Consider the following 72,089-nt stretch of genomic DNA (forward strand, 5'->3'; position numbering starts at 1 on the left):
ACTCAGAGTTCTCTAATGGACTTTGGCTTATCGATAACTCAGAGTTCTCTAATGAATGTATACTTGTCGATATCTCTAAGTTCTCGAATGGGTATCTGACTTGTCGATTTCCTGAGTTCTCGATAGACAATTCCTGAGTTCTCGATAGACAATTCTTGAGTTCTCGATAGACAATTCCTGAGTTCTTGATAGACAATTCCTGAGTTCTCGATAGGTCTTTCTGAGTTCTCGATAGGTCTTTCTGAGTTCTCGAATGACTTCTCTATAACACTAATTCTGTGACTTGTAGAGATCTTGACTTAGAATGTTTTTCACCAAACAGAATTATTCAACTCCAAGCTTCTTCATAATTCTTCTGAGGCATGACCTTCTTGATCTTCTTCCAGATAGAATTCTTAGGCTTGACACTGTTTAGGGAAAAATGCTTCAGTCTGCTCCATTTACATTTTACAGACATTAAGTGTTACAAGTATAAATTACAGATTAAGGTTACAATACAACTAATCTTAGGGTTGTCAAGTTATGATACAGGCATGTCTTGCACAACAATCTCTCCCAATTTGTGAGAAGATTGCTTATCACAAATTCATTCCTGTTAACAAGACTAACCCCAAGTTTAACTGATTACTGAAGATAACTGTTCATTAATCTTCTACTCAGATCATATGTCCATCTGATTTGCTCCATACTATGATCAAAGATGCTAATGACATTCTTAGCTCCAGTAATCTTTGACATCATCTATTACATATTACAGTTATAATCTTAGCAGAGTTAGACTTCATCTCGACAATATCACCCTTGTGATCTCTGTACTTAGGACAGTATGTGTTGTCAGACTTTACAGAATAAAGCTTCTTCTGTCTCTGAATTTGAGTCTTCAAATAATTTGCAGCACTATCTGTTAATCTGTTCTTCACTTGAAGTAGGAATAGAACATGTTCTAGTTTCTCAAAATACTTCAGTGGTATAGCATTCTGCCTAATATGGTATACCCTTCCATCTGTCATAAAATATAACAAGATGTGTTCTTTCAAGAATGTATGGTAAACCATTTATACAGATTCAAGCTGATTCAATCTTTCAGGAGTTGCTCCAACACCTGGTTCACTTAAAGAAGTTGGATCATTTGTTGTGTTCTGTATTCTTCTTTCATCAGCACTACCCAATCTAGATTTATCTCTTGCTTCTTTTCCTGTAACCACTCTTGCTTCAAAACCACTTGTTGCAGTCTTTAAAGGTTGAGTCTGTTTAGCTTTGGTGAATCCTGGTAGGAGTAACTTTGAGGGTTTAACATGAGCAGTGTCAGAGGTTTCATTTAACTTATCTTCTGATATCAAGCCAACTTGAGCTATGTCAGAGGTTGCTTGCTTCAGTGTCATATCAGAAATTACTATATCTTGACTCTGAACAACTTGAGCTATGTCAGAGGTTGTTTGAGAAATCTTCTTTTGTATCAGAGTAAGACTAGCATCTTCATCAGATATTTCTTCATCCATGAATGGCACATAAACCTTTACAGGTTCATCAACTTTTTCTTTTCCCTTGGACCTTGGATCTATCTCCATTTGTGATTTGGCTTTAGTTGCCTCAGGATTTGTCCGTTCTTTTATCACAATGCCTTTAGCCTTAGGAAGTTTTTTTTCAACAACAGAACCTTTAGATTTCGAGTTGACTTTTTCTAACTTAAATCTAGCTTCTTCTTCCTTTAGACTCTCAAAGTCCATTCCTAGATTTTCTTTCAGAAATAACGATCTTGAAATTTCCTCATCAAGTTCCAGATGTTCATCAGAACTTATCCTTTTACCAGTATCAGAACTTATTCTTCTCCCAATATCAGAACTTGTTCTTTGACTTGTAGTTCCAGCTTTGCTTGATGAAAAACCTTTACCTTGACCATGACCTCCACCCATTCCAGAGTTTCCCTGGTCATCTTTTTCATCATCATTTCCCTTCAGTGTCTTAACAATTTTGCATTTGGACTTAATTACTTTCTCCCCCTTTTTGGCATCAGCAGGTAAAAGAAGAGAGAGAAGCAATTTCACTGAGGATTGGATCTCATTGAGTTGATTTTAATGAGAAGATTGATTCTTCAGAATTTATTCAATTTGAGTTTGTTGTTTCTCCTGAGTTTTCTCAATGTAGGCAATTCTGTCAAAGGCTGGCTTGAAAAATCTGTTCTTTTCAAGTTTCAGATTCATATCTTGCTGGATCAAGTTTTCTTGAATTTTATTCACCTTGTCATGAGTTATTGAGTTTTGACCTTGAAGGTGCCTCGTACTCAATGCAGTAACTCTCAGATGTGCCTTGAAATCATAATTAATCAGCATTTCATCAGCTTTTGCAAGATGCTCAGCAAGAATCTTTTTAGAAGGAACAAAACTAACTGAGTTCCATTCTTTAGTCCACTCCTTTCCTCTAGGAGTTTCACTCCAAGGTATTGGTGTTTCCCCTGTAACAAACTTCTTGACTAAGTCAGCTTTATGAACAATTTGTTGAGGTGCATGTCCTGATGGACCAGCTGCATCAGCATCTAGATTGTCAATAGCTTCACCAGTAGTTTCTTTAATAGTAGCATCAGAACTTATAGAATCAGCATCATCAGCATCCTCTGATAAAAGAATAGTATGAGAGGCTATTGAGGCTTCAACATCATCCTCTAAGTGCTGATCTCCAACTAAGTTCTGATCAACAGCCAAACCTTGATGCCCACCTAAATTCTGATTTTCATCATCCATATTCGGAATTGGTGTAGAAGGAATATCTTCATTAAAATCAGCATCTAGAATTGGTGTTGTTGGTGGAGTGATTTGAGTTGGTGGAGCTTCCAAGTACAGAATCTCAGGCACAATCAAGTTATGAATATCAATCTCAGCACTTGTACTTGGGTCATCAGTATGTACTTGTTCAATTATAGGTGACACAGGAGGAGTAGGCACTCTGTCTTGAGCAGTTTCTGGTTGTGCTGAAGGAAGTAATTCAATAACAATTGGTGCTGTTGGGATCAGAGATTCCTGACCCCCTTCCTTAGCTGCTTCTTCCAGAGTTTCTTCAGAGTGTAATGATACACTGACAGCCCTCCTGGCTCTTTGCTTCTTATGTCTCTTTGTAGAACTAGAGACTTTGGGAGCTTCATCATCATAATTTAGCTTTCTAAGCCTTTTTAAGGGCCTAGAACTCCCAATTTCAGTATCCCTCTGAGAAGAGACCTTCTCAGCTTCTATTACTACAGGTTCAGACATGGGAACCTGTTCCTCATTGTCTGACTCATCTCTCAGAACAAGTTTCCTTCTCTTCTGTTGAGTCTGAGGTACTGTCTTAGTCCTCTTGGGTTTGGAAGATGAAGGCTTCACAGGATATGCTGATGGTGAAGGTTGAGATGTCTGTGATGGTTTGAAATATGCCCTGATTGAAGGTTGAGTAGGTTGAGGTTGAGAAGCTTGAGGTGTATTTGTGGTATGTTCTGATGGCTGTTGTGGTGGCTGGGATGTGTTGGTGGGTTGAACATCAGGGTAAACAGATGTGTAGGTTTGTGGATCAGCATTTACCAGGATCTGTTTTACAGACTGAGGCATCTGTAAGGGTCTAACCACTTTTTTCTTAATGTCAGCATTTAACAAATCATTAAAAGCCCTCTTTGCAAGCTTAAAGGGTGGAATTAAATCAGTGGTAGGTTGGGGTTCATCAGCACAAAAAGTATATATAAGCTGACAGAATCTAGTAAAGTATACTACATTCCTATCCTCTGTCATCCTATCCCCTATGAAACCTAGCACAACACTTGCAAAATCAAAGTGAGTTTGATGAATAAGAGCATACCCGATTTGCTGACTCATAATTGAAATGGCATCAAAGTTGGAGCACTTATTGGCGAATGCCTTAGTGATACAATCAAAGAAAAATCTCCATTCCTTCCTGATATTTGCTCTTTTCAGTTGTCCAAGCTTTCCCAAACGTCTCTCATAGCCCAAACTAGCCATAAGCTGCTATAGAATAGGGTCCTCCACTGTTGAGAACGTACTGCCTTCTGGTAAGTGAAGAGCTTTACGAACTGCTGCAGGAGTAACCACATGCTCAACATCATTTACTTCAAATACTATGCTTGGAGTACCAGTAGCACCACCATTATCAAAATGCCCAGTCCGCCAAAATGTCAGTACTTGTTGGCTTGAAATAGCTTGAGGTTGGGTCAAAGCATACCCAATCTCACTGTTTGCTAAGAAATCTTGCACAAAGTTCAAATATGATGGAGCTTCAGCCTTGTTCAAGATTGCAGCATAGTTGTTTGGTACAAACTTGGCTCCATAAACAATTAAATCCTTGGGCGCCATCAGAAATAAGTGAGAAATAAAATTTCCTGTAAGGTGTTTGATAAAATGTCTGTAAAGAAACCGTCAGAAAAAGTGAGAGAGAATAAGAAAAGAGAGAGAGTGAAATAGAATAATAATATGAATAAAAGATTTGAAAATCTTTTATCTCTTTTACTTAGACAACCCACATTACAGCAGTTAATGAGGAGTGGAACAGACCTTTAAACCTGTCAAACATGCAAGAGTTAAGGCAAAAGTTAATGGGCACGATAAATAAGCAATTATTACTTTGCACGTTCAGTTTTTTTTTTTAAAAACTGTTCCCACTAAATAAATGATTATTACTGATTTATCTCTCATAAACCAATATTCTGGAAAATATGACCGTTGAGGTAATGACCAAAAATAAACCAAGTAAATGAATACTGCCACGTCAGCATTAGAACTTGATTATTATCATAATTTAAAAGGTCATCAGAACTTGATTATTATCAGAATTTAAAAGGTCATCAGAATATGAAACGACTCAGAGACAAAATCTTGCAATAAAGTAAAATTTCATTAATATATCAAACGAATACATTTCATGAAACTTAAATTACATGCAGAAAATTACAAGATTGCCCTAGTCTCGAATCCCTAACATCAACAGCCTTAGTCTTAGTCTAAAAGACTGACAAAGCTGATAGTGAAGAGAAACATGATAATAGCAATTAATTCTTCTTCCTATCTTCAATAAAAAGAATAGCAAGACGAATGATTCTCTCCTGCTGACGAAGAGAACGGAGATGAAGATCTCTTTGAACAGTCAACAAATCATTTTTAATGATTTCTGGAAATTGAATCTAGAGATTAAAAGGAATGTTGTTTATAGGATAACGAGTTGGAACTCCATTGTTCCAGATAGTCACCTTGTCTGAGCCATAGCAGTAAAACCAACCAAACTGAGTCATTGTTTGAGAGAAGAAAGAATTGATTTTTACTGAAGGATTATTGGTCAATTATATAGACAAGGGAAGACCAAGAGGTGCAGGGAATGTGAAACGAAAAGAAGTGAAGCCTCGTCTCCCTAGACCGATGAGTAATTATGACAGCCATTGGAAGCTTAAAACAGGAGTTAATGAGCACACGAAACAAGTAAAAATTACTGTGTATATACGAGTACCACTAACCCAAATTATGTTAAATGTTTATATCTCACCCAAATATATTCTGATTTTAAATATGACTGTTTCAGATTTAACCACAAATAAGTCAAGTAAAGAATCAGGATTTAATATCAGAACTTAGACTTATATCAGAACTTAACAGTCATCAGAACATGACTCCTTAACTTGAAAAGTCTATTTCTGTAATTCTTCACACAAATACTGATTTCGTTGCTTCAGAACTTAATCATCAGAATTTCCATCATAACTTGTCCTCAGAATTTATGTAACTGACACTTAAACTGTTCATCTAAAATAACATTTATCACCACAGTAATTTTCATCATTCATATGGGGTGTATGTGTGTGCAGTAAGCTAAATATCAGATAAAGATTAAAGTTTGATTCACTTCAGTACATCTTAGAAATAAGGCATAACTAAGAACTTTGCTCAAAATCTGTCATTATTCTGAAGTCTACTATAGAATGAGTTCATGCATGAGTCCACCTCAACTGTTTTGTGCTCATTGTATGCATCTTTTGAAATTTCATTTTACAGTGGCTTCTCAGTATAAGTGAGTCACGACTGCTTATCAGAATTTATGTTATTATTAGAGTATTTCTCCAGTAATCATAGAGTGTGAAAAGACACCAAGAAAATATTTATTTTGATTTTCTAATGCATATTACTTAATACCAGCAATGCACTTGGGTCTTCCCTTCCACATTTTTACTCTAGATCTCAAAGGAGTACCTGATTTTTATTTCTTTTCTTTTCTTTTTCTTTTGATAAGTGAGGCTTATCAGCACTTAGTACATTCACCAGATTTACTAACATCGGAACTTAACAGATAAGAAGCACTATTCTAGTTTTTGACTTAGTAATAAGATTCACAAAGTAAACTTAACTAAGCTCAATATCAGAATTTGCTTGTGTTAAAAGATTTCCACATAAACAATTACTTCAAACATGGGATCTTTAGTATATAAAAGACTACTAGTTCAGCATCTAGCACAATTATCCTCATTGGATTGAATAGTCACAGAGACATGCATATCACTATCAGAATTTAGAAATTTACATCAGACAACAATCAGCACTTAAGCAAATTTCAATTTAAGCACAGAATACACAAGGATAGTAATATCTGTAAATACTGATCATAAAGTCTGATGTATCAGAACATAAACTAAGCAGATTTAGAGAAAGAACCTGAAACCATTCCAAGTTCATTTACCAATCTTGTAAAAGTAGCTTCACACAGTGGTTTTGTGAAGATATCTGCTAGTTGTTGATCTGTTGGAACAAAATGCAATTCCATTGTACCTTCATCCACATGTTCCCTTATGAAGTGGTACCTAATGCTGATGTGCTTTGTCATTGAGTGTTGAACTGGATTACCTGTCATAGCAATAGCACTTTGATTATCACAGTAAATAGGGATTTTAGAATATGTTAACCCATAATCCAGTAACTGATTCTTCATCCAAAGAATCTCTGCACAACAGCTTCCTGCAGCAATATATTCTGCTTCTGCAGTTGATGTGGAAATTGACTTCTGTTTCTTGCTAAACCAAGAAACTAATCCGCCTCCAAGAAATTGGCAGCTTCCACTTGTGCTTTTCCTGTCAATTTTGCATCCTGCAAAATCTGCATCTGAGTAACCTATTAGCTTAAAGTCTGATTCTCTAGGATACCACAATCCCAGGTCAGTTGTACCCTTAAGGTACTTGAAAATTCTTTTCACAGCTGTTAAGTGAGGTTCTCTTGGATCTGCTTAAAATCTTGCACAAAGACAGGTAGCATACATGATATCAGGTCTACTTGCAGTAAGATAGAGTAGTGAGCCAATCATACCTCTGTAATCAGTAATATCTACTGATGTACCAGTATCCTTATCCAATTTTGTTGCAGTGGCCATAGGAGTGGATGCACTTGAACAATCTTGTATTCCAAATTTCTTCAACAAATTTCTGGTATACTTAGATTGACAAATAAAAGTTCCTTCTTCATTCTTCTTGACTTGAAGGCCCAGAAAGTAGCTAAGTTCTCCCATCATACTCATTTGATATCTTGACTGCATCAGCTTGTCAAACTTTTTACAAAGTCTGTCATTTGTAGAACCAAAAATGATATCATCAACATATATCTGCACCAAAAGTAAGCTTTTTTCATGGTTGAAATAAAATAATGTTTTGTCAATAGTCCCTCTATTAAATCCATTTTCCAGAAGAAACTGAGCTAGTGTCTCATACCATGCTCTTGGAGTTTGCTTAAGGCCATAAAGTGCTTTGTCAAGTCTGTAGACATGATTAGGAAATTTTGAATCTACAAAACTTGGAGGTTGTTCAATATATACTTCCTCTTCCAGTTGTTCATTGAGAAAAGCACTTTTCATTTTCATTTGAAAGACTGTAAACTTTTTGTGAGCAGCATAAGCCAAAAATATCCTTATGGCTTCTAATCTAGAAACTGGTGTAAATGTTTCATCAAAATCAATTCCCTCCTATTGAGAATATCCTTTTGCAACCAGCCTTGCTTTATTCCTTGTAATTATGCCATCACTATCAGTTTTATTTCTGAACACCCACTTTGTACCAACAACAGATCTGTTTTTTGGTCTTGGTACTAAGGTCCAGACTTTATTTCTTTCAAATTCATTTAACTCTTCCTGTATTGCTTGCACCCAATCAGCATCTTGAAAAGCTTCTTCCACTTTCTTTGGTTCAGTCTGAGAGAGAAAAGAGTGATAAAGACATTCATTTGATGTAGTTGTTCTAGTTCTGACACCTGCATCAGGATTTCCAATAATTAAGTCAGGTGTATGTGCTTGAGTCCACTTCCTCGCAGATGGAAGATTTTCTCTAGAACTGGATGCTCCCCCATGATCCATGCTGTCTTCATCAATATTTTATGATGCTCCCCTTGAAATTATGCTCTCTGAGTTGGATCCTTCAGAATTTGAGTTTCCAGAATTATCAGCACTTGGCCCATCAGAACTTGATGAATCAGAACTTGATGAATCAGAACTTGAAGAGCCCACTACAAGGAAAACAGGCTGACACAATGGTTTTTAACCATTGTCTGATACCCCTTAATACCGTTGAGTATTGAGGTGCCGTCTGATATGCATATCAGACAACAGTACCCAATCGTTGTTTGTTTTGGTGTAAGACAATAGCAGAGATACAAGAAAGCATTGTTAGAATGCTGGTATACGCAAGTGTTCTGTTGTAACAGAGTGTCGTAAGACAGGGCCACATACATGTGTTTCTTATATGCACACTACATGCTAGATATGCTTAACACAACGGTTCACCTGAGACAAGCGTTGTTCTTCCTTCATTCAGGCAACAGAATCGTAAACAATACTATTGTATGAAATAAATCCAGACAAAGGTGCACATGTGACAAAGTGTTGTGCTTCCTCCTTATAGTTGACAGGGGCTAAAATACAAAATATTGTGTGAAGTAACTCAACACAAGTGTTTCTATATAACACTACGTTGGCTATACCTAGTTGTGAGTATTACCACAATGGTTTTCCAAAACAAACATTTGTGTGAAAACTATATTACAATGGATTCTTTGGGCAATTCTATTGTCTCTAGCTTATTATTACAATTGTTTTTGGAAACAAAACATTTGTGTGTAATACATTAGACAATGGTTCTCTTGCTAAAAACTGTGGGGTGAAGGACTTGTCCACAACCTTTTTCTCCTTTAAAAATCGTTGTCTGATTCCTATGTTACGATACTTTAGTTGTCAATTAAGCATTGTTTAAACTTCAAACCCACAATGGGTGATTACAAACAATATTAACCAGACTGTTATCTGATACAACTTATAACAAGTATAAAATAATAACAAAGCATAACTAACATTAATATATTAACCAAGCATCCAGAACATAATTCATACAAAAGATTCACCAAACACACAATTCATCCGACAACAATCCCAATTTATCCAAAATATTACCACCCCCTATTTCACAGAATATTCATCATGAATTGGATCCCATAACAGAACAGTTCTACTTCAAAATCTAGTTACTTAAACAACCCCAAAATAGTTCTTACTTAAACAACCCCCAGAATAGTTCTAATTCAAAATCTAAAAACCCATAAAGCCCAAACACCTAAGTGTGATGCTTCAGGAAGAACTTTACCCATGCATCCTTAATGTCATTTATATCATCTTCGGTGAAACTGTTGTTACCCCTCTGAAGCCACTGAAAAAATTTCAATTTCAGTGAAAGTTAGATTTTACTAGAAAATTGAGAACAAAAGAAAATAAGTGCGTCGTAAAGAAAATAAGATCTATTTTACCTTTGAGAAAAAATCAAATTCCTTATCTTTGCATATTTCCCTCATATAGAGCATCACAAACAATCCACAATCCTTGCTTTCATTCTGGACCGGAACTCCCTGAAGAATACAAATTTAGACATTTACATGTAACATGGTACACTGAATTAAAACTATTAACATAGATGCTTTAAAAAAATATATCGCCAAATTCTCCCAAACTATTTTTCTGTTTAACATCTTTCTCACACTATCTTTGTACAGTTTAATGGCACTTAAACAATATATTAAAATATATATATATTAGCAGCCACTCATCCACTTTCATCCATTCTGAACTTGGTAAATAAATAAATTGATTGCTAAATAAGATAAGTATTATGCGTTACTCACTTGTCAACCACCTCCATCCATTCTGAACTTGCAATTCGCCGCTTCAAAGGGTCCAAGTGATAGACTACTTGTGCATCTGGATTGACAACACTCAAAACCCAATGATTCCTAGTAAAATGATGAACAAAACATAAACATATATTACAACAATGCAGACTTGTGAAATTACAAGTTAATAGAACATTTTTTCTTTTAGTTAATTAATAGGCTATCTTTTTAGTACATTGGGCAAAAAGTAAATTAAAAAAAAACTCACGCATGATTATATGGCAAAAGAAAGCACTGCCCTTTCTTAGCAGTTTTGAATCTATAAGCAAGAGCACGCGACCTTTCTGCAGCAGAACCACAAGATTTAGCGCCTATTGTGCCAGGGTCAACAAAAGCTACCATATGTGTCATCTTGTTCCTTTTCAAGTTTTCATGCAATAAACTGCATTAAAAATGTAGCAGTAGTTAACACATACTTTTATCATATTCAATATCATTGATAAGCAATTATAAATTTAAACTTTGACACTTACTGAATGTAGATGCAAATGATAGAGGCTGATACTTCACCTCCAGTGCACAAAGCGTAGACATCTGATAGAAAAAGACAGTACTTTTTGGTTGAACCAAAAGCTTCTTGGCACAATTTAAAAGAGGTTGTTTGACCATTACTTAAGGCTTCATTTGCCCAAATCCACAGACGTTTTAAAGCATGAAGATAATTTGGACCCATTTTAACCACATACTCTTCGACACAATCCTTGACATGTTTCCATTTCTTTACAGCACTTTTCTTCCCTCCCTGAAAAGGAAAAATGAAAACCAAATTAAAGGTGAATGAACATGTACAAAATTAGATAATATTCTCTTATAAATTTAACAGTTAGACAAAGTTTAACCTTTTTAGGTTCTACCATCGGTGCGACAGATGTGTTCGATTCTAGTATAAGGTCTCTTGGCCAAGCTATGTACGTTCCAACCGCTTCATTGACAGTTTTGATTTCATCCCCGACTGGAACGGGAATTGCAGCAGATCCACTGACTACACGAGTGATTGATACTCGTGCATTTTCTTTTGCGAGTGGCAATCCGTGCAGAATTTTCTCCCCACCTAAAACATCATTTCCTATTATTGCATAAGCAACAACATTGTCTGGGGTCCCAACGGCTAACATCCACTTCAAAGAACCGACTTCCGTCTCAACACCCTTTTTGACCATAGTCTCCACTTTAGCTCCAACTTGGTCAGCATCAGCTCCAAATTATTCAACATCAACTCCAATTTCTTCCACATCAGCTCCAGCTTCTTCCACATCTTTCACTTCCTCATTATTTTCTTTTGCATTGTTATCTTCAATAAGTTCCAACTTCTTCTTCACACATTCAATCCCATCTAAGGCCTTCAGAATGCCATCTCCACCCTTAGAACAACTCCCTTGCTGTGAATCAATATTTGGACTGCCCTCAGACCTTACATTCTTTACCATAAAACTTGCTTTCAACTTTTCTATTTCAGATGTCCAAAATGCATCTCTTTGTTTCACAATATTGTTCGTCTCCTCTGCCAAATACTTTTGAACACTCTCTTGTATTCTCTCATCCATGGTCCTTTTCTTCCTTTGTCTTGGAAGATTAAAGTAGGTTGATTGTTTTACATGAACCCCTTGTCCACGTACTCGTCCTTTGTGCTCCGCGCTACCGAGCACGTTTGCCAAAACATCATCAACACCAGAAACTGTCACTTCTCCTTCACGAACTGCCTTTTTCATCTTCGCCTACAAATGATCAAAACATAAAAAAGTTAAATAATATACAACTAGTTAGATATTATCTGGTAGCCTATGTTTCATTCAAAAAGAAAGGAAAGACTTACAATCTCTTCAGCAACTTTTTTAACTTTTTCATTCTGAAAATTTCCTTCTTTATCTTGACGCGCTCGGACCCAAGTGTCTGACCTATCTATCTCTGTGGTGGGATCATATTCAGTCTGCATGTACAAGAATGTTTGAAATCAACAATATTACTAATAATGCCTTGGCAATAACTAGGAAATAAAAGAAGTAGAGGTTTTGTGATCGCTAACCATTTCTTGTTCTAGATTGGCATAACCTTTGCAAGACATACGGTGATTATATTTATTCAACTCCCTTCTTTTTGATTACTTGTCATGAATTTCCTATACAAAAGCCTTCAAGTGTTAGCAAAAAAGATGCTCTAGTCAATAATTGCTAAAAAATCACAAAATTGATAACGTAAATAGTGCAAAAAATATAGTTACCAGAAATTCATCTGTTGTGCGTTGTGCAATGAACATGTCCCAATGAGCATTCTCAATAAAATTGTAATCTTCTGGAGGATACTTCAGCGCCTCAGGTTCATGAATATAATGCAATACATACTTTCTAGTTAGATTGCTTTTGAACTCCCGCCACTTTTGGCATGCAGAATTTAACACCAACTTTTGCGCTGAAGGGGATACTTCGAACGCCATATGCATGAGTAACAATTTATAAAATTTTATGAGTAACAAGCCATATAGTACTGTAGTTGTATATAATTAAGTAGTGAGATGAAATATTGTACCTTCACACAATCCCATATCTTATTTTTTGTTTCTTTTGGAACTAACTTCCACGAGGAATACATAATTGGAGACTTAGTTCTTGCAAGAACCCCAATATAAGATTGCATCTCCGTAACTGCATCACCATACGACTCACCTTTCTCATTGAATAAGACCTCATTTTTATGCCCAAAATCTTTCGTCTGACAATTCTATGCATTGTCACAGGCCCACGTCTCAACAACTGAAGTTTTTCTCTCTTCTTTGATGGTGGCTTCTCTGTCACTCGCTTCCTTTTCTTTGTCAATTGCTTTTGCAAGTTGCTTGAAATAGCTTGCTTTTTAACGGATACAGGGGAAGAATTGCTTGTGCTAGGATGTGTCTCTATGGACTGATTCTTTTTCAGCGCCATGATAAGTAACTTGGCTGCTCGTGCATTAGGAGCAGATTTTGTCCTCTTGATTTTGTTCAAAGGGTCCATAATATGTAGTAACAGAGCATGTATTAAAATTATACAAGAATAGTATTCTCCTGCATACTAGAAAATTATAAATACCCAAATAGTACTAAAAATATTGAGACATATATTCAAAATAAAAATAAATATAGAAATATTAAATTAAAAACATGAAACCCACAAATAGAGCATGCATATAAAACCCACAAATAGATCATGCATATAAAATCCACAAATAGAAAATTGAGGCATACATGCATACTAAAAAGCAGAAAACACAACAGATTCAAAACTCAACGACCCATAAAAAGATTCAAATCCATAAACCCACTAACCAAACCCAATGATAAGTGGACTTTATCCACTTGTAACGCTACATTACAAGCTTAAATTGGTGTTTTGGACTCAAGTTGTTGGTATTTTGATGTGTTTTTGTGTTATTGTATTTCAGGTATCAGTTAAATGAAGAAAGGAGCTTTTAAAGGAAATATGATAAAAAGTGATCATATTTGGAAGCCAAGGCCATTGCCAAGTTGTAGAGAATCTCGTTAGCTTCGCGTGGGCAGTTGAATCGCCTAATTCTGACGAGTAGAACTCAAGTTATGGCCAAAACAAGATTCATCAGAAATTTTCCCAGATAGTAGCTGAGCGCCCGCTCAAGAGAGCTGAGGGCCGCTCAGGGCGCAGCTGGTCGCTAATTTCGCTGAAAAAGCCTTTTTTGAGTGGAATTTGACGATTTTAAGGGTCCAGGTCCACTAGGGGCGTATATATACTTAAAAAAAGGGTTTTCATCATCCGGGAAGATTGAGATACCAAGGAGAAGACCTAGAAGCACATAACAACTCCGAAAAAGAAGATCTTGTTTTCAACTTGTGATTCTTTGAATTAGTTGTAACTTTGGATGCTCATTTTCGTTCTTGTTGAACCTAGATCTCGTTTATTCATACTTTAATTATTATTCAGTTTATTAAGACCTTGTTTTATACCATGCTTTCATTGGAACCCATGGTGACGATGAGTTCGATTATGGGCTAATCGTTGTCATGGGGTTCTAGCGGATTTACTTATGGATTTCAATAATTAATTTGTTTTGATATCTTGGTGTGTGGTGATTGATTGATATCCTAGTATTGGTTATGCTTATTCTTCTTATGTGCGTAGCTAACATATAAGATAGCGTGTTAATCTCTATTGAATCGACAGTAAATATAGAGGTTTAGAACTTGCAATGCGAGCATAGGTTCATGTATTGTATGCATGATTCGTAGGTAACTCTAACCGTTTTACTTGCCCTATGTAATCAAGATGGATAACTTATGCTTAAACCGTTATGTTGTCAAATTCTATAGACATATATGGTCTCAATATAATTGGTGCCTATTCAGCTTCTATCTCTTTTGTGGATGTCTGGTAGAATGGTACTCGTACAACGAAAGTTGGCATTAATCAGTTTCGTGTTATTTGATTAGTGTCATTACCATCACATGCTAAGGTTAAGAACAATACGGCTATTAAATGAAGTATTTAATGAAGTTAGAATCCCATATTTGTCATATATAGTAATTTAACCTCAATTTTCTTAGTTAATGTTATTTAGTATAATCTCTTAGTTTAATAAAAACCCAATTTGTTATTTGTTTTAGCATTGAGCGATAGCCATACATTGTTGCATAGGTGCATAAATTGAACTTAACCTAAACCAGTCTCTGTGGGAACGAATTTGATTTATATCTTATACTACTTGCGAACGCGTATACTTGCGTGAATATTAGCGCGTGTTTTCGCCCTAACACCCATCAAAATAACGAAACCCACAAATAGAGCATGCATATAAACCCACAAATGAAATCCACAAATAGAGCATACACATGAAACCCACAAATAGAGCATGCATATAAAACCCACAAATAGAAAATTGAGGCATACATGCATACTAAAAATCAGAAAACACACAAAAAAATTCAAAACTCAACAACCCATAAAAAGATTTAAATCCACAAACCCACTAACCAAACCCATCAAAATAATGAAACCCATGCATGTTATAAACAGATTCATCAAAAAATTAAAAGAACACAGAACACAAAACGAGACTAAAATGAGAAAGATGAGGGAGAGAGAGAGGTTACCTAATTGGAAACGAGAGAGAATGGGAAACGAGAGAGGGAGAGAGAGAGCGAGAGAGATTAGAAAGGGGGGAGTAATTGGGTAATTGGGGGAGGGTCGACCTAATTGAGGGTTTTGGGGGGAATAACGGGGAGGGAAGTAGAATTGGGGGAAAAAGTTAAATTATTAAACAAAAATGTATTAAATATAAAATATAAGTGAAAAATCTAATATTTTGAAGAAAAAATTAATAGAAATATAATTTATAGTAAATTATATTAAATGGTTGAAACAAGATTAATAAGTTGACCCGGTTAAAATGACAATAGTCGGTAAAATTGGTTTTTAAAAAATTAAATTTAATATTCTTACAAGAAACGTTAAAATTATTAAAGGTGAAAAAATGACATAAATGAGTCTAAATATTATCCTTTTTCGATATTACTAATCGTATTGATTACCAAATATTATTTATCAAATCGAACTGCATATAATTAAGAGAATCGGTTGTTGGTATATATATATAATTGGTACAATGTGCTTTGAACTTATATGGCATTGATTAATAACGTGTTTATGTACTAATGAAGATTTAAATACATCTTGTAAATAGATACACATTTTTTTTCACAATACTTACATTGTGTATTAATATTGCTTATACGGTATGTCACGATTTCATATCACAGTTCGCTAACCATGTCCTATATTCACAATATCATAAAACATGTCTAACTTATTCGCTAAAGCATATAATTAGAGTATAATATATCTACATTATACTTTTTCATTAAATAGGTATCATCCGTAATTTATCTGTTGGAGTAATCAATTGATAGTATAATTGGTATAATGTGCTTTGAACTTATATGACATTGATGAATAACGTGTTCATATACTAATCAAGATTTAAATACATCTCGTAAATAGATACTCAAGTTTTTCACAATACTTACATGGTGTATTAAAATTGCTTATACGTGAGGGTATGTCACGATTTCACATCACAGCTCGCTAACCATGTCCTATATTCACAATATTATAAAACATGTCTAACTTATTCGCTAAAACATATAATTAGAGTAAAATATATCTACATTATACTTTTTCATTAAATAGGTATCATCCGTAATTTATATGTTGGAGTAATCAATTGATAGTATAATTGGTACAATGTGCTTTGAACTTATATGACATTGATGAAAATCTTACGGTGAGGCTAAGAAAATCTTGTCTTACGGTGAGGCTAAGAAAATCTTGTCTTCTTTAGGAATGGAGTATGAAAAAATACATGTTTGTCCGAATGACTGTCTTTTATACCGTGGTGAGATAAATGAAGACGAGACTAGCTGCCACATTTGTCAAGCCTCTAGATGGAAGAAGAACAAAAATGGAGATGAAATTGAAGGCATTCCAGCCAAGGTTCTTTGATATTTTCCTCTATTACCGCGATTGAGAAATTTGTTCAATTCACCTAAAACGGCAAAGGACCTGACTTGGCACCAGATAGAGAGAGTCAAGGATAATAAATTTCGTCATCCGGCAGATTCAAAAATATGGAAGGAAGTTGATGAGAAGTGGCCTGAATTTGCTTCTGATTCTAGAAACCTGCGGATGGCTTTATCATCTGATGGGTTTAATCCTTTCCATGGAAAAGGAACCGATCACTCCTCTTGGCCTGTTTTGCTATCAATTTACAATCTTCCACCATGGCTATGTATGAAAAGGAAGTATATAATGTTATGTTTATTGATATCCGGACCGACACAACCCGTAAATGATATTGATGTGTTTCTTCAACCATTGATAGAAGATCTGCAGAAATTATGGCATGGAAAGCAAGTGTATGATGCATATAAGCGTGAGTCCTTTGTATTGAGAGGAATATTATTGTGGACAATCAGCGACTATCCTGCCTTAGGTAGCTTGTCGGGAAATATTGTGAAAGGCTATAACGGTTGTGTAGTATGTGTTGATCAAACAAAAGCTACTAGGCTACCTAATTACCGAAAGACAGTAGTTATGAGGCATCGAAGGTGGTTGACACGTGACCACCCATATCGAAAACAGAAAGCGGCTTTTGATAACACTATTGAGAAGGGTTCTGCACCTATACCTTTAACAGGGGAGGAAGTGTTTCAACAAGTACAATATCTACAAGGCTATGTATATGGTAAGACACAACGAAAACCTGGACGGTAAAAGGAGATCCTCGACAAGTTTGGAAGAAACTTTCAATATTTTTTCAACTTGAGTACTGGAAGTTCTTGCCGGTGAGGCATATCCTTGATGTCATGTATATTGAGAAAAACATATGTGAAGCTTTGTTAGGTACCTTGCTAAATATACCAAAAAAGACAAAAGACAAGGAATCTGTTCGTCTTGACATGGCTGCAATGGGAATAAGATTGAATCTGAGGCCCGAAACGGCAGGGAAGAAGGAGAAATTACCGCTGGCATCTTGGAATTTGACATATTCTGAAAAAAACTATTTGCTCATCATTTTTGGGAATGAAGTTTCCTGATGGATTTTGTTCTAATATTAGGAGCTTGGTATCGATGGAAACTCTCCGACTTACCAGAATAAAATCCCATGACTGCCATATGATTTTGCATCATCTACTCCCAATTGCAATTCGATCGTCACTGCATAAAAAGGTCAGGGACACCGTTATTAGATTTTGTCTGTTCTTTAAGGCTATTTGTAGCAAAGTTATTGAAGCTGATAAATTGGAAAAAATGTAGTCTCAACTAATTATAACAATATGCCAACTTGAAAAATATTTCCCCCTTCCTTGTTTGACATAATGATTCACCTTTCGATTCATCTTGTGCGAGAGGTTGAGCTATGTGGGCCAATTTTCCTTAGGTGGATATATTCGTTTGAAAGGTACATGAAAATATTTAAAGGATACATAAGGAACAGGGCTCGCGCGGAGGGTTATATTGCTGAGGCATATATTGCTGAGGAGGCAGTTGAGTGTTTGATTAACTTTGAGGAATCGACTGTCAGAGTTCCAGAAAATGGCAGATGTACAAAGGATGCAATATGCAGACCACTATCTGGTGCAACAATGATCACCCCGAGCACCAAAGATTTGCACCTTGCACATTTGTGTGTCCTACAAAATAGTACGGATGTTGTGCCATATTTTGAGTAAGTATTTTTATTATCCTTCGTGCGCAGTTTAGTTATAACCATACCTATATCATAATTCTTTACATCTGCCATTTTAATTGTAGTGAACACTTGTCATTTTTGATGGACCAATTTCCGGAACGTGGAAATGATGAAATCTGGCTAAAGAAAAAGCAAAATGAAACTTTCCCAAAATGGTTTAAAGAAAAGGTTTTACGTTTTCTTAATTGTTAATATTCAGTCATTTACCTCCATTATTATTATTGGAAACCTTGTAAATTATGTGTAATTTAATTTTTCACAGATTGCATCAAATTTACTAGATGGAGAGGAGGTACCGCAACATATAAGGTGGGTCGCAGACGGGCCTAATAACGATGTGCCTACATTCAGTGGCTATAAGGTGCATGGGGTTACATTTAGCACCAAGTCTCGTGATGATGCGCGTCAAGTTCAGTGTAGTGGAGTGTGTGTAGATGTTGATACAATGGTTGTGCAGGGTACGGACAAAAATATTCAGCATACATCACATACATACTACGGTGTTTTAAATTTTATATGGGAGTTGGACTATAACAGCTTTAGGATCCCTTTTTTTCTCTGTAATTGGGTGGATATGAACAGAGGAATCAAGGTCGATGAATTAGGATATACATTAGTTAATTTGAATAGGCCTGGTTTTTTTAATGATCCATTTGTGTTGGCAACACATGTTAAGCAGGTCTGTTATATCGACGATCCTCTTGAAAAATTATGGTCCGTGGTGTTGAAATTTCCCGAAAGAAAACACTATGATGATAGCGAAGATGAAAATGAGGGATCCGTGGAAGTAGAGCTTGAGTCTGAGTTTTTTATGCCCAACTTACCAGATGATGATTTTGACGATGATGCTAGTTACATCAGGGATGTAGATGAACAAATTCAACTAGATTGAATTTTTTTTTATATTTCATTATTGCTATGTATAACTTTAAAATTTTGGTTTGGTGATATTTGTTGTTCATGGTGGTTGTTATGTTTGCTCCAAATGGATAATATGTTTGTTTTCCTATCCATTAGTTGTTTGGCAATGAAAGGGATGCACTCTTTCTGTCAATTTTTTTTAAAAAAATACAGTGGTATAGACAAGCGTTTTATATACAAAATCTTGTCTGAATATTTCATAGACAACAAGGCAGAAACGGTTGTATGATTAAAGACAACACTTCCAGGACTATTGTGTGATATGTTAAACACGCAATGCAAACACAACCAATTGTGTGAAACGGAATACAACAACGGAAATATAAAACCATTGTCTCATATTTTACAATGGTTTTATATTTCCATTGTATGAACCATATTAAAATAATAGGTTTTACAAACTGTTGTGCAGTGTTAACAACAGTTTTCTGAACTATTGTGTGAAATGTCTACCAACAACAATTTTCTAAAACCATTGTCTCATGTTTTACAACGGTTACTTTCTCGGTTGTATGAAACATATGAAGACAATAGTTCTTAAAAACTGTTGTGCAAACTACTTTTTTGGTAATTTTTTTCACAACGGTTCATAAAACCGTTGTATGAATCTGGTTTACACAATAGTTATTGGAGGGTAAAATAAAACTATTGTCTGTTATTTCGGGACAACGGTTTTTTTTCATCTGTTGTCGGACAAGTGTTGTCTGATACTGTTTTTCTTGTAGTGGCCTATTGTAGGTTCCGATGCTTCTTGAATTGTGGTTGTATCTTCAGTATACTCCCCCTGCACAAGTGCATCTTCCTTTGGCTTAGTCACCATAGTTTCAATAACATCAGAGTTTAATCCATCAGAGTTTGCAGTATCAGGATTTAGACTGTCAGGATTTACAGTATCAGAATTTAAAACTTCATTCTCAAATCTCAGCTGATCATGATCATTGAAATCTTCAAGTCCTGCAATCTTCTTATCATCAAAAGATACATTGATAGATTCCATGACAACCCTTGTTCTTAAATTGTAGACTCTGAAGGCTTTTTTGGAAAGTGGATATCCAACAAAAATTCCTTCAACAGCTTTTAGATCAAATTTGGATAGCTGTTCAGGATGAGTCTTAAGAACAAAACACTTGCATCCAAATACATGAAAATACTTCAGATTTGACTTCTTTTTCTTCACCATCTCATATGGTGTTTTCCATGATTGTTAATGAGTGTAGCATTCTGAGTAAAATAAGCAGTCTGCACAGCTTCAGCCCAAAAGTAGGTTGGAAACTTTGCTTCATCAAGCATAGTTCGTGCAGCTTCAATAAGAGTTCTATTCTTTCTTTCAACAACTCCATTTTGTTGTGGAGTTCCAGGAGCAGAAAATTCTTGCTTTATTCCATGGTCTTTGCAGAACTCTTCCATGATCAAATTCTTGAACTCAGTGCCATTATCACTTCTTATGATCTTCACAGAATCTTTGACCAATTTATCCAGTTGCTTGACATGATCAATCAAAATAGATGCAGTTTCACTTTTTGTGTGCAAGAAATACACTCATGTGTATCTGGTGAACTCATCCACTATGACCATAACATATTTTTTCTTTGCAATAGACATGACATTAACTGGACCAAATAGATCAACATGTAGTAGGTGGTAAGGCTCAAAAATTGATGATTCAATTTTGCTCTTGAATGAAGATTTTCTTTATTTTGCCTTCTGACATGAATCACAAAGGCCATCAGGAGCAAATACTGATTTTGGCCGTCCTCTCACAAGATCTTTCTTGATTAGTTCATTTATATTGTTGAAATTTAAATGAGAGAGTTTCTTGTGCCAATTCCAGCTTTCTTCAATTGATGCTCTACTTAACAAACAGATTGCAGAACCATCAGTACTTGTTGAAAGCTTGACTTCATAAATGTTACCATGCCTGTATCCTTTCAGAACAACTTTGCCTGTAGATTTGCTTACAACTTCATAGTGTTCTTCAAAGAAATCCACATGATAACCTCTGCCACAGATTTGACTCACACTTAGAAGATTGTGTTTAAGTCCTGAGACCAGAGCTACTTTTTCAATGATGACATTCCCCAGATTGATATTGCCATATCCCAAAGTTTTTCCCATATTGCCATCTCCATAAGAAACACTTGGGCCAGCTTTCTCCACAAAGTCTGATAGCAGGGCTTTATTTCCAGTCATATGTCCTGAACATCCACTGTCCAGAATTAGGATGTTTTTCCTGTTGCCCTGCAATCACAAAGACCACTAATGATTAGTTTTAAGGACCCAGACTTGCTTGGATCCTTTGACCTTATTAAGTTTGTTAACATTTGCAGTGGATTTAGCATCAGAATTTATGTTAACAGTTTTCTTATCAGCATTTACAGTATCAGACTTTGCATCAGAACTTACACTAGAAGGAACAATGCTAACTTTCTTTACAGAAGGTTTTATTTGATAATAATCATAGTACACACTATGATATTCCTTACAAGTATAAATGGAATGCCATAAACTACCACAATGAAAACAAGGATTTTGTGGCCTATATCTAACAAACTGACTCTTAACTCCTGACTTTGAAGGTAAGGAGTTTATGTTCTTATTTTTCCTGCAAAAAGAAGCCAGATGGTTAGAATTTCCACAGTTGTAACATTTCTTTCTAGGAGCATTAGGAACAGGCTTATAATCATTACTTTTATTCACACTTTCCTTTCCATTCCTATTTTTCCTAGGTGGCTTTACCTTGTTTACATTCTTAACATCTTTCAGTTTATGCTTAAGCTGCTTCTTTGTCATTAAGCCTATGTTTACTTCAGTTGGCTTACCCTGTTTTGGTTTGTCAGAAGTTAATTTCTCTTTAACTTCTGATTTATCAATATCAGACTTTACAGCTACAAACTTTACAGGATTTACCTTTGACTTTTGTTTAACAACTATAGGCTCAATCTTTATAATTCCCTTATCATTCTTATCATTTCCATAACCTAAGCCCTCTTTCCAGTTTCCACTACTAAGAATATTCTGTAATAACCCCAATTTTTGGGAATTTTTGAAACCCTTATGAATAGTGTTTTTGCTGAATGAGAAAACTTTTCATGCCACGCTATGTAGGGGTTCTGTTATTGATCTTATGGGATATTATTAGTACTCTATGTGGTATATAAGTGTATGTAAAGATCGTCAGAATCCAATTCCGAACACTTTGGTTTTTCCCGGAAATCCATAAGATACGGAGAGAATTGAGTATAAGGTAACAGAATAAAAAGGATTTAAATTAAAGGATTATAATAGAGGATCATAAAAAGGAATATAATGTATTGAGAAAGGTTAAGGGAACCTAAGTAATAAGATCCCGGGTATGATCCTTCAAACGATAGACGAGAACGAAAGTTAAGCGAACCGTACAACAGATCAGCGGTCATTAGGCAAACGATTAGGAAGTTAATCAAAGGGATTAATGGGAGTGATGTCATCCAACCAATAGAAAGGAGACAAGGAAGGGAGGATGACATCATAAGGGTGACATAAGCATGACATGGAAGGAAGGAGGTGTGGTTGATTTAGGACCACACAAATTCAAGGGCAAGGTGGTAATTTGCTAAATCAAAAACAAAACCAAGCCAACCAACTAGCAAATCATTTCATCAAAAATCAAAAAAAAAATCAGCCAAGGCATTGTTCTTCATATTAGCTCTCGGCTTTTTGCCTTTTTCAAAGAAAAAAATTTCCAAAATCAAGATCCAAGCATCCTTAATTGGTAAGAAAATTCCCTAACCATCTTTATGCTTAGTTATGGCTATATCATGAGTTTAAGCCATTAATTCTTTCTCTAGCTTCTTCATTTAATCAATGAAGAAGACAATGAATAGTGTTTTCAAGTTTTTAACTTGAACTTTTCTTGTTTTTCTTGAAGATCCAAGCTTCCCTAAGGCTTCTCCAAGCTTATTAAGGCTTCCTAGCTCAACCCACCACTCCAAGGAAGGTATACCATTTTCAAACCCTAGGTTCATATATATTATAAGTGATTTTGATGAGTAGGATGTTATGGTATCTTATTGTTATGATTAGAGTTTGAGGTTTGGTATGGTAGTGAAATGAGATGGTAATTTTGTGGTTTTGATTTAAAGAAACTTAAGTATGATTAAAGTTAGGTTTAAGCATAGGTATGAATGATTAAAATTGAATTGGTTGGGATTGTTATGATGTGATAAGGATGGGTGTTTGTTGTGTGTTGGATTTGAGGATGGTTTGTGTTGATTGTGGATAGTTTAAAAAATGGGAAATCGCGTAAACATAGCCGTCGTAACGTCCGATTTTCTTTGGACTGTTTTTGTGCATAGCATTAGGACCCGAGAACCCCCTGCTAAATTGTGACCACTGCCATGTTTAGATAGCTCATGTTACGAGCTTCGTTTTGATATGTAGTTCGTTCGATTCCGATTTACGGTTTAGGAGAAACGACCGTTTCAAGTAACGGCGTTTCACGAACGAAACTTTTTCCCTCGCCTTACTTTGAAATGTAGGTTAAAGACCAAAAAGGGTTAATTAATGCATGAAACATTTATGGTAAGTGTTTTAGGCAGTTGGTAAGTCACTCGCGAAGGAATCGCTTTAAAACTCGTAAAGGTTAAATTATTAAAAATGGTGGAGCCGAGGGTACCCGAGTGACTTAAGCGAATCAGTGAGCGCAAAACAAGCGTTAGAGTCTAAGTTAGTTAAAGTATAGAATTACAAGTGATTTTGGTTTAATTCCAACTTACTTGTTGTTTATAGGTTACCAGACTCGTTCCGAGCCATTCGTAACCCCCAGTCGCTCAGGCAAGTTTTCTACCCGTTATACTGTTGTTGTGATGTATATATGTATATGCATTATCTTGCGATAGATGCATGATGTTTATATTAGCAAATGTTGCAATATATTGAAGCATGCTGCTATGGTATATATATGCATGCCTGTTTCATATTCTTTCAATATATATCTGTTGGTTCAATTGATAATACCTATGCTAGAGGATAGCGGTAACTTGCATATACCCTTAGTATAGGGACCCAAAGGTGAAAATATTTTCAAAAACCGGGAGTCGAGGATCCCGAGTAGATTTTATATATATGGATATGGATATATATATATATATATATATATATATATTTATATATTTATATATATATGGTTATAGTTTTCCAAACTATTAATCGAATAAGGTTTATTCGATAACTTTAAATTTTATTATTTATTGAATATTATTTGAATATTCATTCGAGGGCTTATGACTCTTTTATATTATTTATTGAATATTATTTGAATATTCATTTGAGGATGTATGACTCCTTTATTTTATTTAATGAATATTATTTATAATATTCATTCGAGGTATTATGACTCAACTTATTTTATTTTATTTATTGAATATTATTTGAATATTCATTTGAGGATCTATGACTCCGATTATTTGCTGAGATATATTCTTTATTTTATTAAAGAATAAGGTGTAAATAATCAAACTTATTTTCGATTATTCAAATAAAGATAATACTTTCATATAAGTATATCTTTGGTTATTTAATACTCGTTTCAAGTATAAATTTTAATACTTCTACTTCAATTATTTTTATAAAGATTATTCTTTATGGGAATATTATTTAAATAATAATATTCAGTCATTTTCTAAATATTCTGGGGACTGATTTACTTCATTAAATCAGCCTTACTCCAAACACTCTTTAAAGTGTTTTCGAGTCTTCAAAATGATTTTTAAAAGTCAGAGCGGATCCCAAAAAACTCATTTTTATATTTAAGATCTTCCTTTTAAGGGGATTTAAATACTCGCTCAAAACCTGGGGAATCCGGCTCTGTGGTGTATTTTATATTCGCAACAAGGTTGCAGATTTGGTAAATGAATTGATTACTTGCCCAACGTTCGGGAAGTAAGCCCCTCTCATTGAGTCGGCATAAGCGACAGGCCGGGGTACGGTCTATTATTGTGTAAGTGGCTCAGTGGGAGTCCATCAAATGCATAAGTGGCTGAGTGGCAGTCCAGCATAGGTCTTAATTATGACCAGGGTGATGACCAGTGGGGAATTCGTCCATCTACTAGTAGAAAAGGTTACTTATTGGTATCTTTGCCTGATCAGCAAGATATCGGGTTTATGCCAAAATTCTTTTCCTTTCCAAAATTCATTGGATGTTTCGAACTCTGTTCATACTTCACATAACAGAGGTTCCAGGAAATGTTTTCGGGATATATATGTATGTGGATATATATATATATCGGGACTAAATAAAGTATCTCATAACTTTTTCATTCAATAATATTTCAAAGATTGAATCTATTCAAGTCTTATCTTGTGGTCTCATCAGTGGGATGAACTTTTGAAATTGATTATAACTTGAACGGTGGTAGTTCAAGTAGTATTGGGAAAGATATAAGTATATTGGGGTATTTGGTAACCTCATCTTTTAAACTTATATCTAATTAATAATTGTCTTATGAATGACAAAGATTTTCAGAAAAACGTTGAGACAAGGTTAGATATATGAGATCACCTTGCAACGATATTTTTTTATACAGTTATACACTGGGACTTTGTGTATATTATGCATGGAAGAGGACTTCCAATATTTTGAAAAGTATATATGTATATATACTGAATATTTTGCGACTTCATCGCACTAAGATATCAAACTTGGTTCATTTCTTTTGACCAAGACTTTCATGAGTATTATGAGTAGGCTCATATACTATTAATCATTATACATATTATTTTGGTGGGCTTGCTGCTCACCCTTGCTTTCTTCTTTCATCACACAACAACAGATAGAAAAGATGAACAGAACCAAGCTCCCGATTCGCAAGCGATTAGGAGACGTTCCGCAGTTTTCTAGAAGCATTGATGCCGCCGTAGCTGAGGTAGGAACTACCAATAGGCTAGGCTTTCAACTTTTGATGGACCAGATTTATTTATATTTATGAATTGTAATAATGGCAAAGAAATGTAAATTTATTCAGAAAACCTTTTAAGGTGTATTGGCAGATAATTGTGGAATAAAATGACTTGTGGTTATTTTTGGATGTTCATCTCTGAGACTATAACGTGTGGTGTGTGTTTATTGTGGGGTCACAGTACAGAGTAGTTGAGTAATTATTAAGATTGGGTGTTATTAAGGGAAATGGAACTCGTGACGACCCGGATCCCCGACCCCGGATCTGGGGGTGTTACATATTCTGAGTTGCTTTACCAGAGTTAGTCCAAGTCCTGATAATCTCTCTTTCCTTTTCTAACTCAGTTTTTAGAGATTCATTCATTTTAAGTATTTCATCCCTAACATAGAAAGCTTTATCTCTATCTTTCTAAGTTTGATAGAACATGACTAACTCTTTTTCTAAATAATCATTCCTCTTTTTATAAGCAAGATTTTCAGAAGTTAATCTTTCACATGTTAAAGTTTGATATCTATAACTAATGAACATGGTTTTAAGATATCTTCTCAACTCATTAATATCATCAGTATGAAAGGCATAAGTAGTTTGAGGTACCTTTAACTCAGCAGCATCAGAACTGCTATCAGCATTTGCCATCAAGGCATAGTTCACCTCACTTTCAGAATCTGAAGTGTCTTTCCATCTTTTCTTCTTTGTGACAAGAGCCTTGCCTTTGTCACTCCTCACTTTCTTGCAATCAGGAGATATGTGGCCTTTCTCACCACAGTTGTAGCATTTGACATATGTGTAATCTCCTCTGTCAGACTTTCCTCCTTTGCCTTTAAATTTTTTGAAACTCTTCTTATCAGAACTTACACCTTTCCTGGAAGACCTCTTTCCCTTTCTGAATTTCCTGTATGCAATCCTTGTGATTCCTTTCACCATAAGAGCACACAGCTTCATCATCTCTTCATCAGGATCCATCTCAGGTAAGCTTTCAGTTTCTGAGTCATCATCAGTATCAGAACTTGATGATTCAGTATCAGACTTTGTGATGAGAGCTTTTCCCCTACCTTTCCTTGAGGCAACTACTTTGGGGGATTCCTCCTCAGCCTTAAGAGCAACTGTCCTTGACTTTCTTACATTCCTCTTGCTTCTTTGTTCCATCTCAAGTTCATGAGTCTTGAGCATCCCATAAATTTCATCAAGAGTTGTTTATTCAAGAGCATAGTTGTCTCTTATAGTGGTGGCCTTCAAATCCCAACATTCAGGAAGAGCTAACAGGAATTTAAATTTGAATCTTCAAGATCATATTCCTTATCAACTAGTGACAAATCATTCAAGAGTTTGACAAATCTGTCATATAAACCAGTTAATGACAAATCAGGCTTTGAGTCAAAGTGTTCATACTCTTGAGTGAGTATAGTCTTCCTGTTCTTCTTAATTGAATTAGTTCCCTGGAATCTTATCTCCAAGGCATTCCATATCTCCTTTGCAGTCTTGTAGTTGATTACCCTGTTTGACATTACATTATCAATGGCACTATGCAGCAAGTGTCGTACCTTAGCATCCTTAGCAATTGATGAGATATCTTCAGCAGTGTAATCACTCTTCTCCTTTGGTACAGACTTTACTGGTCCACCTGCAACTACAACAGATAGTTTGGTTGGCTTGTGTGGTCCTTCATTGATTCTCTCCAGGTATTCTGGATCAGTAGCTTCCAGAAACATAGACATCCTCACCTTCCATATGGGATATTCGGATGGTTTCAGTATGGGAACTCTAATAGTCTCATATCGACTCTAGATTTGATTCTTTGGAGGTTCTTCAGTTTTGGTGGGCTTGGTTGGAGTTTGTTCTTCTTCAGACGTGATTGTTTTTGTGTAATAACCCCAATTTTTGAAATTTTTGAAACCCTTATGAATCGTGTTTTGCTGATTATGCTGATTAAGAAAACTTTTCATGCCACACTATGAAGGGTTTATTTTGTTGATCTTCTGGGATATTATTAGTACTCTATGTGGTATATAAGTGTATGTAAAGATCGTCAGAATCCAAATCCGAACACTTTGATTTTTTTCCCAAAAATCCACCAGATGTCGAAAGAATTGAGTATAAGGTAACATGATAAAAAGGATTTAAATTCAAGGATTATAAAAGAGGATCATAAAAGGAATATAATGTATTGAGAAAGGTTAAGGAAACCTAAGTAATAAGATCCCGGGTATGATCCCTCAAATGATAAACGAAAACGAAAGTTAAGCGAACCGTATAACAGATCAGCGGTCATTAGGCAAACAATTAGGAAGTTAATCAAGGAGGTTAGGGATGATGGGGTCATCCAACCAATAAGGAGAGGGCAAGTAAGAGATGATGACACAATAAGGTGATGTAAGCATGACATAGGGAGGGAGGAGGTGTGGTTGGTTTATAACCACACAAAGACAAGGTTAATAAGGTAATTAACCAAAAGTCCAAACAAAACTACATCCACCAAGCCAAAACAAATCATTTCATCAAAACAAAAATTTTATTTCTCTTCACCAAGAACCTTGCTCTCGGCCTTTTCTCCATTTCAAGAAGAAGATTTTCAAAGTTCAAGTTCCAAGCTTCCTTAATTGGTAAGTTAATTATCTAGTACTCCTTATGCATAGATATAGCTATCCCATGAGTTTAAGCTTCAAATTCCTTCACAATCTCTTCCAATAATTCAAGGAAGAAGATGGTGAATAGTAACTTTCAAAAAAATAACTTTAGTTTTCTTGAATTTTATGAAAGTTTAAGGTTATACAAGCAAGGATCAAGGTTCTTTAGGCATTCAAAGCTCTTGTGTTCTGTTAAGAAGCTTCAAGAAGGTATAAACTCCAAACCCTAGCTTTAAGTTTTGAGTATTTAGGAATGGTTATGATTTATATAGTATATGTGAAGCATGAAGCTTGTTTGTTTAGATTTTGGGTTGGAGTGGTAGTGAAATGAATGTTGAATCTTGTTGATTTGTTAAAGGAATTAAGTATAGTTTAAATTCATGATGAGAATAACATAAATTGGAAGAACTTGAGGTGTTGGGACTGTTGTAGTGTGTTTTGGATGGATGTTGGTTGTATGAATGAATTGGGATTGATTGGTGGTTGAATTGGAATGATATAAAATTGGGAAATTGCGTAAACATAGTCGCCGTAATGTCCGATTTACTTTAGACTGCTTTTGTTCATAACATTAGGACCCGAGAACTCCCTGCTAGGTTTTGACCATTGCCATTTTTAGATAGTTCATGTTACGAGCTTCGTTTTGATATGTGGTTCATTTGATTCCGATGTACGGTTTAGGAGAAACGACCGTTTTAAGTAACAGCGTTTCGTGACCGAACCATTACCTCTCGCCTTACTTTGAAACATAGGTTAAAGACCTTAAAGGACTAATTGGAGTATGAAACATTTATGTAAAGTGTAATAGGAAGTTGGTAAGACACTCGCGAAAGAATCACCTTAAAACTCGTAATGGTTAATTTATTAAAAGTGGTGGAGCCGAGGGTACTCGAGCGACTTAAGAGAATCAGTAAGCGCGAAGCGAGCGTTAGAGTCTAATTTGGTTAAAGTATAGATTTACAAGTGACTTTGGTTTAATTCCAACTTATATGTTGTTTATAGGTTACCAGACTTGTCCCGAGCCATTTGTAACCCCCAGTAGCTCAGACAAGTTTTCTACCCGTATAACTGTTGTTGTGATGTATATGTGTATATGCATGATCTTGTGATAAATGCATATTTGTTATTAGCAAATTCTTGCGATATATTGTAGCATGTGATATGGTATATATGCATGCCTGTTTCGTATTCTTGACTTATATATCTGTTGGTTCAAATGCTTATGAGTTGCATAATACCTATGCTAGAGATAAGTAGTAGTTGCGTATACCCTGAGTGTAGGGGACCCAAAGGTGAACCCTTTTCTAAAACCGGGAGTAGATGTTCCCGAGTATATTATATATATATATATATATATATATATTTATATATATATATATTGATGTAGTTTTCAAAACTATTAATCGAATAAGGTTTATTCGATAACTTTATATTATTTAATGAATATTATTTCGAATATTCATTCGAGGACTTATGACTCACTTTATATTATTTAATGAATATTACTTGAATATTCATTCGAGGACTTATGACTCACTTTATATTATATTACTTGAATATTCATTCGAGGAATTATGACTCCGATTATTTTCTGAAATGTATTCTTTATTTTACTAAAGAATAAGGTGTCGATAATCAAACTTATTTTTTTGATTATTCAAATAAAGATAGTACTTTCGTATAAGTATATCTTTGGTTATTTAATACTCATTTCAAATATAAGTTTTACAACTTCTACCTCAATTATTTGTATAAAGATTATTCTTTATGGGAATATTATTTAAATAATAATATTCAGATATTTTCTAATATATTGGGACTGATTTACTTTATTAAATCAGCATTACTCCAAACACTCTTTAAAGTGTTTTCGAGTCTTTAAAATGATTTTTAAAAGTTAGAGCGGATCCCAAAACTCATTTTTATATATTTAAGATCTTCCTTTTTAAAGGGGATTTAAATACTCGCTCAAAACCTGGGGGATCCGGCTCTGTGGTGTATTTTATATTCGCAACAAGGTTGCTGTTTTGATAAATGAATTGATTACTTACCCAACGTTCGGGAAGTAAGTCCATCTATCGAGTCGGCATAAGCAACATGGGCTCAGTGGGCGTCCATGAAAGTGTAAGTGGCTCAGTGGGAGTCCATCAAATGCGTAAGTGGCTGAGTGGCAGTCCAGCATAAGGTCCTATTGCGACCAGGGTGATGACCAGTGGGGAATTCGTCCATCTACTAGTAGAAAAGGTTACTTATTGGTATCTTTGCCTGATCAGCAAGATATCGGGTTTATGCCACAATTCTTTTCCTTTCCAAAAATTCATTGGATGTTACAAACTCTATTCATACTTTACATGATAGAGGTTTTCAGGAAATGTATAAAGAGATATATATGCGGATATATATATCAGGACTTAATGAAGTATCTCATAACTTCATTTCATTCAATAATACTTCAAAGATTTAATCTATTCAAATCTTGTCTTGTAGTTCATCTGGGTGATGAACTTTTGAAACTGATTATAACTTGAACGGTGGTAGTTCAAGTAGTATTCGATATAAGTATATTGGAGTATCTTGTAACTTCATCTTTTAAACTTATATCTAGTAAATGATTATCTTATGCATATCAAAGATTTTCAGAAAAATGTTGAGACAAGGTTAGATATATGAGATCACCTTGCAACGATATTTTTATACAGTTATAAACTGGAACTCTGTATATATTATACATGTCAGAGGATTTCAAAGATTGTGAAAAGTATATATATATGTATATATATATTGAATATTTTGCGACTTGGTCGCGTTAAGATATCAAACTTGGTTCATTTCTTCTTGACCAAGACTTTCATGAGTACTATGAGAATGCTCATATACTGTAAATCATTATACATATTATTTTGGTGGGCTTGTTGCTCACCCTTGCTTTCTTCTTTCATCACACAACATCAGCTAGACAAGATGAACATGACCAAGCTTCCAATTCGCAAGCGGTTAGAAAATGTTCCGCAGTTTCCAGGAAGCGTTGATGCCGCCGTAGCTGAGGTAGGAGCTACCAATAGGCTAGGTTTTCAACTATTGATGAACCAGATTTATGTATATTTATGAATTGTAATAATGGCAAAGAAATGTAAATTTATTTAGAAACCCTTTTAAGGTGTATTGGCATATAACTGTGGAATAAAACGACTTGTGATTATTTTTGGATATTCATCTCTGAGACTATAACTTGTGGTGTGTGTGCTTATGGTGGGGTCAAAGTACAGAATAGTTGATTATTTATTAAGATTGGGTGTTATTAAGGGAAATGGAACTCGTGACAACCCGGATCCCCGACCCCGGATTTGGGGGTGTTACAGAAATGGTATCAGAGCGAAGCGTTATAAACCTCAGAGATGATATGACGTTAAGATAATAAGTTCACTAAGATAATAAGAACTCTTTCCAAGTTCATAGTCGGGCTACCTAACGTAGTACTGACAGTTAAAAACCCTTACGGGAACCCTTATAAATATTATAATAGTAACATGGTTCGTTCTCGTATAGGGCAGCGGGGCACCGAACCCTGAGGTTCAGGAGCATCAACATGAGGATGTTTTACTACATGTTGGAGATCAAATTGTGAATCCGATAGAGTACCCTAACGAGGGACCGGATGAGATTCATATTGAGAATGTTGCGGTTGAGGATGTTATCCCAGAAGGGATTATCGCTGAGGAGGATCTCGTGGAGGATCCTGACGAGAATGAAGAGAGGACCGCTGAGGAATTGATGACCGTAGTCAGGGCGACTACCAGAGCAAGAATGGCCGCGAGGGTGGCACTAGAGGATGAAGAGTTACCAAGGGCTCAAAGGTTAATTAGGGCAGAAGGAGTGGGGCCTTACACAACACCAATTATACCAGTATCAGACCCTCTTCCCGAGGCTCCTGAAGACATCCATGAGGTTCCACCAATTCCTGTTCCCTCCCCTGTACAGAGCCCAGCACCTACTGAGGAAATGCCACCTTTATCTCCTGCACCATTGTCACCTGATACCGTGCTAGGTTATCCATTTGGATCTCCTGGGTCTGCACCACCTGCACCCCATGGACTACTAGATGCTACTACTCAGGCTTCTCTTATCGCCGATTATTATATGACTTTGGGTGGTCTGTCTGAGGCCCGTAATGTTAGGAGTGATCTGTTGGATCGACTTACTGCACCAAGAATTGAGGGCGGGGTACTTCCGGCAGGATTAGCTCATAGCATGGAAAGGATTGAGGCTACCACCCGTGTTACAGCTAGAGGCCATCTTGAGGGTTAGATTGATCCAGCTCTACTTGCCACTATCTTAGACCTCATCACCTCTGTGATGGAGCAGGTTAGGGATGTCGTGCGTGCCCGCATTTCTTGATCCATGGTAGTGTGCAGAGCCAGAGCGATCAGACAAGGGTTTCATGTAGCGCCGCTTTTGAAGGATTAGCCTAAGTTATGAATGATTAGTTTTAATGGCGAGATGATTATCTATGGTAGTACTTTTGGGATATAAGCGATCAGATCAAATGATGTAATTCTCTTTAATGTGTTCAGTAGTTGTACCCTCGAACAAATGGTTATGTATATATTCGTTAATTTCAGTTCAGATTAGTTATTTGTGATAAGTTCATATTGTTAATTGCACTATTAACACTTAAGAGAGTGTCATGAAGTTTATAGAACTTGAGAATTCATAATTTGCAATCATGCAAGGACAGAACGAGGGAAAGACTTAAGCAAAGTAAGTAAAATAAATATCCAGAGATTCTTAAAATTTTTCCAAGCATTATGCCCCAATGAGGAATAAGATTAGGGGCAAACCTTGAATGTGATAATTAGGGAGGTCGTAATTAAGATATAAGGAACCCAGAATATAATGAAGTGGAAAATGAAGATTTTAAATTAAAAGATGACCCCAATTATGGGGAGTAGGAAGAAATATTTAGATTGAGAAAACAGAATTCGAGCAAGATAGGAAGAACCAGGATGGTACTCCTATTGGGCAATCCATGGACCTGCCTAAAACAAAATTTATACTTTTACCCTAACCATCACCTTGAGGAAACAATGTGGGGTGAAATTCTTTCAGGACCTTTAAGTCGCTAAGCTCTCAGAGTTCCAAGGGAATAGCTGACCCAGCCGAGGCAAGAGCCTGGCTAAAGGAAATACAGGAATCATTTGAGATTCTAAATGATTGACGAATCAGAAAATAGTGTTTTTGTCACTTACCCTCCTAAGAGAGAGAGCACCCACTGGTGAAAGACCAAGAAAGGCACGGAGCAAGAGGTTATGATAAACTGATTACAGTTCAGTCAATTGTTTTCAGGAAAGTACTTCCCAAGGTTATGGAGATAGTGTAAAAGCTTTAGAGCCAGAACAAGGCGGACGAGTATGATGAATTATGAATCTAAGTTGTAAAAGTTGTCAAGATTCGTTCTGAGGACACGAATCCAGAGTGACGGGATGTTTGAAATCAATGCTTATGTTGTGTTAGTTCAGGAAATAATGATAAGAGAAAGGAAAATAAAAAGAAACTAAAGTGGAAAGGAATATAAAGGCAATAGAGTTTGAGGAATAATAAGGAATTTGGGTATGAGGAAACCCTAAAGACTCGTAGCAATAGAAATAGAAAAGTAAGTAATCGTCAGGATGAGGGTGATTCACCATGAGTTAAATTGATGGTTGAAGGCATAAGAGATACATATATGTTGTACCCCCTTCAAGTTGGAAGGATTCGGGAAATCTTGAGATAGTTCGAAGGATAAATAATGAGACGCGGATAGACCGAGGAGACAAGAAAGTAAGAAATTAGGAAAATTGGATGAAGGAAGTGACCTTCAAGAAGGTGGAGTGTGAGACCAGTGGCTTGATACCCAGGAAGGAAGACGCCAGGAGTGAGAGATATCCCAACATTGAGATGACTGTGGAAATAAACAACAAAAGTAAATACGGAATTATTAAGAAGAAGTTCACGTTGAACACGACCAATATCTTCCAGAACATCCTTGTTATCATTACCGAATCAGGCAAGAAAAGTGGATAACCGTTATTGTCTTTTGGAGGCCATATTGATTGACCTCATTTTTGATAAGGATGTTATTATGAAATTAGGCATACTATCGAGGTGGGAATGATTGAATAAAGACACCCTCATCAGGGATATATGACTTGAATTATCCATGGAAGGATGCATGTACCTTTTTAAAGGTGGAATTAAGGATAGAACATCGGTAACTTAAAACGAATCCTAGGGGAATGCATAAAGGTTGGCATTTCACCCTTAATAGGGACAGCATAAGTTTTGACAAGTATGAATTGGAAAGGATCAAGGTAACAACAACCTTTAAAGATCAGTAAAGAAATTTTTCAGAAGTACATAGAAAATGGTTCTAGTATTAGTAAATGGTATTTTGATATGCCCTGTATCTAGGGAATACAGGAGGAACGATTTAAGGATAACCTTAGAGGTTTTACAAGGAGAAAGGTAATATTCAAAATTCTCAAGAATAGAAATATTGATAAAGGAAATATGACGTAATTATAATGATGCCAAGTGGGGCACGTGTTAAACCACGAGAAAGTATGGATCGAACCAGTAAAGGTCGAAATTGTTCAGGGAAATTAGGACCTAAGATAAAAGATGTTCTAATTATGATTGAGAGTCAGTCGTGACAGTGATTAACCTCTAAAGACCGAGTCAATAACTTATGGAAAAAATGGTGATATTTTTTTTTACTCATCAGATTTTAAGGAAAACATCTTCACATAGGCAGTGATTGAAATGAGGTAGAAAATTTATTTGGAGGTGGTTAAAATGACATTGACTGTAAGGAAATTTTACTATCAGGAAAGGCCAAAGAGGTGGCCGACACTTTAAAGGTAAGAGGATAATTATAGGTGCTTGTGCCAAAAGAATACAGTGATGATGGTTGAAGTTGTGAAGGTTGTATTATGGTTTGGAAGATTGACATTCCTTCTGATGACTGTGCAATACCCAACCGTAATAGTAGTTGGTAAAGGTTTAATTCATGTAATCGCCATGAGCGGGCTATCTATCTCAGAAGGTACTATCTTGAGATAAGCCAGGACCATGTTTCAAAAAGGACTAGACGAACCTTTGAGTTAAGTCTTCTATTGAAGGCATATGATTAAGAATGGTATTAACCTTCTATCGTTGCTTTGATTGAAACTCTTCTGCGATTTTATCTGCTTCATGTCATGAAAGTATGTTAGGATCTGGAGTGTTCTTCATGAATTATAAATGGTAATTATGTTAACTCCTTAGAAGAATTTGATACGACAGGTATGGACTTCGTATGGTTAGCTATAAGATTACAAGGAAAATGAATGACGACAGTAGGTCAGTGGTGGACCATAGTAATGCAGCAACGATTCTTTGAATAATGAGCCGATTACAACCGTGAGAGTTATAGTGTAATGGATGTTGAGATTGGGTACCCCTAATCGGGTTGTGGTGATGTATAAGTTATCGTTGAATAGACTGGTTAAGTAGATTATCTACCTATTGAATGTTTATTCCTTCTTATCAATAGAGAGTCGTATTACTATACGAGGAAGGTTGCGATGCAAGCATAGAATTCTAGTAACGATGGTGTCTAGAATGAGATCCTAAATTCGATTTTCGATGTCGAGGGAGTTTCAAAGGTGATTATGTATAAGCTCGAGGAAGAGCTTGGGTCCATAGAATGATGGACGGAATAGCAAAAATATTTAGGCATGTGAAATACGATGCTATAATACTTGATGTTGATATAAATACATATATGTTTTGTTCTCCTATGACAAACCTCTATAGTTCAGAGGTAGATTCCAAGCCAGATATTTTATGGCAATATTTTTTTATATATATGCAATTCTCTTCAATTCATTATTCTCTCTCCTTTTTATTTTGTATAAGCTGAGAAGAACAACCCTTCCAGAAGGGGAGGTATTTCCGAATGACTATCTATGTATGTGATAGAAGCCTAGTAGGATACCACATGTTGTTTAATTGCTTGTCAAGTACTAAAGGTTGGCCACCTTCTGTACTAACTATGCGATATAACAAGTGTTCATGATCATAGTGATCTCTCAATTAATTCTTTTGCTTCTACGGTGGTATTCCGATTCTAACGCGTTCGTGATACTAAGGTTGACGCGATTATTAAAAGGTTATAAAACTCTAACGAGTAAAGGTATATCTAGAATAGTATCCTGTACGGAAGGTAGTAGCGATTACGAACTGGAAAAGAATGGGTATTGAGAAGCAAAAGCTCTAATGCTAAAATATATAATGAGAGTCTGTGCAATAGACTTGAGAGAGTTTGGAATGATCACTTAACGCGGATTGAGTTTTCTCACGATAATAGATCTTATGTCAGGCATCGAGATGTCGCCTTATGAGATCCTTGAGGGAAGACAATGTCGATCTCCCTTATGTTAGGATGAAGTTGTAGAGCGCAAGATACTCGGACCAGTAGTGGTCCAAAGGACCAAGGATATGATAGATCTAATCAGAGGACGGCTGGTAGTAGCCCAAGATGGACATGAGAAATATGTTAATTTGACACGAAAGGACAAAGAATAGGAAATAGGGGACCTAGTAATGTTAAAGGTATCCCTTGGAAAGGATTGATGAGGTTCAAAAAGAAAGGAAAGCTAAGCCTACGAATGGTTGGACCCTTTGAGGTATTAAGACGTATTGGGAAGTTAGCATATGAGCTAGCCCTACCCCCGATCATGTAGCCAGTTCATAACGTGTTCCACGTATCAATGTTAAGGAAGTGTAATTCGGATGCCAGACAAATAGGGGCATATGAGCGCATAGACATACAACCAGACGTAACCTACATGGAGCAACCAGGAAGGGTTATAGATCAACAATGGACAAATGCTTAGGAGAAGAGTTATCAAACTAGTCAGAGTTTGATGGTAGAACCACAATGTGGGAAAATTATGTAAGAGTTAGAAAGTGCAATTCTAAGAAAGTATCCCTACTCATTTTCTATCTGATTCCGGGACGGAATCCTTTTAAGGAGGGGAGACTGTAATAACCCCAATTTTTGGAATTTTTGAAACCCTTATGAATAGTGTTTTGCTGATTATGCTGATTAAGAAAACTTTTCATGCCACACTATGAAGAGGTTCTTTTGTTGATCTTCTGGGATATTATTAGTACTCTATGTGGTATATAAGTGTATGTAAAGATCGTCAGAATCCAAATCCGAACACTTTGATTTTTTTTCCCAAAAATCCACCAGATGTCGAAAGAATTGAGTATAAGGTAAAAGGATAAAAAGGATTTAAATTCAAGGATTATAAGAGAGGATCATAAAAGGAATATAATGTATTGAGAAAGGTTAAGGAAACCTAAGTAATAAGATCCCGGGTATGATCCCTCAAACGATAAACGAAAACGAAAGTTAAGCGAACCGTATAACAGATCAGCGGTCATTAGGCAAACAATTAGGAAGTTAATCAAGGAGGTTAGGGATGATGGGGTCATCCAACCAATAAGGAGAGGGCAAGTAAGAGATGATGACACAATAAGGTGATGTAAGCATGACATAGGGAGGGAGGAGGTGTGGTTGGTTTATAACCACAGAAAGACAAGGATAATAAGGTAATTAACCAAAAATCCAAACAAAATTACATCCACCAAGCCAAAAAAAATCATTTCATCAAAACAAAAATTTTATTTCTCTTCACCAAGAACCTTGCTCTCGGCCTTTTCTCCATTTCAAGAAGAAGATTTTCAAAGTTCAAGTTCCAAGCTTCCTTAATTGGTAAGTTAATTATCTAGTACTCCTTATGCATAGATATAGCTATCCCATGAGTTTAAGCTTCAAATTCCTACACAATCTCTTCCAATAATTCAAGGAAAAAGATGGTGAATAGTAACTTTCAAAAAAATAACTTTAGTTTTCTTGAATTTTATGAAAGTTTAAGGTTATACTAGCAAGGATCAAGGTTCTTTAGGCATTCAAAGCTCTTGTGTTGTGTTAAGAAGCTTCAAGAAGGTATAAACTCCAAACCCTAGCTTTAAGTTTTGAGTATTTAGGAATAGTTATGATTGATATAGTATATGTGAAGCATGAAGCTTGTTTGTTTAGAGTTTGGGTTGGAGTGGTAGTGAAATGAATGTTGAATCTTGTTGATTTGTTAAAGGAATTAAGTATAGTTTAAATTCATGATGAGAATAACATAAATTGGAAGAACTTGAGGTGTTGGGACTGTTGTAGTGTGTTTTGGATGGATGTTGGTTGTATGAATGAATTGGGATTGATTGGTGGTTGAATTGGAATGATATAAAATTGGGAAATCGCGTAAACATAGCCGTCGTAATGTCCGATTTACTTTAGACTGCTTTTGTTCATAACATTAGGACCCGAGAACTCCCTGCTAGGTTTTGACCATTGCCATTTTTAGATAGTTCGTGTTACGAGCTTCGTTTTGATATGTGGTTCATTTGATTCCGATGTACGGTTTAGAAAAAACGACCGTTTTAAGTAACGGCGTTTCGCGACCGAACCATTACCTCTCGCCTTACTTTGAAATATAGGTTAAAGACCTTAAAGGACTAATTGGAGTATGAAACATTTATGTAAAGTGTAATAGGAAGTTGGTAAGACACTCGCGAAAGAATCGCCTTAAAACTCGTAATGGTTAATTTATTAAAAGTGGTGGAGCCGAGGGTACTTGAGCGACTTAAGAGAATCAGTAAGCGCGAAGCGAGCGTTAGAGTCTAATTTGGTTAAAGTATAGATTTACAAGTGACTTTGGTTTAATTCCAACTTATATGTTGTTTATAGGTTACCAGACTCGTCCCGAGCCATTTGTAACCCCCAGTCGCTCAGGCAAGTTTTCTACCCGTATAACTGTTGTTGTGATGTATATGTGTATATGCATGATCTTGTGATAATTGTATATTTGTTATTAGCAAATTCTTGCGATATATTGTAGCATGTGATATGGTATATATGCATGCATGTTTCGTATTCTTGACTTATATATCTGTTGGTTCAAATGCTTATGAGTTGCATAATACCTATGCTAGAGATAAGTAGTAGTTGCGTATACCCTGAGTGTAGGGGACCCAAAGGTGAACCCTTTTCTAAAACCGGGAGTAGATGTTCCCGAGTATATTATATATATATATATATATTTATATATATATATATTGATGTAGTTTTCAAAACTATTAATCGAATAAGGTTTATTCGATAACTTTATATTATTTAATGAATATTATTTCGAATATTCATTCGAGGACTTATGACTCACTTTATATTATTTAATGAATATTACTTGAATATTCATTCGAGGACTTATGACTCACTTTATATTATATTACTTGAATATTCATTCGAGGAATTATGACTCTGATTATTTTCTGAAATGTATTCTTTATTTTACTAAAGAATAAGGTGTCGATAATCAAACTTATTTTTTTGATTATTCAAATAAAGATAGTACTTTCGTATAAGTATATCTTTGGTTATTTAATACTCATTTCAAGTATAAGTTTTACAACTTCTACCTCAATTATTTGTATAAAGATTATTCTTTATGGGAATATTATTTAAATAATAATATTCAGATATTTTCTAATATATTGGGACTGATTTACTTTATTAAATCAGCATTACTCCAAACACTCTTTAAAGTGTTTTCGAGTCTTTAAAATGATTTTTAAAAGTTAGAGCGGATCCCAAAACTCATTTTTATATATTTAAGATCTTCCTTTTTAAAGGGGATTTAAATACTCGCTCAAAACCTGGGGGATCCGGTCTGTGGTGTATTTTATATTCGCAACAAGGTTGCTGTTTTGATAAATGAATTGATTACTTACCCAACATTCGGGAAGTAAGTCCATTTATCGAGTCGGCATAAGCAACATGGGCTCAGTGGGCGTCCATGAAAGTGTAAGTGGCTCAGTGGGAGTCCATCAAATGCGTAAGTGGCTGAGTGGCAGTCCAACATAAGGTCCTATTGCGACCAAGGTGATGACCAGTGGGGAATTCGTCCATCTACTAGTAGAAAAGGTTACTTATTGGTATCTTTGCCTGATCAGCAAGATATCGGGTTTATGCCACAATTCTTTTCCTTTCCAAAAATTCATTGGATGTTATAAACTCTATTCATACTTTACATGATAGAGGTTTTCAGGAAATGTATAAAGAGATATATATGCGGATATATATATCAGGACTTAATGAAGTATCTCATAACTTCATTTCATTCAATAATACTTCAAAGATTTAATCTATTCAAATCTTGTCTTGTAGTTCATCTGGGTGATGAACTTTTGAAACTGATTATAACTTGAACGGTGGTAGTTCAAGTAGTATTCGATATAAGTATATTGGAGTATCTTGTAACTTCATCTTTTAAACTTATATCTAGTAAATGATTATCTTATGCATATCAAAGATTTTCAGAAAAATGTTGAGACAAGGTAAGATATATGAGATCACCTTGCAACGATATTTTTATACAGTTATAAACTGGAACTCTGTGTATATTATACATGTCAGAGGATTTCAAAGATTGTGAAAATTATATATATATACTGAATATTTTACGACTTGGTCGCGTTAAGATATCAAACTTGGTTCATTTCTTCTTGACCAAGACTTTCATGAGTACTATGAGAATGCTCATATATTGTAAATCATTATACATATTATTTTGGTGGGCTTGTTGCTCACCCTTGCTTTCTTCTTTCATCACACAACATCAGCTAGACAAGATGAACATGATCAAGCTTCCAATTCGCAAGCGGTTAGAAAATGTTCCGCAGTTTGCTGGAAGCGTTGATGCCGCCGTAGCTGAGGTAGGAGCTACCAATAGGCTAGGTTTTCAACTATTGATGAACCAGATTTATGTATATTTATGAATTGTAATAATGGCAAAGAAATGTAAATTTATTCAGAAACCCTTTTAAGGTGTATTGGCATATAACTGTGGAATAAAATGACTTGTGATTATTTTTGGATATTCATCTCTGAGACTATAACTTGTGGTGTGTGTGCTTATGGTGGGGTCAAAGTACAGAATAGTTGATTATTTATTAAGATTGGGTGTTATTAAGGGAAATGAAACTCGTGACAACCCGGATCCCCGACCCCGGATTTGGGGGTGTTACATTTTGGATCTTAAACTGTTTGTGTATTAACAGATTTGCTCTGATACCACTTGTTAGGTCACACACACTGTAGAAGGGGGTTCAATACAGTGTTTATCACAATCAAATCGAATATAAGAACACAAGTAACATAAAATAGATTTTATTCAACACAATAAACTTTGTTACAATATGGAACTGTCCTCTCTCAGTGATGAACAAATTATCACGAGAGCTGCTAGGGTTACAATAAATAATAACTTCGATTATGATAACACATATAGTGTAAACCCTATGTCTGTGTTTATATACTACACAATTACAAGATAATCTCTAATTGATATGGAATATAATTCTTCTTCCTAAAATATATCAACTAGTTATCTTTTCTTCCAAGTATTCTATTCTTCATAGAATTCCTTCTTCATGCATATCTCTTCTTGCGTTTGTCTTGATCTTCTTTCCTTTCAATCAGCCGCCTTCCTTATCTGAAAGTCTCCTTAAGTCTTGATATTATCTCCTGATAAATATCTCCTGATAACTTAAGTTATGACAACTTAAATACTGGCTTCAGTATAAATGCTGATTTCCAGTTAAGTACTGATTTGTCCTGTTAAGTAAGATCTGAAAATTAAACACAAATCATATTAGTTATGACATTATCAAATATATCTAACAGGATTCTTATCGATATATAAAATGATTTGCGTATTGAAAATTTCACACCGGGACTCGTACAGGTCAAACCGTACCCCCGATCGAAAAAGTCAAAACACGAAAAGTGTTCAGAATTATCAAATTAGGTTAGGAAGGAGTTTTCGGAAGAGTTTCGGGTTGTAAAAATGTAAAAATGGTTGAAGTGGGATGATTTTTTATTCTAAAAAGTAATTTTATAATTATGTAATAATAATCATCATTAATTCTAAAAATCCTTATAAAATCATATGATAATCCAAAAATTACCAGAAAAATACCAAAATTATCTAAATTTAATTCTGGATAATTGGAAATTAAAATATCTAAATTTTATCAGAAATAAACATCCAAATATTATTATCCATCATCAATTAGTTCACCAAAAATTCATATAAAAATCACATAGTAATTATTTATTGATAAAAATAATTACATAATATTTCCCAGACGTTACATCCTTCCCCCTTAAAAGGATTCTGTCATCAGAATCATGTTAAGGAACAAACACTAATACATTTCGAGTATCTTATTTAAAATTTATCAAAACTCCTCATTTTCATCACTACTCAACAGTCTTTTTCCAATATCAACATCTATCAGTTGCTCATGCAACCTAATTCAAATTTCCATTTCACACATATGGAGTAAAATTACCCTTCTTGGTCATACACTTATGAACGTCTTATGAACTCATCCTACCTGACAACAAGACCAACCATTCACAATTGTTCTATCTATCTCATTGTCTCAAAGGACTAACTTAATTCACACTAATCTTCTTTTCTATTTAATCCCAATAATTCACGTTCATGAACTTTCTATTTTCACTGACTGTTCTACTCTACTTTTCATGTCTCCTTCTGTTCAGTTAGCCTGACCTATGACCATTTCTAATCACATTTAAAAATCTCTAATCGGTCTCTTACACTTTCTATCTATCTGCGCCCGATATGCTGAGCTCATGGCGTCTTATATTTAGAAATGCTCTAAATCTATTTCAAAAACTAAAAAGTAAAGGAAAATTTTGACAATTGCATTTAACTCACCACTTTGTGGTATATTTAAATTTCTTTTCAATCACTATCAAGTATATTCATTGAGTGAGAATCTGTTACTATCTGAAAGGAAATATTAATTTGGAACGGAATGAATTATAATTTTATTCGAAACCCGGTCTCTTGGTACTAATACTCATTTTGTTGTCATATCAAATTAGATATCAATACGAACTTTGATGCTCACAATGTCCCATACTGAAGTCAACATCAATCATCTGCATTAATACCACCTTTAATACCCAATAACAAAGTAAGTATCAGCATAACCCAGACGACGGATCAAAATCTATTTCTTCAATTTCCAACTTTTTTAATTCTTTTAACCATTTCCCAATAATTTTAATGGTATTCACTCTTTTCTTGATATTTAAAACATTCATTCCTAAATGGACCTTTCCTGGTTAGTAGTTAACCAAGCAATCGTAGCTCATAATCCATTATGACCAGAGTTCATACCTTCAAAGCTTAGAACACAGTTGCTACTGTTCAACCTTCCGCATGCACATCCTCCAACATTTAACTTGATCTTCCATAGTCCTTGAATGGGCGAAGATGTTATCAATAAATACAACTACACTATCCAAATACTCTTGGTACATCATGTTCATTTAACCCTCGGAAATGACGGGTACATCATATCATTGGAACTTATGCTACCCATACCTTACTCTAAACACATCCTTTAGGGTGACCTCAAGTTTACAATTTCTGATGGTCGATGCATAATTTCATACCTCCATTCTTCTATTTCTCATGATCCCTTTTTGTGCACAGCACAAAACACTCTTCATTTCATTATTCTTTCATTCCACAATTTGAAGTTTTCCTTCACTCGTTATTTCATCCCTATTGAGTTATACGATACAGGGCATTTGACACCAGCTTGACTCCGTGCAGAATCCGACGAGAAATTCTTACCTCATTCCCTGAGGTAATCTTGGTAAAGCATTCATTCGAACCTCCGGGCCTTCACTTTAGTTCTAAAGAATCCCATCTTGAGATTCATTGCAACGCGCTTCTCCAATTGTTCGCCATTAATACCTTTGTGTAAGCTTTCCTGTTGACATGCATTTTTGGAACAAATTCCTATCTCCAACTATCGGCGTTTCACCTCATTCTTCTAACAGTTTTGGCACAACCAACGTTCGCAACTTGCATATATCCTGGATTATTTTATAATTTTTTTTTATCATCCTTTTGATTCCACTTCTTTTCTTTATTATTTCTCCATTCTCATTAATCATTATCTCTTTTAAACATAACGAATTTCTTTTTCTTAGTAATATTAATCTGTTTATTATTGGATAGGTTATTTATGGAATTCATACTAGAATGAAGGCTATTATTTGTAATATTTAAATTCTTACTAACAGAATTATCGAATTTCATCGGTAGCTATTTTCTTAGCCTTGCTTAACGTATCACAGATCGCGTGTTTGACTTCTCTTCATTGACCAACATCTCTTTTCCCTGAGTTCACATGTGGACTTCATCAGTCTCCGTCTTTCATTGGATGCTTGAATTTACGAGCTTTCCTGTTGGGTCCCAATGTGTTTGTAGAAGGGGGGGTTGAATACAAACAGTACCGAATAATCGAATTAAATGCGGAATAAAAAATGTGAAACAAAATTCAAGTTAAATAAAAATATTATTAAACTTGAAATGTATCGATTACAAGGTATTAATCTCAAATCAATTATCACAAATCTAGAATAAATTCGACATGAACTTTTTCTATTTTTGCAATAATTAGAATCAAATGCTAAACGCGATTTGAGATTAAGTTCTAGGGATTTTAATCCGCTAGATTGATATACAAGAACAAGATAAAGATTTCTAGTGGATTAGATTTAACATTACAATCTAGAAATTATGATCTTGAATAAAGCAGATGAAGGATGTTATATTTTTCAGAGGCGGCTGCTCTTTGTTCTTGTCTTCTCTTTGAATGATAGATTGATATGCTGCTTCTCTGCTTCTATTTAAATCAACAAAACCAATAGAATTGACTTGGCATGACAATCCTATAGCTGGCAAGACTTTCGGTAGGACAATTGAATGAACTAGCAAGACAATCTGAATGAACTAGCATGACAATCAGAATGAACTAGCATGACAATCAGAATGAACTAGCAAGACAATCATCCTCCTAGAGTAACTTTCGGTATGACAATTGAAAATGGCCTAGCATGACAATCGGTATGACAATCCTGATTGTCATGCTAGTTCATTTTCAATTGTCTTGCTGATTTAATGCTTGAATTTAATCCAATTAAGCTTCTGAAAATTCCTAAAATTCCTAGAATTAATTCAGAATTAATTAATCAATTAATTCAATTAATAAATAAATTATTCTTCGCAGATATAATTTATTTTCTTAATTAAATTAGATGACTTAATTAATTAATAGAGAATTAATTCTAGTCTTGAGCAGCAACCATTCTTCTGCAAATCTTCTGAAAATCACTGAAAATTATGAATCAATTCCGCCACTTCAACGTTGACACTCGATGTACTGTCTGGTTCATGAGTGACTAACTTCCGTGACGTTTCTTCATGTCTTGACTCTGACACTTTGATTTTCTTCAGATTAAATCCTTGTAATTAATTGATACCCTGACGAGATCTCTGTCACTTGATTAAATCCACGATCTTGACTTATATCACTGAGGCATGATCAATTTCTTGAACTTCTTCCAGTGAATTAATTCCTCAAGTCTGTAGATGAACCTTGTCTCTGAATCCTTTGACAGATATTACTTTGCGAGATCTCTCTGACGGTCGATCCACTATTTACTTATTACATTCTTATTTGAGTTGAGTTGAATCCTCGAATATACAAATAGGCTATGACATATGACTTACAATCTCCCCCTATTTGTTTGTTAGACAATAACACACAAATACCTAGAGGATAACTCAACTAACAAATAAGAAAAAGATATAAACATACATGCAAAGTAAATAGTAGAAAAGTTCTGGATGAGATTTAACATTTTCCAGATTCCAAGTAGATGTTCCTCTAGACTGAACATATCTTCAAGTAGTTTCATCTTCATTTGTACAACCACATTTCCTGTTGAGAAGCCCATATCTCTTGCTTCTCCCCCTATGAGAATCAACTGATTAAAGAAGATCACCTTCGTTTTACCACCTCTCCCGTACAATAGGATCCGCAGATAAAAACAACAATGGTGTGGTGTAGTGTACATGTAGGATCTTTTTCTTCCTCCCTGCTATTTCTCCCCCTTAGTTGAGGAATCCTCCAAACTATTACTTAAGCTTTTATCTCCCCCTTAAAGAAGGAATGTATGCCGTCGTCTGAAGGAGTTCTCATATTTCACTTGGATGGAAAAGAAATAACAAGTAGTTTCTCTTTCTTCCTCACTGTGAGTGTGTGATTGTGTTTTAGTGTACCTCACATGTGTTTCACTCTTCTCTCCACTCGTGTTTACACTCATTCTCACAAGTGTATCACTCTTCTCTCATAGCTCCATAATCCAGCTGTACCTGCAAGGAAAATCACCTTAGCCATCCTTAAAGGAGGTCACAGGTGGTGCAATGGGAGTTCACAAATCCCCATCCTTGTTAAACTCGTCAGATAAATCTGAGTCATAATCTACAAGTTGCTAGTTTCCCTTTTAGGGTTCCAGATTTGAATTCTGGGAAGGTAAACAATGATCCAATGATTTTAGCATAAAGATCAAAGTTCCCTTCTAATGTCTGTGAAGACACTTCCTTGTGACTCATCAGGTAATATCTGAATCATTGTCAACAAGTTGCCGATCTGCGCCTATGTCAGATCCACTATCCGCAGATGCATCCAGGGGATTTAAGCCTGGGGAGGTAGACACTGACCACTGACATATGGCTTTTGGATCAGTATCCTCTCCTAACACCTGTAAAGGCAATTGGTCCACTAACGAACCTTGAACAATCGAATCTGACCTTAAAATGGTCGAAACTCTTGTTTCCGTCAACTCATCCTTTGTGTGTGTAACCTCTCCTTGTGCATCAAGAATTGATTATGTTTGAAGTGGTGACACTACATCGGATACCTTGGCCGATAGGCAAAATTCAATAGACTCACCCTGTTGAGAGAATGAATCTAGTAACTGTTTTTATGCCTTTTCAGCCATTACATCTTTTTGAGAAGATGTATGGGGGCTAGCAGTTGTCTCGGTTTAAATACTACTCATCTATGTAGGAGACAGAGCTACTGGGTTGACTACAGAACCTTCCTTATGTGGTGCACTAGGCACTATCTCCCTCACGCTCATTCATACTACTTTTAGTGGTAAAAGAGTGTTGGTTGGTTCTGTTTTTGTGTTTGTCTTTACAGTCTGGGATAGACGTTGTGGGTTTTCAACCTCATGACTGTCAATGAAAGAAAGTCAATGGAGACTGAACCTGTATCATAGAACATATGGTAATAGAGAGAAAATGATTTACAATAGTGATTTCAAAAGATTTTACATGAAATAAGAAATCACTAATGTAGAAAGAAGTTTAATTTTGTTTTTCAATATGAATGAGTTTTTGATAAAACATTGATCACTTAGGGTAAAGTCTAAGTAATTCTCATTCATATCAAAAGCTTACAAATATCTGCAACATAATGTTAACAACATATCATTGACCGATACTTGTCAAGTACTTTAGATACTAATTGTTATGTTGCATAATCAATATACCACTGCACATATAAAACAATATGATTGTGCTTAGTGATAAGAGAGTTATAAATATGACGACTCTACTTATTCATATAAAATTGTAACTGCAGTTAGAGTGCCATACCATGTCCTTGACGATTGCTTGAGCAGTATACTAGTTCATACCAACCTGAAGTGAGATTGTGAAGAAGAGATTGCATAGTCCAATAGATCTGCAGCTGCAAAGTCCATGAACTGTGGTGCACTGACTTCCTCTTTTAACTCACCAACCAGGAGTACACTTGTACACATCTTACTAGAGTACAATTCCAAGTGTAATGTGCAGCAAGTGCCTGATATGTCGTAATATTCTCAAGTCTCGTCACTGGTGCTATTTGTTAGATACTGCTTCCTGATAATAACCTAGCACAATATACAAAATTACAATGATAACATTCCCAGCTTGCAAACAGCCATATCCCTCGGATAAACCTTTGCTGTTATCTCCAAAGGTAACCATGGGGCCAGCTTTCTCAACCACATTTGATAGCAGGGCTCTATCTCCGGTCATATGTCTTGATGATCCACTGTCAAGAATCCACACTACCGGTTACACCTGTATACTGCCCTGCACTTCAAATGGATTAGACCTTCTTCGGAACCCAAACTTGGTTGGGCCCGGCATACTTGTAGAACTGACCTTTGTCAGACAAAACAACATTTTTAATTTTAATGGTCTCAACATTCTCAATGACTGAACATTTGACCTTGAAAACAGCCTTAACAAATTTCTGTTTAAGCTTAGGCACAAATGTCTCCTTTCTAGCCTTAGAAGGACTAGCAGTCTTAGACCTATCATGTTTCTTGTTATTCACATGCTGACGAGGAGTAGTCTTATCATTAGACACATGCTTATCATTAACATAAGCATACATCATATTAAAAGCACAAGACATACAATTAGCAACACCACATGCTTTATGAGAGTGATTAACACCAGGCAATTTATGCATGGTAGACATGGCATTATTGTTATCCAACTCATGTGTGTCTGAGTTAGTCTCAGTTGCTTTCACAACTTTGACTGGAACTTTCGACTCACTTGACTTGGAAACAATCTTCTCATAAGCATGATCCTCAGCACGTATTTCTTCTTGAATAACAGAAGAGGTCGCATCAAATGGTTCAGCAATTGATGCTTTATAGAGGGGTTCATGAACACCCTTAAGCACATGTGGTACTTCCCTCCCTTTAGCACATACATGAGGAGGGGAGTTTATGCCTAATTCTCCAATAGCAGCATTGTAATCATAACCTATTCCAGATGTTTGATTAACAGCTTGCTTACTGTAGAACTCTTTAGCCTTCGAACAAGAATTGAAGTAGGCTCTAACCTTAGTCTCAAGACCGGTGATCTTGTCTTTGAGAATAGTTTCGAGTTTTCTATAACAGTCAACTCTATTCTCTAGAAAAGATACCTGTTCTTTTAATTTGTCTTGATTAATGTGCACAAGTCTTAATTCATTGACCTCTTTCTCAAGGTCTGTGATCTTTAAACTTAACAGTTCATTATCACGACGTGCACAATCTAAGTTACCTCTTAGATGATAAACCATTTCAGCATCAGAAAGTTTTACCTCTATCCTTGACGATGAAGCTTTTCCATCAATAGCCATAAGAGCAAGATTTCCTTCATCTTCATCTTCACTGTCAGTATCATCCCAGCTTCTTCCCTTTGCCAGATAAGCCCTTTCAGAGTTCTTTCTTACTTGCTTTGGCTTCCTACATTCTGTGGCAAAGTGTCCCAACTTATTGCAGTTATAGCATCTAATGGTGCTTCGATCAACCATCCCTGTTTTGTACCCACCACTGCTGGTGTTAGAGGATGAAGATCCACCTTTCTGGAATTTGTTGTAGTTGGACTTGTACTTAAGCTTGGGATTCCTCCTGAATCTGACATGGGAGAATCTCTTGACAATTTGGGCCATTGATTCATCTTCCAATTGCTCCAGCTCTTCCAAGGAATAAAAATCATCACTTGATTGATTTGTAGTAGGAGGATCATATTCTGCTACTAACTCATTTTCCTCACCCTTGGAAAACTGTACCATTCTTTCTAACTGTTGAGATTGCTGTTGTTGTTGACCTTCAGCTACAAGTGCAGTAGATGTGCTGACCATTCTATCCTTCCCGTAGACTTCCTTCTGTTGAATCTGCTCCAACTCATAGGTTTTTAACACTCCATAGAGCCTGTCCAAAGAAATCTCACTCAGATCTCTAGCTTCTCTAATGGCAGTGATTCTATGTTCAAGATGAGCTGGCAGTGTTAACAGGAACTTTTTGTTGACCTCCCTGATTGAATAATACTTTCCATTGATGTTCAGGTTGTTGATCAACGCATTGTACCTCTCAAACACTTCAGTAATTCCTTCTCCTGGATTTGATTTGAAATGTTCATATTCAGAGGTTAGGATTTCCAACTTGTTCTCCCTAACTTCCTCTGTGCCTTCATTAATCACCTCAATAGTTTCCCACATGTGTTTGGAATTTTTACAGTTCATCACATGTCTGTTCATCAAGGGATCAAGGGAATCAATTAATATTAATTGAAGGCTGGCATCCAAGGAGGTTTCTTCCTTCTCAGCAGGAGTAAAATCTTCAGGCTCTTTTGGATAGGTTCTAGCTTCAGTAGTCACCACACCATCTATTATTACCTCCGGTTCAATAACCATCGGAGTTTTTATACCCTTCTTTAACAAGTTTGAATATTTGGGATTTGCAACTTGTAAAAATAATAGCATCTTCTTCTTCCACATGATATAATTCTCTTTATCAAATTGTGGAATTTTAACGGTTCCAACTTTATGTGAAGTCATTATGAATTTTTGAATAAATAAAAATTCAAGGAGTTGAAAAATCACAAAAGTCTAGGATCTTGATTTGTTCGTTAATCAGAAGGCTCTGATACCAATTGTTGGGTCCCAATGTGTTTGTAGAAGGGGGGGTTGAATACAAACAGTACCGAATAATCGAATTAAATGCGGAATAAAAAATGTGAAACAAAATTCAAGTTAAATAAAAATATTATTAAACTTGAAATGTGTTACAACAACTGTATCGATTACAAGGTATTAATCTCAAATCAATTATCACAAATCTAGAATAAATTCGACATGAACTTTTTCTATTTTTGCAATAATTAGAATCAAATGCTAAACGCGATTTGAGATTAAGTTCTAGGGATTTTAATCCGCTAGATTGATATACAAGAACAAGATAAAGATTTCTAGTGGATTAGATTTAACATTACAATCTAGAAATTATGATCTTGAATAAAGCAGATGAAGGATGTTATATTTTTCAGAGGCGGCTGCTCTTTGTTCTTGTCTTCTCTTTGAATGATAGATTGATATGCTGCTTCTCTGCTTCTATTTAAATCAACAAAACCAATAGAATTGACTTGGCATGACAATCCTATAGCTGGCAAGACTTTCGGTAGGACAATTGAATGAACTAGCAAGACAATCTGAATGAACTAGCATGACAATCAGAATGAACTAGCATGACAATCAGAATGAACTAGCAAGACAATCATCCTCCTAGAGTAACTTTCGGTATGACAATTGAAAATGGCCTAGCATGACAATCGGTATGACAATCCTGATTGTCATGCTAGTTCATTTTCAATTGTCTTGCTGATTTAATGCTTGAATTTAATCCAATTAAGCTTCTGAAAATTCCTAAAATTCCTAGAATTAATTCAGAATTAATTAATCAATTAATTCAATTAATAAATAAATTATTCTTCGCAGATATAATTTATTTTCTTAATTAAATTAGATGACTTAATTAATTAATAGAGAATTAATTCTAGTCTTGAGCAGCAACCATTCTTCTGCAAATCTTCTGAAAATCACTGAAAATTATGAATCAATTCCGCCACTTCAACGTTGACACTCGATGTACTGTCTGGTTCATGAGTGACTAACTTCCGTGACGTTTCTTCATGTCTTGACTCTGACACTTTGATTTTCTTCAGATTAAATCCTTGTAATTAATTGATACCCTGACGAGATCTCTGTCACTTGATTAAATCCACGATCTTGACTTATATCACTGAGGCATGATCAATTTCTTGAACTTCTTCCAGTGAATTAATTCCTCAAGTCTGTAGATGAACCTTGTCTCTGAATCCTTTGACAGATATTACTTTGCGAGATCTCTCTGACGGTCGATCCACTATTTACTTATTACATTCTTATTTGAGTTGAGTTGAATCCTCGAATATACAAATAGGCTATGACATATGACTTACATTTCCGTTATTTTACAGCAACTTCCATTCAATCGTTGTTCAAAAGAAGTGTACATTCAAATCTTCCATTAATTCGTCATTCGATATGGGTATACATCCAAGTCCTTCCTGGAACGCTATTGCAGATGATATAATCCCTTTGCTTTATCTTGAACTTTCAGTTCTTAAAAATATTCTTCTTACTAGCATGTACCAGTAACTTCCCGTTCCTCTTATTTATCGAAAAGAGCGTATTCTTCTGGATCAAACCTTGCACCTGTTTGTAGTAACGTCACGCTAATTGTACTAAGCTTTTAATTTACATTAACGCCATTACTTTTTTCAAATTTCTTATCGCTTTGATTTCGGATCTGGAAATCATGTTAGAGCTTGACTCAGTCTAATTGGAATCGATCTCCATTTAACTAACCATTAGTTGGCAAAGTTGATCAATTAACTCCTTTAAATGATCACTTAAACCAAGTGCTGACTAGCTAACTGAAATCAAAGACCAATTACATAAAGTCGATTTGATCATAACATTCTTTCTCAAGAACCGAGATCGCAATCGTTTGGAGTACTAATGAAAATGACAATATACTTCTTTATTCGTGAACATAGAGTAATTTCTGAAAATTTGGGCAGCACTTCCCCTATGTTATTGACTACCAGTCAGACTCAAGCCGACACCATCAATCAACCAAAGCATCCACAATCATATCCGTCCACTTCCCTCAATCAAATTCATCAATTCCCACAATTCACCTTTGATCAGCATCTGACTGGCATAACATATATCCTTTTAATTGGGATTGGGTCTGAAACCCACAATGATTAATATAACCATACATTCTCAATTCCTTTAGAATATTACGAATTATCATTAATGAATCTATCTCATTGTTTTTCAAGGATTTTATTTCGCGATTCTTTTAACTTATTTCTTGTCATTACCAATTGTGTACAATTACTTTTAAGAATTATGCCGCATCCTTCCACCAATCACCATAATCATCTATTTTGGATGATACACATTCAATTTCATTAACTAATCTATTTATTTTTTTAATAACCATGCACGGTTTTCATTACTATCGTCGCAATCTGGTGGAAACTTAATCGTTATATCATTATTTCTTAAAAGATTCCATAGTCGAATCACCATTCCTTCATCTCCACTTATGTTCCCGTATCAAACTTTCGTCACTGACCGGGGTATGAGCATTAAATTCACCATCACTTATTTAAGCAAGTTAGAGAACTTCACAACTTCTTGAAGAACACGTTCGAAGTTCGATTAAATTTAAGATTTCTTCCATCTTGAATTTTCATGACAAATATCTTCCCACGATGACGGGATGTTTCACGTAGTAATTGCATGTCTGAATCATTGTTCAGAATTTCCTTGATCTTTGATTGTCGTCCCGATACTCATTTGCTACGTATGACGCACACAACTTTACTTCCTTATTTTATAATTAATGTACGATTCGCTAACCATTCATTTCGCGTCGAAATCCTCTGATTTGAAGTACATCACGTTAACGCAATCTACCATACTGATGAGATCCTCATAACATGAACAACTGTCTGATTTGATATCCTTTCCATGACCACGTTGTCGGTGTATCCATTCTTCCTTGCTCGCAAATTCCATCATTTATCGACTTGCAATCATATTCTCCTTTGACACGTAATTCTACCTGTCGCACGGAACTATTCTATTTCTTTTGTAATCATCAAAGAACAGACTCTACGCAAGAGGAGAGTTTGTGAATAGGGCTTTGAATGAAAAGAAGGATAAGGAATAACAATGCAACAAACAGTTGGAAGAATCTGTAAGTCAATAAATTGAAGGAAGAAGAATGAGTAAAGATTTAGATGTGAATGAGATAACTATATTCGTACTCAAGATGGCCAGTCTTTCATACTCTATGGATACAACACATGATTAGGTGGCGTCCCACCCGACTCTTTGTCATTTTGACAAAGCGTCATATCACAACACTGTTGTCTCAATCAGGAATCCAGGATTTGAGAAGAGAAACAATTCAGAAGGAATACAAGAAATTTTCTTTCGTTTTCATCTCCTATGATTTATCAACAGAAGAGCTCATATGTATTCACAGATCAAGATAAACATATGTTGTCGTATTAGAGGAAAGAATGTTAGTGCTAATCACCTTCCACGCTTCACTTACGTATGCCTTCCGGAACCATTCAGATGAGAGATTCACCGTTTAGGTCACATTATAACTTCGGAATGTCGTCTGGAAATGCCTCCATATTCAAAGCTTTAACTATTCGATCATATCGCGTCTTTACAAAATTTATAATCACTGCTTCAGATCTCATCTATGTCGCGTAGAATAACCGTTGATCACGCAACGCCTCAATTTTGTCGATAAAAATACGATTCTTTTCCAACCATCTAGGAGATTCTTCTATTTCCTTCAATCATCCTCCGTCCATTCGAATCACAAATCTCGTTAAATTTTAATAATTTTATAAATTGGGTAAATAATATTTTAATATGTTGATACAATTATTGATTTTATTAAACAATGTTTACTTTCATTTTTCACAACAAACTTTAAACCTTCTCCCTGCTGGTGGGTCTACTTGGCTCTTCGAATTAACAACACTGGGTCCATATCCATTCTTCTTTTTAGGTCATTTTCCGTTTATGATAACAAGAACTTATGTAGTAATTCAACAACCAATTAGTAAAACTCATTTCATGCCAAAAATCTTCTGAAAGTTGAATAAGAAAATCTTTTCCGAAATCTCATTTTAAAGTTTTGAAAATCAAATATTTGGTCGTCATTACTATATAAGTTACTTGCTATTTTTATGATTTACCAATGAAATGTTTAATTAAAGAATGCTCATATAAGGGTCTCTCCACTTTGGTACCCCTTCCACCTTTCCTTAGATTCTGCTCGCACTTATTAGTCGACAAAACTTCATTTACCGTCGTATATCATTTTATTCGTAATTCTACCATAATGCTGATATTTAGTACTGTCTTTGACATTCTTGTCGTCGTCCTTGACGTTATGCTTGCAACCACGCATATGATTCGACGTTCGATCTATAGTTAGAGTTGCACCTTCTTGCTAGTCTTACCTATACCTGGTAGGTAGAATCATTTCTCACGCAGCGCCCGATAAGTGATAAGAATCTTCTCATAATAATGGTGCCTTCGAAACGTGCAACGTTGGTTCTTCATCAGCTTCCATCAACTGGTTGCCTCCGGCGTGGAACTCGTCCTAATACCCAAGTTAAATCATACTAATACTCCCTAGCTTCCCTTACACAAGTCCTTACCAGAATCAATCGCATTTTCTTCAAAACCACATGAAAATTAGGGTAACATACCCAGTCTCTGTCGATCCATCGATTCCTCATTATTGTAGGATCTGAGAACTCACTATACGTATAGTGTTTAGATATTCGCCTAACACTTCCCTTAACAATCATGGCCTACCAACTCCGTATCGGGTCTGCTAACCCTAATTCGCACTCAACTCTACTTAACATGAGTATGTTTAGGGTCTTTCCTATCTTGTACGACCTATCATTCATATCTTACTCTCACCTATTCTTATTACAGTGACCAATAACCTGCAGCTCTGATACCAAATTGTAACAACCCAAATCCGGGGTCAAGATTTGGTGTCACGAAATAATCTTTACAAAAAATAAAAGAATATTCAATTAAGCCCTTGAATCCGGATCGTTTACAGTTTATGGTATGAAACAAGAATCTAATCTTCTATAACTTACAACAACTAAAATACAAATGAGAATACCTTTGTCCTAACGCTCTTGTCATATTCCTCTAACTTCTTCAACTTCTCGCAACGGAGATTTCTCTAACTTCTGCTGTCTATCAAAGCAATTCACTTTTATCCTTATCTGTTTCTGGCAGAAATAAGAATTTACAAAGCAAGAGTGAGCCAAAAATGCCCAGCAAGTATATAATTTGAGTTTCAAGTATTAATATCAAAAGAAAAACTTCCGTACCAAAATCTTAAATCGATTTTAAACAATTCTATTTATTTAAGTGAGTTGAGCGAATAAATGTTGGCTGTCACTAGCCCTTAACTAAAATCCAAAAATGACAAGCGATTCTCCGATTCATCTCCTGAATCAGGGCTTTGTCCGGTTTTGGAATCATAAAATCATTCGAGAGAGAAAATGCCGTTAATGGCGATCAACAACAAATTAGACTGGACACTAGAACCAACATATGCACTATAACCTGCTGATCAGTCAGGATACAGTGCGGATCTATACCCAAGTGCATAGACCCAACCAACATATGGGGCACCCAGACAACTATGGCCTAAAGGGTCCAGTTCATTCCTGACCCATAGTTTACAGCTTATCACTGGTCCTAATAGTAACCGTCCAACCCATAGAGTATTTTGATATCAAATCATTTTAATTTCAAAATATCCCAAATTAGGGTTCGCAAATAACCCGTAAGAATGGGTATTAGCTCAAGAGAGCAATTGAATTATAGGAACAAGAATAAAGGGAACATGCATAATCAGAGTAATTACAGCGAAATATAAAACAGTTAACTATTCTGAACTTAGAATAGGAACGAATAAATATTTTTAGTATTTTAAAAGGAAAATCAGGAATACTTGCAGTATTTAAAAGAAAGTTCGGGAATACTTGCCTCGATAAGCTTTAACCCCTATTATTGGTCGACTTTTGGATTGCCTTGAGCCTTTGGATTTATCGTCCAACCACTATTCTATTCTGGATATAATCCTATCCTTCATGTCCATCGATTGGAACTTCATTGATCTCAACGTCTAATCACTAGATCATTCCAAGTCCAACGTCAAATCTCGGGTCTGCCGATTAGGACCTACAGGGTTAAAATATCCTAATTCAGATAATCGTTTCGCTTAACATAACACCACTATCCTATTCTACCCATACGATTTCATAACCCAACTCATATTTATATGTATTATTGAAATACACATAGCAATTATGGTTCACATCTTCGAAACTCGGTTCGGTATTTATTTTCAGAAAATACGTATACTCGTCGTTTTGAAAAACAGGGTAATCGATTATTTATAAATTATCTTGTCTCAATCGCAATTAAGTTCATATAATATAATTAAAAATGGTTGTTCGACGTCTCCGATAATTGCTGATTACACTCCCGTATTTTCGGAATCAGTTTCCCGACGTCTCTGATAATTGCGGGTTACACTCCCGTATTTTCAGAATCAGTTTCCCAAAAATCGGGCAGTGTCTCCTTTGTTTATCGGCCTACCCGTCGAAATCAAATCAACGTCAATCACAATTAACCACAATCACCATCACAACAACCAACCACAAATTTGTAATCCCAATCACCGATACAACTTCAATCATTAATTATTGTTATTCGTCTTTTATTCTTTATTTCTTTTTGAAACTAATTTCATAAACTAATTTTTATTTATTTATAATTTATTCGTAGGACTCAGATAAAAATAATCACCGCTCACCGTCGGCGACCGTCGGCTCGCCAAGACTCATCGCCGACGGCGGTAAAATTCGCGGGTATCCAAATAAACTCTGGCGTCCGACAAGAATTTTACCGATATATAGTAATAATTCCCACACAATATATATATTATTTTTACAAATCGATTCAATTTAATTTCTGCAGGAATAATAAAATAAAATAAAAACAATTATCATCTGAATCGAATTAAGACAACAGGCAACATGAAATACACCTGCACAACACAAGCAGCACGCACCCACGCGCTACCAAACCCGCCAAAAAATGGTGAGGGCAGCGGCAGGCATAGCGCTATAACGCCGACTGAAATATATGCACATACACGTATGTATATATTTATACCAGTCACGGAAAAGAAGTAATACCACCAAGAACAAGCCGGCCGGAAACAACAGAACGGCGGTGGCGGTATGAAGAACCGGAGAGAACAACAGGGATGAGGGGGGAAAGAAAAGAAGAAGAGAGAAGAAGGAAAGGGAGGGGGGAGAGAATGTGAAATCGAGAGAGACAAGAGAAACTCAGAGAGATTGATCGAGACGAAGAGAGAATGAAGAGAGAGAGGGCGTGTATGAACAGGGGGAATTGGGGGTTTTGTTATATGTTATATGTTATATGTTTTATTTTTTTTTCTTTTACCTGCAACCCCGATTTCGCCTCAAGATTTGTAATAAAATGAAAATATGCGCTGATAAATAAAGCCATAAAATTGTCAAACTAATTTTTAGAATTCTCGGAATAATTAAAAATTAACAAATTAAAATTTTCATAATTTTAATACAAAATATTTTTTTTCTTGCAATTTTATACCCACATTTAACCAATTAACGAATAAATGTGCGGTTAAACAAAAGCCAGAAAGTTTCTGAAATAATTTTAAAATTCTCGAAATATTCGAAACTTACTAAAATATGAGTTTCGTAATTTTTAAAATATTCTAGAACTTAATATTGAATTTACACTTAAATATATTCAGAAAATCATTTTGGGTTAAATAATTGATGAAATATTGATTTCTAAATTTTATGAATTCCCAAAAATAATTATTGAAATTATAAAATCATAAAAATAATTTTAGAAATAATTTCAATATATATGAGAATAACTATTCAATAAAATGATTTTAAAAGCAAAACAAACTCATACAGCTCAATAATTAATTATACAAATAATCTTCGAACCTAACAATTTACACAAAATTAATAATAAGGTAACACACAACTGACAGAACCATCACATATTTTATTTATTTAATAATTCAGTAATTACATTTATATATCGAATCCGAAAATGGATTACTTAGCCGCTAAGTAACTAAAAAGACGATATTATTTTAATACCAAATTTGGATAATTATCAAAACAAAGTCTCTTATAAAACACTTTATACAAAAATAAGGTAATAATGTCTCGCCTTTTGAGGATATGGATTCTTATCGATATATAAAACGATTTGCGTATCGAAAATTTCACACCGGGACTCGTATAGGTCAAACCGTACCCCGGATCGAAAAAGTCAAAATACGAAAAGTGTTCAGAATTATCAGATTAGGTTAAAAAGGAGTTTTCGGAAGAGTTTCGGGTTGTAAAAACGTAAAAACGGTTGAAGTGGGATGATTTTTGTTTCTAAAAAGTAATTGTATGATTATGTAAGAACAATCATCATTAATTCTATAAATCCTTATAAAATCATATGATAATCCAAAAATTACCAGAAAAATACCAAAATTATCTAAATTTAATTCTAGATAATTGGAAATTAAAATATCTAAATTTTATCAGAAATAAACATCCAAATATTATTATCCATAATCAATTAGTTCACCAAAAATTCATATAAAAATCACATAGTAATTATTTATTGATAAAAATAATTACATAATATTTCCCAGACGTTACATTTATGACCATAATATTATGGTTTTGGCACCAAAACTCAGCAATTTCACTGCAGGCGGTATTTTTCCGATCATATTTAGAGATTCAAAGTTGGACGTTGTAAACATAAACATACAGCGTGGTTATAATAATGGGAGATACTTCAACCTGTGGGAGAAGGAGAAATTTCAAAGATACTGTCAACAGTTGATGCTTATGCTACCAGAACTTGGAAGTGCCAAGATACTTAATCTTGATCTGCAGGCCATACAGGTAATTCAAATCTAATTTTCTTGTGATGATTTCAGTATTAGGCTTTACTTTGCTTCTGTAACAGTTCTTTTAATTGATATTTAATACACAAGTTTTACCATTGGTAAATTTAATTTATTAGCATGCTTCTATGTCAAAGTTAGTTATTCATCCCACCTATCTTTACCTTTTTAATATCATGGCCAGTTTGATCGATATTAGGATATTCATCCATCACATAAGGAAGGGATGATTAAATTTGATTTTTTTCTTTTGACGATGCTTGTTTATCTTTGTACATATATTAATGAAATCTGATAATTATAACTTTATATTTTATAATGAGGATTTAAAAGAAATAATTTACTGAAGGTATCCAGCAAACTATCTCCAGCGGCTTCACAATATTGAGCTTTGAAATTATCTCCATTAAAAACTAAAACTTGCCTGCAGAAACAAGTGTAATTATCATCCCTTCCAAATTTACTTGGTCAAGCGTACCCTTTAAGTAATTATTCTTTCTGTGAGTGATCATGTCACTTCTCCTAGATTCTTGAATGATATTGCTCTATGCAAAGTCAGATAATTCAGAGAAAGACAACATATGAGCAAGTGACCAGGTACCTTTTTGTACTAGAAAATTTTGAAATGCAGTTCTGATTAACTATTTATTGACTTGATGTTTTATATATTACCCAATGCATTTTAAATATTTCATAGGCACTTCCTTTGACTTTAGACTTGGTGATAAATTTTCCATCTCTATTCTATAACTTGAAATATGTAAAGATGACCTGTTACTTCCTTATTTGGTGAATTTTTTAAATGAATTTATAATTAATAATTTCTGGGCTTCATATTTATATATGTTACTCGATCTTTATTTTTTGTTTTTATTTTGTATAGGCACTTTCTTTGATCTCCGACTTTGTTGTAAATTTTCCATCCCCGTTCTATAACTTGAAATATGTAAAGCTACTAAAGAAATGTCAAATAGAACTTGAAATATGTAAAGCTACTAAAGGAATGTCAAGACCCAAGTATACCTAGTTCTGTAAAAAACTACTTACACGATGGCTCTCCACCGGGCACCATTGTCACAACGTTTTCCCAGGTATACGAAAACTGATTATCCTTTTATTATATCTTGTTGGAAGAAACAGTGAATGTATATTTAGTCAGGCTAGAGATATCTCCTTCAAATTATTTTCGGATCAATGTGTGCATAAAATGGAGGATATATGATATAATATATTGTTGGAGCATTTAATAACCTATTGATAAAATATCTATTCAAGGATTAACAATTTTGCAAATTTCATATTTTTCTTTTTACATATTTTTCCTTGAAGTTGTATCTGAAATTGTCAACAAGTAGGCTTAATAGCTTAGGCAGTCATACTCGAGAGTATTCAAGTGAAGAATTTATACGACGAAAGATGATAACGGAAGTACGTTCAAATATAATTCATGTAAAGGAAAGCTAACGACATTTTTTCTTTCTAATTTATGTCCATATATATCTGGAAGAAGCATGTATTTTGACACTAGCTCAATCCACAACTTATAATAGATAGTTAAGGTCAAAATTTGTTGACATTTTTTTGCGCTAAAAAATGATGACCTTAATTTTAAATTTATAATAGATAAAATCTTGAACTTGGATTAAAAGAATTATCTATAAAATTATATTTTAGATCTTGAACTTTGATTAGTTGGTTCTTAACTTTAACTAACAATAACTAATGGTTTGTTTTGTATTGAGTATTTAGCATGTTTTAGGGAATAATTGTTCAACTAATTCAAGTTTGGGGTTTAAAAGTAATTATTTACATTACATAGTTCCAAGGGTTCCTCATATAAACATTTTTGTCTAAGTTGTAACTTGGCCTATACAGATATGAAGAATCACATTTAGCATAAATCAAAATAAAATGAAGAATCGCTCTAAAATGCATATCAAATCCAATTTTTTGCTATACATATTTGCCTCATTTACTAAAGAAACTTTATAAGCATATCTGACATTATTCATCATTTTAATTCCGAGGTCTATTTATCTCATGATCAAAAAATGAGGCACCGACTGTTAAAGCCATGCCGACTTGCTAGGTGTTTGTTGTAGAACTTTAGAAAATGCAATGCTACCTCAGGCACAATGGTAGTAGTGTTTACCGATCAAATACTTAGCTCATTTTTAATTACCAAATGCTTTATATACAATGTGAAGATATGTTATTTTTTAATTTACAAGAATATTTCACCCAAGTTTCTGGTCTTTTTCCCTGAACAACGCGGTTGGTTTTTTGTGGCAGCGCAAACTGTGGCGGACCCTTGCCAGATCCAAGTAACGTGTTGGTTGATTCTGAAATTATAACTTTGTGCGTGGACACTAACGATAGGTGGGTGCAAGAAGTGGGCATGGTGCTAAATTCTGTAAGAAACATGGAAAGTGTTAAAAAAGCTGGTGGTCCAGTCGAAAGGACATGTAACAACGACTTGTGAGCTCTTCTTGAATTTCTCATTAATCTCCTTTCGATTAAGTACCCAAGACCTCTGGTACTGTTGAGAACTTTCCACGGGATTGGCTGGTTCCCAATTATCATTGGACTGGTTTTATGTTTAAAAGTTGTTTAGATGCCGAAGTAGCGTATCTATTGTTTACTTTTTGAGTGTCTAGTAAATTGAGGTATGACTTTGTGTTGAAGTGCTTGAAGTTTTTTCCGTATTTGGTTTTGTTTTGAATTGTCAATGGATTGTTGGAACACTTGTCTAGTTTTTGTATCTTTGTTTCACTTCTTATATAATCTTTTAGAATGTTTTCTGATGATGTGTGCTACATTGTGCAATTTCCAACTTATAATTTGTGGCTTCCTTTCTATTGCTTGCAGTGTTGTGAAGTCACCACAGGGATATAAAGAATCAATCACATTCTCCTTCAATTTTGTTTTTAATGTCTCTTCTGTGATTGTGAAGTATTTACATCAATTAGTAATATAACGACCTTGGAATTTTTTACACGTTTCAGTTAGGTTTAATGTCACTCTTGTAATCGTGAAATATTTGTATCACTTAGTAATATCACGACTTTGGAGTTTTTTATACGTTTCGGTTAAGTTCTAATAAAATATGCAAAGCATAGAATGTATAAGTGTGGTTCCGATGTGAGTTGGTTAAATAGGCCAAATTGCTCAAAATTGAAGTTCACCCTGACAACACTTTGAGGAACAAAGAGATCTTCTTTCAGATGGGTTCACTTGACGCTAAGCTCAATGACCTGCATGTTGAAATTCAGATCAAGATTGCAGCTCCGGTCTCCATATAAGAATTTTGCTGTTTCATACTGTTTTGTAAATTTTACTCCTCCATTCTATAACTTAAAGTATGTGAAGGTACCACGGGTGTACGAGGAAGCAAGTATGTCACCTATCTCAAATGCTACTTGGTTGCTTAGCAAAAGCTATAACTGTCACCATATTGCCTCAGGTACTTGAGGAATCTTATCTATTTATTGATAAATCCCTGCATTTGTTTGGCTTATTCTGTAATCAAATACTCCGTATGTGGAATTCATTGGCATTGCAAAATCATGGTTCACATTGATATAATTTTTTGGACTTTGGATGTGTATATGAACCTATATCTATATTACCTAATACTACATTTTAAAAGTTAATTATCATTTGAATAGTATGGTTCTATAATGTGTCGGGAACTAGGATTTCTGACTTAGTGTTTTTGAATATTTTTGTCATTTTCTGATTTATGAGAACTAGAAATGTAAACAAGCAGAGATTATAAACTAAAATATATAGAGAAACAGAGAAATTAGGTGAAGAACAGATAGAATAAGCACAAAGAATCAAGTAACTTGAAGAAAAAGACATAATTTTGTTATAGAGAGAGAAAGAGTTTAGAGAGAGAGACAAATTTTGGTGAAATAGAATTCCTTTTCATTAATTGCATAATCTGAACATTACAACACTCCACTCGCCACCAATGCGGAAGTATAGGCTCTGAATACTTAACTCCTAAGTAATTGGTAAAATACTAATTTACCCTTACTAACTAACTACACTAGAACAACATTCTACTAGAACAGCACTATGTCAGGATACTATCCTGACATAATGTTACCGTCTCATGACATGGTCAAGTCCAATTACTGGGTATTTGAACAGTGATCACTGAATATGATCACTAACCATATTTAGGAAACATGTTGCTTTCACTACAAGAAAACAGGATAAAACTGACCGGACATAACCGATCCACGTCGATTTGGTAACCTTAAAACCGAACGACGTCAGTGGTCGGTTATATGCCAACTAATAACGCGTTGATTGCGTTTGAAGTAAACCACTACATTAAAAGGCACACTTAAGGAAAAAATGGTGTGGCAGCGCTTAAGATTGATATTTCAAAAGTATACAATAGGTTGGAATGGGATTTTATCCGTCATATAATGGAGATATTTGGCTTCAATGTGATTTGGATTAATAGAATCATGAAGCTAATTCAATCAGTGTCGTATAGTTTCATTCAAAATGGTGTTGTGTTTGGGGATATTGTTCCCGAGCGAGGAGTGCGTCAAGGTGATCCAATATCACCTTATATATATGAAAGGCATATGTCATAGCCTATTTGTTTATTCGAGGATTTAACTCAACTCAAATAAGGATGTAACAAGTAAATAGTGGTTCTATCGTCAGAGAGATCTCTCAGAGTAACATATGTCAAAGGATTAAGTAACATTGTTCTTCTACAGACTTGATGACTTGATTCACTGGAAGAAGTTCAAGAAATTGATCAAGCCTCAGTGATATAAATCAAGATTGTGGATTTAATCAAGTGACAGAGATCTCGTCAGGGTATCAATTAATTACAAGGATCTAGTCTGAAGAAAATCAAGAGTATCAAGGTCAAGTCATGAAGAAACGTCACGAAAGTTAGTCACTCATGAACCAGACAGTACATCGAGTGTCAATATTGAAGTGGTGGAATAGATTCATAATTAACAGTGATTTTCAGAAGGTTTTCAGAAGAATAGTTGCTGCTCAAGATTGGTATTAATTCTCTATTAATTAATTAAGTCATATAATTTAATTAAGAAAATAAATTACATCTGCAAAGATTAATTTATTGATTAATTGAATTAATTGGTTAATTAATTCTGAATTAATATTATGAATTTTTCAGAAATGATTTTGGAATAATATTCAAAAAGAAAATCAGCAAAACAAACTTGAACTGGTATGACAATTGGATTGTCATACCGAAAGTCTTTCCAAGTCTTTCTGGATTGTCCTACCGATAGTTCTACCAGTTAAAAAGATTGTCCTACCGATAGTTCTACCAGTTAAAAGGATTGTCTTGCTAGTTCAGTTTCGATTGTCTTGCCGAATGTCTTGCTGGTTCAATTCAAGTGATTTGTTTACTTAAACAAACAGAAGCAGATTATTCCAAAAGCAGAGCATTGAATATCATACACAAGAACACAGAACAAAAAGAAAACCTGTAGAGAAATTATTGCAAATTCACAGATCATTTATTTCTAGTATTTATTGTTAAATCCAATCCACTAGATATACTTTTCTTGTTCTTGTGTAACTATCTAGCGGATCGAAATCCCTAGAACTTAATCTCAAATCGCTTTTAGCATTTGATCTTTTTATTGCAAAAATAGAAAAAGTTCATGTCGAATTTATTCTAGATTTGTAATAATTGATTTGAGATTAATCCCTTGTAAACGATACCGTTGTTGTAACATCTTTCAAGTTTAATAATAATTTTATTTAACTTGAATTTTGCTTCACCTTTTTTATTCCGCATTTTATTTGATTAAACAGTATTGTTTGTATTCAACCCCCCTTCTACAAACATATTGAGACCTAACAATTGGTATCAGAGCCTTCTGATTAACGTACAAATCAAGATCCTAGACTTTTGTGTTTCTTTCACTCCTTGAATTTTTATTTACTCAAAAATTCATAATGACTACACAAAAAGTTGGAACCGTTAAAATTCCACTATTCGATAAAGAAAATTATGTTATGTGGAAGAAGAAGATGCTATTGTTTTTACAAGTTGCAAATTCCAAATATCTGGAAGTGTTAAAGAAGGGTCCTAAAATTCTGATGGTTATTGAACCAGAGGTAATAGAAAATGATATGGTGATTACCAAAGCAAGAACTTATGTGAAAGATCCTGAGGATTTTTCTCCTGCTGAAAAAGAAGAAGCCTCCCTGGATGCTAGCCTTCAATTAATTTTAGTAGATTCCCTTGATCCCTTGATGAATAGACATGTGATGAACTGTAAAGATTCCAAACATATCTGGGAAACTATTGAGGTTATTAATGAAGGCACAGAGGAAGTTAGGGAGAACAAGTTAGAAATCCTAACCTCTGAGTATGAATACTTTAAATCCAATCCAGAAGAAGGAATCACTGAAGTGTTTGAGAGGTACAATGCATTGATCAACAACCTGAACATTAATGGTAAATACTATTCCATCAGGGAGGTCAACAAAAAGTTCCTTTTAACACTGCCAACTCATCTCGAACATAGAATCACTGCCATAAGAGAAGCAAGAGATCTGAGTGAGATTTCTTTGGAAAGGCTCTATGGTGTGTTAAAGACTTATGAGTTGAAGCAAATTCAGCAGAAGGAAGTTTACGGGAAAGGAAGAATGGTCAGCACGTCTACTGCTCTAGTAGCTGATGAATAACAACAACAACCACAATATCAACAACAATCTCAATAGTCAGAAAGAATGGTACAGTCTTCCAAGGTTGAAGAAAATGTGATTATAGCAGAATTTGATCCTCCTACTACAAATCAATCAGGAGATGATTTTTATTCCTTGGAAGAACTGGAGCAATTGGAGGATGAGTCAATGGCCCTGATTGTCAAGAGATTCTCAAATGTCAGATTCAAAAGGAATCCCAAGTTCAAGTACAAGTCCAACTACAATAGATTCTAGAAAGGTGGATCTTTATCCTCTAACACCAGCATTGGTGGGTACAAAACAGGGATGGTTGATCGAAGCACCATTCGATGCTTCAACTGCAATGAGTTGGGACACTTTGCCATAGAATGCAGGAAGCCAAAACAAGTTAGGAAGAACTCTTACGATTCTAATCAGAAGAGCAAATCTGAAAGGGCTTACCTGGAAAAGGGAAGAAGCTGGGATGATACTGACAGTGAAGATGAAGAAGTTGGGAATCTTGCTCTCATGGCTAGTGATACAAACACCTCATCGTCAAGAAAAGAGGTAAAATTTACTGATGCTGAATCAGTTTATCATCTAGGAGGTTCCTTAGATTGTGCTCGTCATTATAATAAATTGTTAAATCAACAAATCAAAGACCTTGAGAAAGAGGTCAATGAATTAAGACTTGTGCACATTAATCAAGATAAATTAAAAGAACAAGTATCTTTTCTAGAGAATAGAGTTGACTGTTATAGACAACTCGAAACTATTCTCAAAGACAAGATCACCGGTCTTGAGGCTAAGGTTAAAGCTTACTTTAATTCTTGTTCGAAGTCCAAAGAGTTTTACAATAAGCAAGCTGTTAATCAAACATCTGGAATAGGTTATGATTACAATGTTGCTATTGGAAAATTAGGCATAAACTCCCCTCCTCATGTCTGTGCTAAAGGCAGGGAAGTACCACATGTGCTTAAGGGTGTTGATGAACCCCTCTATAAAGAATCAATTGCTGAACCATTTGATGAGACCTCATTTATTATTCAAGAAGAAATCCGTGTTGAAGATAATGCTAATGAGAAAGCTGTCTCCAAGTCAAGTGTGTCAAAGGTTCCGGTCAAAGTTGTGAAAGCAACTGAGACTAACTCAGACACACATGAGTTGGATAACACAAATGACATGTCTACCATGCATAAGTTGCCTATTGTTAATCCCTCTCATAAAGCATGTGGTGTTCCTGATTGTATGTCTTGTGCTTTTAATTTGATGTATGCTTATTTTAATGGTAAGCATGTTTCTAATGATAAGACTACTCCTCGTCAGCATATGAATAATAGAAAGCATGATAGGTCTAAGACTGCTAGTCCTCCTAAAGCTAGAAAGGAGACATTTGTGCCTAAGCCTAAACAGAAATTTGTCAAGGCTGTTCACAAGGTCAAATGTCCAGTCATTGAGAAAGTTGAGAACATTAAAGTTAAGAATGTTGTTTTGCCTGATAAAGGCCAATTTTACAAGTATGCCGGACCCAGCCAAGCTTGGGTTCCGAAGAAGGTCTAATCCATTTGTATTGCAGGGCATTAAATAGGTACAACCGGTAGTGTGGATTCTTGACAGCGGATCGTCAAGATATATGACCGGAGATAGAACCTGCTATCAAATGTGGTTGAGAAAGCTGGCCCAGTGGTTACCTTTGGAGATAACAACAAAGGTTTAATGAAGGGATATGGCTGTTTGCTAGCTGGAAATGTTATCATTGAAAATGTGTATGTTGTGAAAGGACTTGAACACAATCTGTTTAGCATTAGTCAGTTCTGTGACAACGGCTACAATATTTTATTCGATAAGCTGAAGTGTCAGATTCTGCACAAGAAAAATGAAAAACCCTCCTTGATGGGAATCCGGAAAGGAAATCTGTTCGTAGCTGACATGAACTCTGGAAGCAATCCTGAAGTCAATTGTTTCTATGCAAAGGCATCGTCAGATAAGAGTTGGCTATGGCACAAGAGACTTTCTCATCTCAATTTCAAAACAATGAATTCTCTTGTCAAAAGAGAATTGGTCAGAGGTCTGCCTCAGCTGGAATTCTCCCCAGAAGGACTATGTTAGGCTTGCCAGAAAGGAAAGTCAAAGAAAGCAAGTCACAGAGGCACTGACACATCCTCCATAACTGGTGTTCTACAATTATTGCACATGGATTTATTTGGACCAGTTAATGTCCTTTCGATGTCAAAGAAGTGTTACTGTCTTGTGATAGTTGATGACTATTCCAAGTATACGTGGGTCTTATTCCTTCACTCTAAGGATGAAACACCACAAGTTGTGATTGATCATATCAAGTTGATCGAGTTAGATTCTAATGTCCCTGTTAGAGCAATAAGGTCAGATAATGGAACATAATTCAAGAATTTACTTCTCAATGGATTCTGTACAGACAAAGGGATTACCAGACAATTTTCAGCTCCTAGAAACCCTCAGCAAAATGGAGTGGTAGAAAGGAAGAATCGTACATTGATTGAAGCTGCAAGAACGATGTTAAGTGAATCAGGTCTTCCAATGTACTTTTGGGCTGAAGCTGTCAATACTGCATGTTATACTCAGAATCGAACTCTAATCAACAAAGACTTCATGAAAACTCCTTATGAGATTTTGAATGAACAGAAACCTTCTATCAAATACTTTCATGTATTTGGTGCCAGATGCTTCGTGCTCAAGGATGGAGATGATCGTCGTAGTAAATTCGAGGCAAAGGCATATGAGGGTATTTTTGTTGGATATGGAAGAAGATCATACAGATTGTATATCATTGATCAACACAAAGTAACTGAAAGTGTCAATGTTACATTTGATGACACTAAACTCCCTAGTATCCAAACTGAAGATCCTTCTGAGAAACTGAAGTTTGATGATATGTCAGATTCAGAATCAGAACATGGTCAAGAACCTGAGGTTTTTGCTGGTGAAGAACCTGTTAATCATGATGATACTCAAGGTAATGGTGATGGAAACTTTGGCAACAATGGAGATACCACTGCTACTGACGGAGAATCTTCAAGTCAACATGGCAACAACTCAGGGGAAGATGCTGAAGGATCAACTAGTAGGACACAACATCCCAATGAATTTCAAGGCGAATCATCAAGATCAAATCTTCCAAGATAGACTATCTGGAATAAAGCTCATCCTTTTGAGTTGATTATTGGTGATCCAGATATGGGAGTCAGAACTAGACGTGCTACTCAAAATGAGTGTCTGTTCTCAGGATTTCTTTCTGAGATGGAACCTTAGAAGATTGAGGAAGCACTGACTGATCCAGATTGGGTGATTGCTATGCAAGATGAACTCAATCAGTTTGAACATCAATAAGTCTGGAAACTGGTACTTAGACCTACTCACAAGAAAGCTGTTGGTACTCGATGGGTATTCAGGAATAAACTAGATGAAGATGGTGTGGTTACAAGAAACAAAGCAAGACTGGTAGCTAAAGGGTATTCTCAAGCTGAAGGCATTGATTATGATGAAACCTATGCTCCAGTGGCTAGACTAGAAGCCATCAGGATATTTCTGGCATTTGCAGCATTCTCTAACTTTAAAGTTTATCAAATGGATGTCAAGAGTGCCTTTCTGAATGGAAAGCTGGATGAAGAGGTATATGTAGAGCAACCTCCTGGTTTTGAAGATCCAGATCATTTGGATTTTGTCTACTTTCTTTTCAAGGCTATCTATGGACTCAAACAGTCTCCGAGAAAATGGTATGACACTCTCTCTGAATTTCTTATTGAAAATAGCTTTATTAGAGGTGTCATAGACAAAACTCTATTTTCTAAAAAGCATAAGAATGATACTATATTAGTCCAAGTCTATGTGGATGATATAATATTTGGGTCTACTAATGATAATCTCTGTAAGAGATTTGCTAAGTTAATGCACAGCAAATTTGAAATGAGCATGATGGGAGAGCTGGAGTTCTTTCTTGGATTACAAGTAAATCAAAGGTTAGATGGAACTTTTATTTGTCAATCCAAGTATCTCAAAGAACTCCTCAAAAAGTACAATCTAGAGGATTCTGCATCAGCAAGGACTCCGTCAACTACAGCTGTCAAGCTTGGACCATGTGAAAACTCCATTAAGGTAGATGTCACAAGCTATAGAGGTATGATTGGCTCGTTACTCTATCTTACTGCAAGTAGACCAGATATTATGTATGCTACATGCTTATGTGCAAGGTTCCAAGCGGATCCTAGAGATATTCATCTCATTGCTGTTAAACGAATCTTAAGATATCTTAAGGGAACACCAAATCTAGGTATTTGGTACCCTAAAGAATCTGGTTTTAACCTTGTTGGATATACAGATTCAGATTACGCAGGAAGTGTTGTTGATAGGAAAAGCACCTCAGGGAGTTGTCAATTCCTAGGTAGCAGACCAGTCTCATGGTACAGCAAGAAACAGCAAACAGTTTCAAATTCAACAGCCGAGGCTGAATATATATTGCTGCTGGAAGCTGCTGTGCTCAGATCTTGTGGATTAGGAATCAACTACGGGACTATGGCTCTATATTGAACAAAATACCTATTCTCTGTGACAATACAAGTGCAATAACCATCACCAACAACCCTGTGCAGCATACAAGGACCAAGCACATTGACATCAGGTATCATTTTATTAGAGAGCACGTCATGAATGGTACTGTTGAACTATTTTTTGTTCCAACAGAAGAACAAATAGCAGATATTTTCACTAAACCTCTTGATGAATCCACATTTACCAAATTAGTTGGTAAATTGGGTATGTTGAATAGCTTTAGTGATTAAATTTGTGAATATCTGAAATCTGTTCTTGAGTGAATTTACAAATGAATTTTTCATAAATGAAAAATTCATTTGCAAATTTATTTTATCATTTTCCAAAATTTCTTGCTTATTTC

General features: G+C 35.2%; 2 protein-coding genes across 2 annotated transcripts; one reads left to right on the forward strand and one right to left on the reverse strand.

Annotated features, from left to right (window-relative positions):
• Positions 1-9,601: 9,601 nt before the first annotated feature.
• LOC141685832 (uncharacterized) lies at positions 9,602-11,371 on the reverse strand. The gene is made up of 6 exons (XM_074490912.1): positions 11,051-11,371; positions 10,685-10,953; positions 10,420-10,593; positions 10,175-10,271; positions 9,792-9,890; positions 9,602-9,694 (listed from the first exon to the last, which is right to left on the reverse strand). Exons 1-6 carry the CDS (start codon positions 11,369-11,371, stop codon positions 9,602-9,604), a joined length of 1,053 nt encoding a protein of 350 aa, XP_074347013.1.
• Positions 11,372-16,549: 5,178 nt separating this feature from the next.
• On the forward strand, positions 16,550-19,350 carry LOC141685834 (uncharacterized). Its single transcript, XM_074490913.1, has 5 exons — positions 16,550-16,699; positions 16,784-17,475; positions 18,147-18,434; positions 18,521-18,626; positions 18,721-19,350. The coding sequence occupies exons 1-5, from the start codon at positions 16,550-16,552 to the stop codon at positions 19,348-19,350; spliced, it is 1,866 nt and encodes a 621-aa protein (XP_074347014.1).
• The last annotated feature ends 52,739 nt before the right edge of the window (positions 19,351-72,089 follow it).

The sequence above is a fragment of the Apium graveolens genome, chromosome 9 (assembly GCF_009905375.1).
Source record: "Apium graveolens cultivar Ventura chromosome 9, ASM990537v1, whole genome shotgun sequence".
NCBI lineage: Eukaryota > Viridiplantae > Streptophyta > Magnoliopsida > Apiales > Apiaceae > Apium > Apium graveolens.

Bases quoted from the DNA above. Each gene is read 5' to 3' on its own strand.
- LOC141685832 (XM_074490912.1), bottom strand. From the start codon at position 11,371: ATGGTCAAAAAGGGTGTTGAGACGGAAGTCGGTTCTTTGAAGTGGATG. The intron at 9,891-10,174 runs GTGGTTGACAAG...TGTATTCTTCAG, and splicing joins CAAGTTCAGAATGGATGGAG to GGAGTTCCGGTCCAGAATGA. The intron at 9,695-9,791 runs GTAAAATAGATC...AAATTTTTTCAG, and splicing joins AATTTGATTTTTTCTCAAAG to TGGCTTCAGAGGGGTAACAA.
- LOC141685834 (XM_074490913.1), top strand. From the start codon at position 16,550: ATGGAGTATGAAAAAATACATGTTTGTCCGAATGACTGTCTTTTATAC. The intron at 18,435-18,520 runs GTAAGTATTTTT...TTTTAATTGTAG, and splicing joins GATGTTGTGCCATATTTTGA to TGAACACTTGTCATTTTTGA. The intron at 18,627-18,720 runs GTTTTACGTTTT...AATTTTTCACAG, and splicing joins CAAAATGGTTTAAAGAAAAG to ATTGCATCAAATTTACTAGA.